Here is a 72,089-nt window from a genome sequence, read left to right on the forward strand (position 1 = left end):
TGAAAAGTAAAACTAGAAATATTCTTATGACACAGGGCTAGACAGTTTAAAAAAATAAAAAAGAAATATTCTAGAAGGTAACACTAGATACTATCTTCATGAGTTGGAGGAGGCAGGTATTTCTTAAATGAGACATAGAAGCACTAACCATAAAGGAAAATGTTGATAAAGAGGACAACTTTGTTAAATAGGAGCTTCCATTCATGAAAAGACATTATTAAGACTTCAATTCATGAGAAGACACTATTAAGACAGTAATAAAGTCAGCCACAGAGTGGAAAGAGATTGCTAAACATTTAATCAGTAAAGAACTTGTCCCAGCCTGGTCAACAAATTGAGACTGCATCTCTACAAAAAATTAAAAATTAGCCAGGCATGGTGGCATGTGCCTGTGGTTCCCAGCTACACAGGAGGCTGAGGCAGGAAAATTGCTTGATTTCAGGAGGTCGAGGCTGCAATGAGCCAGATTTGCATCACTGCGCTCCAGCCTGGGCAACAAAGGGAATCCTGTCTCAGAAAAACAAACAAACAAACAAAAAAAACAAAGCAAGCTACTTGTACAGACACCCGTCTCTACAAAGAGTACATTAAAAATGTTAGCTGGGTGTGGTGGCGCATGCCTATAGTCCCAGCTGCCTGGGAGTTGGAGGCTGAGGTGGGAAGATTGCTTGAGTCCTAGAGGTTGAGGCTATAGTGAGCCATGATGGTGACACTGCACTCCAGCCTGGGTGACTGAGGAAGACCCTGTGTGAAAAAAAAGCAAATTAAAAAAAATTAAAACGCTGACAAAACTAAGTGTTGGTGAGAATATGGAATAACTGGAACTCTTATACACTGCAGATGGGAGTGTGAATTGCTACAAAAACTTAGGAAGATGTATTTGGCAGTATCCCCTAAAAGTGCTTGACATAAAATTGAACATATGCATAGCCAGCAACTCCAAGGTACACAGCCAACAGAAATATGTACTTGTGTTTGTGTGTCACAATGAGAGAGAACACTTTTCATCAGGCTCCCAAATGGAAATAACCCCAATGTCCATAGTAAATGGAAAAATTGTCCAATATGGATACAGGAGAAAACGATACACCAGTGTAAATGCCACATTACTGCTAAGTACAACAACAAGGATGTGACTTACAAATATAATATTCAAGTGAAAGAAGCTGGACCTAATAGAGTACACCGTACAGTGAATGATCCGTTTATACCAGTTCAAAACCAGGCAAGACTAGTAGGTGATGTTAAAAGTCAGGATGGTGGTTACTTGCAAGCAGAGCATAAGGTTAGTGGTGGGGAGGGGCACCATAGCAGCTTTGAAGTTTTGGTCTGGGTGTGTTCACTTTCATCAAGCTTGAGATGTGTGCACTTTTCTGTGTAATGCTATGTTTCACTTTGTTAACGCTTAGTTTAAAAAGTGAATAATACCTTTCTCTTAGAGTTGTTGTGATAACACATAAAATAGCGGATCTGAAGCAACTGGTTCTTAGTATAAGAATAGCATTGATTCTATAGTATATTGTTATTAGTATAAGACTGGTATTTATTCTACAGTATATTCTTATTATAATAGCATAAGAATAACATTTATTCTATAATATATTCATACTAGTGTAAGAATAGCATTTATCCTACAGTATATTCTGATTAGTATAAGAATAGCATTTATTCTATGGTATACTCTTATTAGAATAAGAATAGAATTTATGCCATAGTATATTCTTACTAGTATAAGAATAGCATTTATTCCTACACTAAGAAAAAGTTGCTTTAGATCTGTTATTTTATGTGTTCCTCACAACAACTCTAAGAGAAAGGTATTATTCACTTTTTAAATTAAGCTTTTACAATGTGAAACATAGCATTACACAGAAAAGTGCACATTTCAAGCTTGATGAAAATAAACACACCCAGACCAATTTTATTTTATTTTTTTGACAGGGTCTTATTCTGTCACCTAGGCTTGAGTGCAGTGGTGGTGATTACAGCTCACTGTAGCCTCCGCCTCCTGGGCTCAAGCAATCCTCCCACTTCAGCCTCCTGATTAGCTGGGACCACAGGCACATGCTACCATGCCCAGCTAATTTTTTTATTTTTAGTAAAGAAGGGTTTCATCATGTTGCCCAGGCTGCTCTCGAACTCCTGGGCTTACGCGTTCTTTCCACCCTGGCCTGGCAAAGTGCTGGGATTACAGGTGTGAGCCATCGTGCTCGGCCACACCTTTCTTTTCTATGCACTGTTTAATATAACCTTTGTGGCCCTGATCTTTGGGGTTCTGAGGTCTGTAGGCTGTTCACCTACTAGTATGGATGTCCAAAACCCAATACACCTAAATACCAAGACAATAGATTTCACTGCACTTCATAACCATGAAAGATTTCACAGGAAACAGCCACACAATGAGCCAAGTTTCTAGGTTCTGCGCAAGTAGGTGAGTATTGTATCTTGGGTAAAAACAGGTTCCTGAGATTATTCACTAGGGGTTGTGGTCCCCATGGTTGCCTGTGTATGAGCAGGTGTGGTGGAAATCTTTGTAGGGCAACAACATGGAATGGGGTTGGCAGGACCCAGGCTAGCCCATAGAGCCCAGTGTATCCCATCTCAAAGATCAACTAGGTCTGGCGCAGTGGCTTGTGCCTGTAATACCAGCACTTTGGAAGGTGGAGGTAGGAGGATCGCTTGAACCTGGGAGGTTGAGGCTGCAGTGAGCCCTCATCACGCCACCACACTTCAGCCTGGGTGACAGAGTGAGACCCTGTCTCAATCAATCAATCAATCAACAATCAATAATCAATTAGATTCCTTTTGGGTACCAGTTCCCAGAGATTGAGGTCTGTGTGAAAAGAGATTTCCTTTCCCATCTATTGCTTGGGGATGTGGGAACTAGAAAGGAACCCTCTAGGGCAGGGTCTGGGTCGGGGGCATAGAAGGTGGGCTGAGGATATTGGAAGCAGAGGAATCTGGGAAGGGAAAGTGCTGAGACTGTTCAGGATTGGTTTTACTGCTCATATGGAGTTTCTTGGTAGCTGAAGTGCCTAGGATACAAATGCCAGGATACCTACCCACCCACCCAAAGAGTGGTAGTCTGCCTTCTTCCATTTGCACCTCTTGGAAATCCACCACCAAGCTTGAAGAATTCACCCCCCAAAATTTTAAGTGTTACCAGTTTTTCACGTAAGACTCTGGTAGTGTGGATAGCTGTGATTGGCATGTGAGTCATAGCCAGTCACAGCTGCCAATTACACTGAGGTTGGAACACCATTTTTACTTTCACTACAACACGAGAAGCCTTGAAAATAAAATCTTAACATTAAAAAAAATGGTAGGCTGGGCACAGTGGCTCATGCTTATAATCCCAGCACTTTAGAAGGCCGAGGTGGGCGGATTGCTTGAGCTCAGGAGTTCAAGATCAGCCTGGGCAACATGGTGAAACCCCGTTTCTACAAAAAAATACAAAAAATTAGCTGGACATAATGGCATGCACCTGTGGTCCCAGCTACTTGGGAAACTGAGGTGGTAGGATCTCAAGCCCAAGCGATTGAAGCTGCGGTGAGCTGTGAATGCACCACTGCACTCCAGCCTGGGCAACAGAGGAGACCTTGTCTAAAAGAGAGAGAAAAAAAAAAAGTAATAGAGGCTGTAGGAAAGAACAGAGGAACAACCTCTGTTTGGTGGGGTTGGGGCTACCACAGGTGGCAGTTACTTGGTGTGCGTTGAGTGGGACAAGGGACGGATTTCTCATATTATCTAGGGATGGAGTGAAAATTCCTGCTGCCAGGCCAGAGGGGATGGTCAGCTCCAGGACAAGGAAGCAGTGTCCAGGTAAGAAATGTTCATTTCAATGGACCACAAACTCCTAAACTCTTAACAAATTGAACAGAAGCATAGGTTTTGTGATCTCTGTGCATACGGGAAAACAGGAAAGAGCTCTTCCTCTCTCTTCTGGCTCGACAAAATAAATTCTTACGTGTATAGCCCTTCATGGGAAGGAAATGAAGGGAAAAGCATTCATTTCAATGTTATCAGAACAGCACATCTTAGAGTTAAACAAGCCTTCAGGATGACAGACTTGGTAGCAGTTAGTGATTACTTTCATAGGACACAATAATATTCTCTGAAGTCTAGATGTTTTATACAGTTTTCCTTTGCTAGACATAACATTTGGAAAGACAATTTTGAGAAGCGAAATCATACCTAGTTTTCAGCAGCTGTCACGGGTCAGAGAGACATTGTCTACTTATCTTGCTGAGTTGGGTTTTTTCCCCACCCAGGTCTGTAATTTTCAGAGCTAAGCACTGAAGTTTCACTAGTTATTTTGGAGAGAACAAATGCCACACCCCAGAGTTCAAAACTTAGAAGATGCAAGGCAAAGGTCAGGATAGGATTATTATTATGTGGACTATAGATCCTGTGTTTCAGATCCACAGGAGTGGCATGAATATGGGTGTATGAAATGCCGATCTATCACAGAATCTGCTGGGGTTTTTCCTCCAATTATATGGGGGAAAAAGCTCTGTAAGAGGAGACACATTGCCCACCGCTTTCCAAATAGTTCTGATTTTTATAAATTTTAAAAATCTAAGTGGTGCATGCACATAGTATTGGAAGTGAAATAGTTCTACAGGGCTTAGTATAACACCAGCAGTCTCCTGCTCCTGCCCCCATCATGTTCCTAGGGGCCATCACTTTGATGTTTCTTTTGGTACTTAGCTCTAAAAGGTGCCATTTTGAGGTTTAACTAGATATTATCTATTTCCGGAAGATTTAGCTCAGTTACATTCCCTCCCTATTTTGCTCCCCCCACATCCTGCCAAGATGATTTTATCACCATTTTGGGTTAGAATAATATTCGATGTTCACCGTGTTATGAATCTCTCTAGTCACAGCTGTGCTAGGTGAGGTACTATGGGTGCATTTCATTTCTCACACAACTATCTGCTTTCCTCAGGATTCATATCATCTTACTTTTTGTTTGCTTCATAACTTTTTTTTTTTTTGGTTAATCAAGTACATGAAGTCTACCATCAACTTTGTATCCTCAGGGGAAGGTCCCCCTGAACATTCTGCCCTTGGATCCTGTCTGGGGGCTCTCTGGGCCCACCCTCAGCTGTCATCCTGGGCTGTCCTTCACATGTATCCAGAGGGCTCTTCTCCTAGGGTGGATCCTTACTTCCTTGAAGGAGATGCTTGCAGGATATAGTGTGGGAACAGGGCCAGGACGGGGCTTGGGGGTGCCAAAGCCTCCCTGATTCACAGAAAAGTTGCATAGAGTACAGGGTTATATAATTGCTTTGACAATTGGTGCAGATTTCCTCTTTTTCACAGGCTAGATATTAGTCAGGGCTGCTTGTCACTCACAGATGTTTTTCAGCCCTGAAGGCCGATTTCAAAGATGATGTGTCCTTTGCCAATCCTGTGATTAACACAAGGGTAAGGAAACTCCAAGCCCCCTCTGCCCTTCATTCTGGTTGCTCCAAACAAGTAGTCATTGAATCTTCTGCCCAGGGTCTACAAGCCACCCAACACAGACCACCCTGTGTTCCGCTGACTGTGCCCAACATCTGTAGTGGCAGGTTTTACCTCCTGGTGTCCTCGACCTCCACTGCATGGGGCAGCCTTAGCCCTTCTTCCCACATAATCAGGGCTGAGGTTTCAGGTGTCTCACATCTTATTTTTGATTTGTGGTATTGCAAAAAAGGGAACAGAGATGTCTTTGCTGTAACATCTTAAAAGTCTCCTATTCTATAATAAATGTAAAAATAAGTGTAAAAAAATTCAGTAAAAATAAATGTAAAAAAAGGCCCACTATTATTTAATTCCTGCTCTGCCAAAAAAAAAAAAAATTCTAGGGGAAAAAAAGTCCAGATGAAACATGTCACAATGCTAACAGTCTTCAGACAATAAATAAATCTATGTCCTTCCCTGCCCCTACTTCTAAAGTTTTTTTCCAGATTTCCCAAAATGTCAAGATGGACATTGTATGTTAACCAATGGGAGAAAAGAAAACAAACTTGAAAATTGTAAGGAGCTCTGAGTTTTTAAAACTTTTTCATTTTGAACCTATGTAGACCTGCAGAAAAGTTATAAAAATAGTACAGTTCCAAACACCTAGGCTTAAGGCATCCTCCTGCCTCAGCCTCCCAGGTAGCTGGGAATACAGGTATGTACCCCTGTGTGCGGTGTCTCTGGACTTCCTTGATACCACATTTATTGTCTCACAGGTGCTTGCTTTTCTTTTACTCTCACCATTCTAGCCATTCACTCAGTCTTCTTTGCAGGCTACTTTGCAATGTACACTTAATTTACCTCTTCCTTGATGGGGGCCTTCCTCAGCCTTTGTTCTGAATGGGATGTTTTCAGATTCTTCTACAGTCTCTGGGTGATCTCTTCCATCCTGTTGCTTCAAGCTGATCGTGCCTGGATTTGTATCTCCATCCTAGGCCTGTTTCTTGAAATCTAGACTTATGTTATTTAAGTCTCCACGTTCCTCGTCTACCAAATCCAGTTGATCACAGTGTCCTGTTCATTTGATTTCCTAAATCTCTCTCAAATTTACCCAAGCCTCTCCTTCCCCACTGCCACTGCTATAGTCCAGACCATCTCTCAACTGCATGATTGCAACGATCCTCTAATAGTCTCTCTGCCTTTAGTCTTCCCTCCCCACATCCTTCCTCTATCCTGAGTTAATAATATACCATCTAAAAGTGTAGACTGGACCATGTCTCTTTCTCACCTAAAAACTTTCATAAAGGCATAAGCATGACCTTGGGAACCTGTTAGTCCAAAAAATAACTCAATTTAAATCAACGAAAGAGAACTTCATTTGAAGCAGTGAGTTGTTTTTACATTTGTGTTCTCTGGATATTGTTAGATCTTTGATGACAGAATCATGCTTGGCATACAGTGGCTAGTCAATAAATTGCTGTTGAAGGAATTAATGAGTAAATGAGAAAATGGTTACTATCTCCTAAGATTATTGCCATTAAGCTGATAATTATTTGCCAAATAATTATGATATACAGGGCTCTATGGTGGGTTCTTCAGGGAATACAGAGTTTCCCTTTTCATGAACTTTACAGTTCGTTGAGCACCGGTTACGTGCCAGATAATGTGGTAATGATGGGGATACAGTGTTATGCAATATATACAGGATCCCTGACCTCATGAAGTTTTTTATTTAGTAGTGGAGACACCCACAAAAATTACGTAATTACTAAATTAGAGTTTTTATAACTGCTATTAATGAAAAGCACAGAAATCTATAAGAACACTTTATAGTGGGGCCTTAATCTAGTATGAGGGTTGGGGATAGTGGAGGTGGAGAAGGGCAGAGTAGGGGTATAAGATATACACACATAAGTATAGCAAAAGAACATCCTAAGTTCCATAAGAGAACCACAACAAAGCACTAATGAGATTTAGAGAAGGGAGAGCGATGCTGAACAGATCATGTGTCCAAGACCCAAAGGAACTATTCTTTAATGATGAATCTCTGGGTATGCAGCAAAGGTATGCAGCAAAGGCACAGTGAAAGTTGATGATACAAATTGGGCCATTCTTGTCACACTCAGCTAAAACAGGGTGGAGAGGCCAGGGAATAAAAGCACTCAGGGCATACAGCATTGCACCAAGGATATAATCCTCTGCTAGCTTGGCTTCTGTAATCTGAAACCCATGTTACTGAATAGCTACTGAAACAGTCTGCTAGGACTCTAAGAGTAGTTTTAGTTATCGCTGTCACCCACCAATCACTGAGTTTGCCGGCTCCCCAAAACTTTACTAGTGTCAATAAACTTACTTTCAAAACAATTTGTAACATTTCTCCTTTTTATAAAACTTCTGAAGTTTTTGTTCTTCTGGCATACTGAAGACCGCCTGGTCTCTCTGTATGCCCCACATTACAGTTCTTGCTTCTCAAATAAAATGGTTTTTAAAAATATATTTATACATATATATTTAAACCCACCTCCTGCACAGATTAAAATGTTTTAAATTCAGAGATTTGTCTCTATATTTTATTTGACTTCAATAGCAGTAATTTAGGTGAGGAAGGGGACGCATGTTTGCCCAGTGCCCTCTAAATTCTTCAAGCATCACTTGGGAGCTTGTTAAAAAGGCAGAATCTCAGACCCAATGGTAAAACCACTGAATTATACTTGCATGATTTTTTTTCTTTTCTTTTCTTTTCTCTTTTTTTTTTTTTTTTTTTTTTTTTTTTTAGACAGAACCTCACTCTGTTGCCCAGGCTAGAGTACAGTGGCACAATCTTGGTTCACTGCAAACTCCGCCTCCCAGGTTCAAGAGATTGTCCTGCCTCAGCCTCCCAAGTAGCTGGGATTACAGGCACATGCCACCACACGCAGCTAACTTTTATATTTTTAGTAGAGATGGGATTTCACCATGCTGACCAGGCTGATCTCAAACTCCTGACCTCAGGTGATCCACCCACCTCGGCCTCCCAAAGCGCTGGGATTGCAGGCATGAGCCACCATGCCCGGCCACTTGCATTTTTTTTTTTTTTTTTTTTTTTTTGAGACAAAGCCTTGCTCTGTCACCCAGGCTGGAGTACAGTGGCGTGATCTTGGCTCATTGCAACCTCTACCTCCCAGGTTCTAGCAATACTCTCGCCTCAGCCTCCTGAGTAGCTGTGACTACAGGCACGCGCCACCACACCCGGCTAATTTTTGTGTTTTTAGTAGAGACAGAGTTTTGCCATGTTGGCCAGGCTGGTCTCGAACTCGTGACCTCAAGTGATCCACCCGCCTTGGACTCCCAAAGTGCTGGGATTACAGGAGTGAGTTACCATGCCAGGCTTATACTTGCATTTTTTTTTTTGAGACAGAGTTTCACTCTTATTGCTCAAGTTGGAGTGCAGTGGCTTGATCTTGGTTCACCGCAACCTCCGCCTCTCAGGTTTAAGTGATTCTCCTGCCTCAGCCTCCCCAGTAGCTGGGATTACAGGCATGCGCTACCACGCCCGGCTAATTTTTGTATTTTTAGTAGAGACGGGGTTTCTTCATGTTGGTCAGGCTAGTCTTGAACTCCCGACCTCAGGTGATCCACCCACCTCAGTCTCCCAAAGGGCTGGGATTACAGGCGTGAGCAACCGTGCCCAGCCTGTACTTGCATTTTTTAACAACATCTGAGTGATTCATATAGACCTTACAGATACCATAATAAATGGTGACATTATGACATTATGACGTCTTTTGCAACCCCACCAACAAATGTCAGGACACTCTGTAGTTAAGCACTGTACCACCGAGGTGGTTTCTTGATCTTTAACAGGTGCAGCTCACAAAGGAAGCACATTGGTTAGGTAAAGTCAATTTCCTCTCCTGGAGGTAGGTTCCTCACTTTCATTATTTGTTTATTTGTTGATTTTTAAATTAACACACTTCATTTTTTAAAGCAGTTTTAAATTCACAGCAAATTTGAACAGAACGTACAGAGGGTTTCCATGTACCCACTGTCTCCACACAAGCACAACTTCCCCACTATTGATATCATGCATCAGGCGATACATTAATTACTATAGATGGACCTATATTGACACCTCATAGTCACCCAAAGTGCATAGTTTACATTCAGGCTCAGTCTTGGTGTTGTACAGTTTATAGATTTTGACAAATGTCAAAATGACAAATGTTGTACAGTTTGCAGATTTTGACATGTATCCATCATTGTAGCATCATATGGAATAATTTCACTGCTCTAAAACTCCTCTGAGGACAATAACACCAAAGTCATTTCTTAATTTTTAATAGGTGTGGCACATGCAGGAAGTACTTGCTTAGGTCCAGTCAGTTTCCTTTCTAGAGAGCATTGGAAAGTTTCTTCAGTTGTTGCAGGGCCTATGATTTATTTTTGTTTCAGAACCTCAAAATAGAAGGAAGTATGTGAACAAAAAACAACAAGAGGGCCAGGTAAGCGAAAGGCTATTTCCAAACCAGCTTCTCATATCTCATAAACTTGGTTCCTTTTGTTCATAACTCCCAACCATTGCTGTTTCAAATGCCATACTATCTTGGAATTATATTATTTTCCATAAGGTAGTTCATAAATTAAAGCCTCAGACATCTTTAATCCAGCCACATCTAATTAAATTCATTTGTTTTGACTTTATGAAACTCATTTTTAAAATGCATATTTCACTGCTGAGTGAATTTCTTCATACTCGACGTTGCACAAGTGGAATTGTCTTCTATGGTATTTTCTACAGATGTTCATATTACACATTTTAGCTGAGTTTCTATTTTCATCTTACTAAATATCATTTCTTAAAGTTTAATTCTTTCTTTCTTTTTTTTTTTTTACTTTGAGACAAAGTCTTGCTCCATAGCCCAGCCTGGAGTGCAGTGGCGTGAATGCAGCTCACTGCAGCCTCAATTCCTGGGCTCAAGTGATCCTCCCACCTTGGCCTCCCAAGTAGCTGGGACTGAAGGCATGCACCACCATGCCTGGCTAATTTTTTAAAATAGTTTTTGTAGAGATGGGGTCTCATCATGTTGTCCAGGCTGGTTAAAGTTTAATTCAGAATTCAAAGTATAGGAGGCACTAAAGCATGAATCCTTGACATGTTCCAATGTATTCACTGCTAACTCATTAAATCTTTATAATGACTCTGAGAGATTATAATTGTATTGCTTATAATTGAAGAAAGTGAGGTTCAAAGAAGTCAAATAATTTACCCAAGGCTTCATAGGGCCCAAGTCAGTCCAACCCCAGAGACTATGCTCTTTCGCCACACTAAGCTTTTAAGTACCTACAAATCCCATTTTAAGGAGTTCCTAGATAACCCTGTAAATTATATGTTGGCTGAAGACACTTCCTGCTTTAACATGTATTCTTGCCCCTGCCTCAAGAATTACATGGTAGACAACTGCTCAGCCTCAAAGGCTATCTAGCCATCATGTCAAAAGCAACTGTGGTGATTTGTAACAAAGTACATTTAAGAAGAATAAAAATGATAAACAACTCAAGGCTTCAAAAAGGAAACTGTAGGCGATGTGGTGGCTCACGCCCGTCATCCCAGCACTTTGGGAGGCGGAGGCAAGAGGATCACTTGAAGCCAGGAGTTTGAGACCAGCCTCGCCAACATGGTGAAACCCTGTCTCTACCAAAAAATACAAAAATTAGCCCTGTGTGGTGGCATGTGCCTATAGTCCCAATTACTTGGCAGGTTGAAGTGGGAGAATCACTTGAATCCGGGAGGTGGAGGCTGCAGTGAGTCAAGATCATGCCACTACACTCCAGCCTGGGTGACAGTGGGAGAGTCTTTCTCAAAAAACAACAACAACAACAACAAAAAAAAAAAAGAAGAAGAAGAAGAAGAAAGAAAGAAAGAAACTGTAATATACATTGTTCATGTTGATTAATAATATTCTGAACTAATTTTCCACTAAAACCTCTAGTGTCAAAGACCATTAAAACTTACTAAGTTTTTACCACAGCTGAATTTAACCCCAAAGCAACTGTTTTTAAAGTTTTAACGTGAAGATGAGCTCACAAAATGCCAAAAAGTCTTCAAGTTTATACTCAATACTAAGTTGCCCAAAAGTCTAGGGAGCGTTTACTTCACAACACTCCATGACAACAGTGACAGGTATTTTTTTCTCACTAAAAAAGTCATAATACTGATGTTATAGTCCCAATTTGAAACATCTTTGAACTTACATGGAATGACACAGTGATGATAAAACATATTTTTCTACATGAGAACTGTGGTGACCAGGCACGGTGGTTCGCGCCTGTAATCCCAGAGCTTTGGGAGGCTGAGGCGGGCAGATTGCCTGAGCCCAGTAGTTCGAGACCAGTCTGGGCAATATGGCAAGACCCTGTCTCTACAAAAAATACAAAAAAATTAGCTGTGAACTGTGGTGTGTGCCTGTAGTTCCAGCTACTTGAAAGACTGAGGTGGGAGGATTGCTTGAGCCCAGGAGGTCAAGGCTACAGTGAGACAAGATCGCACCACTGTACTCCAGCCTGGATGACGGAAGAAGATTTGTCTTAAACAATAACAACAACAATAAAAACTGCAATGTGTGTGTATGTGTGTGTAAATTGACTGAGATATATCACCATCTCCTTTAAAATATGTGTTTTCATGACTTTGTGGAAGGTAGGAGTTTTTAAATCCAAATTTGATCTAAGAATTTGTTTTCTCAATTGCTTGGCTAATGTGAACCTACAACGAATTTAAATTTGAGAATCACTTGAAAACCTGTTAATACAACATACTGATAAAAAATGACAAAATGAAGATGTAAAATGGTGAACTGAAATTGAAGAAAATAATAAAAATAACATGCCTCCTTAGTTTATGGGAAGGATGTTACTTTAGCTGCCTCATGCCTCCTTAGTTTATGGGAAATGTGTTACATTAGCTGCTTGTCTCTGCATTGAGGGCAAGATGTCTCAGTAATTAATAATAATAGCAACAACAATGACAATTTTAACAATATAGCAACAGTTATTACCTGCAGAACACCTACTTTGTGCAAGTTTCTTAGACCCATTATCTTTCTTAAACTCCACCATCACCCTATGAAGGACACATCTATAGATGAGCCACGTATGTGGCTCAGGGAGATTAGCTTGGTCATGTCACAGAGCTACTAAAGTGGCCGAGCTGGGACTCTAAGTCATCTGACTCAAGTACTGCTAAGTGGTCTCATGTATAGCTAGGCTTTTAAATGCTTTTTTGAAAACTTGCAAAAATAAAATCTGTATTGTATAGTAGTCTGTTACATTAGCAGCCCCCAAGAGCCATGCATTCTGGTATCCATGCTTTTGCATAGTTTCCTCCTCTTAAATCTGGGCTGACCCCATGAATGGCTTTAACCAGTAGAATAAGGTGGAGGTGATGCTGTGTCAGGTCTGGTCCTCAGCCTGAAAAAGTCTGGCAACTTCTACTGCTTGCTCTTGAGAATCTTGAGCTGCCAAATAACAAGTATGGGGCTGAGCGTGGTACCTCACTCCTGTAATTACAGCACTTTGGGAGGCCAAGCAGGGTGGATCACCTGAGGTCAGGAGTTCTAGACCAGCCTGGCCAACATGGTGAAGCCCTGTCCCTACTAATAAATAAATAAATAAAATAAATTAGCCAGGCATGGTGGTGCACTCCTGTAATCCCAGTTACTCAGGAGACTGAGGCAGGAGAATCACTTGAACCTGGGAGGCAGAAGTTGCAGGTTGCAGTGAGCCAAGATCAAGCCACTGCATGCTAGCCTGGGTGACAAGAGTGAAACTCTGTCTCCAAAAAAAAAAAAAAGGAAGTATGGATCCCCACCTGCAGAGGCCACATGGAGAGAGAGAAAATCCCAGACAAACCATGTCCCAGCCCAGTCCAGCTCCTGGCCTCACCTCCAAGGTGCTAGCAATATGGGTGAAGCATTGTCTTGGAGGTTCCAGCCCCAGCTACCCACTGACTGCAACTGCATGAGATACCAAGCAGAGCCAGCAGAAGAACTGTCCAGCTGAGCCCTGCCCAACCCACAGAAGTATGAGGACGTAAAATGGCTTTGGTTGAATCCACTAAGTTTTGGGGTGATTTGTTATAAAACAATAACTGAAATAAAAATGCATACCTGGAACTGGAGTGCTTATGTAACAAAAATCTAACACATGTAACATTGGCTTTGAGACTGGCTGGGGTTCAAGGTGGTCAAATGACTTGCAGGCAGTCACAAAACCAGGAAACAGCAGAGTCGGGGTTTAAATCTAAGTCTATCTCTCTACTATACCTCACTCACTATCTTAAGCCAAAATCACTACGTCTCCCCAACAGTGAGCAGTTCCAACTGTAACCCTTGATGTTGGTGTCTTACGTGATTCACGTCATTATTTAGTTTTTTTTCTTTGATTGTACAATGGCACATGTTCCTCAAGGAAAATATTCCTTGAGAGCAGAAAGTGCTTCTTTGATGTCATTTGTATTTCACAGAGTAGTTAGCAAATTTGAGGGCATGAAATTCCCCTACCTCCTATATATTTTGCATCAGCTACATAAGGCTATTCGCCATTCCTCACCGCTCCTCACGTAGTTCTCACACACACACACACACACATACATATAACTTTTTGTTATGTAAATTTTCAGATGGACACGAAAGTTGAGATAACAATATATTGAACCCCCATATACTCATAGCTTAGCTTCAACAATTACCAACATGTTTCTAATAATCTAATAATCTAATAATCTTCCACCCAACTTCTTTTCCTAGGGTTTTGTGTTTTGGTTTTTTTTTTTTGAGACAGAGTTTCGCTCATTGCACTCCAGCATGCCCAGGCTGGAGTGTAATGGTGCGACTCCCTAGGGTATTTTAAAGCAAATCCTAGACAACGTATGACTTTACTTATAAATGTTTTAGCATACATCCCTAATAGATAAGGACTTTTAAAAATGTATAACTACCATGCATACCATTATCAGATTTAACCAAAAGAATTTTCTTTCAGAGACAGGGTCTTATTCTGTCTCTCCACCCAGGCTGCAGTGCAGTGGTAACATCATGGCTTACTACAACCTTGAACTCCTGGACTCAAGCCATCTTCCTGCATTAGCCTCCAGGGTAGCTAGGACTACAGGCAAGTGCCACCATGCCCAGCTAGTATTTTTTTAAAAATTTTTTTGTAGAGATGGGGTCTCACTCTGTTGCCCAGTCTGGAGGGCAGTGGCACAATCATAGCTTGCTGTAACCTCAAACTCCCAGGCTGAAGTAATCCTCCTGCCTTAGCCTCCCAAGTAGTTGGGACCACAGGTGTGCATCACCATGCCTGGCTAATATTTGTATTTTGTTTTTTTGTAGAAATGGGGTCTCCTTATGTTTCCCAGGTTGATCTTGAACTCCTGGGCTTAAGCAATCCTCCTGCCTCAGCCTCCCACAGTGCTGGGATTATAGGCATGAGCCAAGTCAACAAACCTGGCTCCCCCACTAATTTTTAAAAACATTTTTTTTTAGAGATGGGGTCTTGCTATGTTGCCCGGGCTGGTCCTGAACTCTTGGCCTCAAGTGATGCCTCCCTCTTTGGCCTTCGAAAGCATTGAGATTACAAGTATGAGCCACCACGTCCAGCCACACACTTCACAAAATAATCATTTTTATTGTAATCTAATACCAAATCACAACTTCCTGATTGTCACAAGTTTTTTCTTCTTTCTTTCTTCCTTTCTTTTTAAAAAACATTTTGTTTGTTTAAATCAGACTCCTTCTTCAAGGCGAATTCATTTTTTAAAAATCAGCTGCCAAACAAGACTCACACATTGCATTTAGTTGATAGGTAATTTAAGTCTCTTTTAATTTATAACATTAGCCCTCTGCCTTTCCTCCTCAGTTATTTGTGGAAAAATCCAATTCACATATCCTGTTGAATCTCTCACATTCATGAGTCAGCTGATTACCTCTTCATGGTACCATTTAACTTCTCCTATGCCTGTGTTTCATCTAAACTGGAAAATTAGACCCGAAGGACTGACTACATGTAGGTTCAATTATGTGTGTAAAGGGGTAAGGAGTAAGGGAGAAGGCTTTTGCTAGAACACCTCCTAGGTAGTGCTGTGTATTAGACATTGTGCTAATGTACACAGTGTCTGGCTGTCCCACTCATACCAACGTTAGAATTGGTGAGTAGGTTGAAGTGTTTTCTGTCTGATCCATCTGTTATAAACTTCCCCATGCCCCTTTCATCTAGTGAGTGATCCTCAATCTTGGCTGCACACTGAAATCACCTGGGGAGCTTTACAATCAGCCCAGACATTCTGATTCACTTGGTCTGGAGTGCAGCCTGCACACTGAGGCTTGTAACAGCTCTTGGGGGCAGGTGAGGTTGAAAACCACCATCCTGGTAGTTTCAGCATCAGTTGATGATTGTTACCTAGATCTATGATTTCATTAGGTCTTGCAAAATGACAATTTTTCTAACTCCATCATTCCATCTCAATTTATTAACCAGGAATATTTCTGTGAAGGACTTTCCTCATCATCTCTTTGGTGGCCCCGAAATAGAATGCATACAGGAAAGGAGTACAAATGCTTGATTACTTTCCTTCATCAGTTTTCAAAACAATGAGCTGATGTCCTAGCGTGAACTTACAAAGGTGAACCATGAAGTTTTTAAAAACAAGTATCGTTATGAACTCACACGTTTTTATATATGAAGGTCAATTTGAAATATAGAGGAAATGGGTACCTCCCATTTCCGGTTGAATATGCCAGTTGAAAGCTAAAGAAGATTTATTATAGAATCAAGATTATAATTTGAGACTCATATGAAGATAGAAATGATCTTTACATTTGTATTCTTCAAAACAAATAATTATCAAAATGAAATTCAAACCATAAAGACCAGATTTAGTCTCATGTCAGTTAAGCATCTTGTGCCCCCATGACAACTGGGGAAATTTTATTACCGGTGGAGCTACTGAGTACCCTGTGAGGGTGTGAAGCAAGAGCCTTGCCACCAGCTGGTTAGCTCAAGATCTAAGGGGCACTCATTCTTGGGCAGCGTGGAGTTCCATACCAATCAGGGTGCTGTGAGACTTGTCTTTTCCACATGTAGGGGATGAAATGAGCGCTTAATTCCTGGGTGGGTTTCTTCATCCCCAATTAATGGGAACTTTTCAGGGAACTGTTTGAGGTTCAATGACACTGAACAAAGGAGGGTGTGGAATGAAGTTAATGTTTACTAAGCACATACTGTATGCCAGGTATTTTGTATATACTATCACATATACTCCTCAAAGGAACCCTAGAAGGCTTAATATTTTAATTTTTGTTTTACTGACAAATTCATACTGAAAGTTATGAATTTATTTCCTGCATTGCTTTACAAAACATAATCGAATTTTAACCCTTTTCTCAACTCATAATTCCTTTTTACTTATTACTTGGTGAGCCATGTGATTATTTCTCTAACTGAAAACCTTGATTCTTAATGTTGCTAGTGGAAGTACTTGTTTATCAGTGAATACAAAATTAGTAAAAAATTGATAAAATTGATATTAACCATAAAACATTTGGATGACAAATGTAAGCAGCAAATATCATATGTTTTATAATCTATTTTAACACAAGCCTATTCTGCTTCTTTCTTATACTATTTTTTGAAACTGAAGTTATTTGAAGTTTTGAGTGGGCCTTTATTTGAAAGACTACTTTTTTTCCTCTTTGAGTGCTAATTATTGAAATTCCAGTATTTAGCCTGGAAACTCTAAACTCTCCTACTGCTGGTGAAAGAAAACTCAGCAAGACAAGCAAGCAAGCAAGAAACAACCGATGGTTTCCTTTTTCTTGCACCTGCAGAGAATGAGATGCTTTTCCATGTCACCAAACTGCATTTGCCATTAGCTCCTATCAAATTAGTTTGATAAGACACTCAGATTTATGAGTTATTGTATTTTGGGAAAGTAACTTCCAAAAAAAGTCTAATTTTGCTTGGTTACTTACGTAATGCTTTCTTGCTCATGTAATAATATTTAAATTGACATAGCCTCCTTTTTAAAATAAAGGCATAAATATTTGTGAATTTCTTTTTCTTTCTTTCTTTTATTGAGATGGAGTCTTGCTCTGTTGCCCAGGCTGGAGTGCAAGTAGTGTGATCTCGGCTGACTGCAACTTCTGCCTCCCAGATTCAAGCAATTCTCCTTGCCTCAGCCTCCCAACTAGTTGGGATTATAGGTGCCCACCACCACAGCTGGCTAATTTTTGTATTTTTTAGTAGAGATGGGGTTTCACCATATTGGTCAGGCTGGTCTTGAACTCTTGACCTCAAGTTATCCGCCCACCTCGGCCTCCCAAAGTGCCGGGATTACAGTCGTGAGCCACTGTGCCCAGCCTTGCATTTATTAAGCCAGAAGATGACAGTTGATCTTTCCCATTTGTTAATATGCATGGAAATAATAAAACCTACAAATGAGAGACCATGAAATAAAGTACTCAAGAAAACTGGGAAGGATGATATTATGTTTTTAAACTGTGCTCTCCCAAAAGATATGTTGAATCCTAACACTTAGTACCCCAAAATGTGACCTTACTTAGAAATAGGGTCATTGTAGAAGTAATTAGTTAAGATGAGGTCACACTGGAGTAGAGTGAGCTCTTAATCCAATATGACTGATGTCCTTATAAGAAGGGAGATGGTGTGAAGAGAGACACACAGGGAGAAGGCCACATAGTGATGGAGACAGAGATTGGAGTGACACAGCTGCAAGCCAAGGAACATGGAAGATTGATGGCCACCACCAGGCAGACGTAAGAGAAAATTCTACTGAGAGTCTCAGGGAGAAGGGCCCTACTGACAACCTGATTTCAGACTTCCAGCTTCCAGAACAGAGAAAATAAATTCTGTTGTTTTAAGCCACCAAATGTATAGTATGTTGTTATAGTAGGCTTAGGAAATGAATACAGGCGGTAACTCCAATTGGAGCCTAAATCTGAATAAGTAAAAATAACAGTGTTGGGGTGGGGAGGTAGGAGGGTTGCCCATCACTGCTGTCTAGTGCTGGCCAACTTTGAACTCTGTTGCTAAAGGATTAGTTTTGCTTAAAATCAGGATCACTGGAAAATTAAAACATTGATTTTTGTTTTGTTTTTGTCTGTTGTCTTATGGCTTTTGACAGATGTCACTTTGTCCTGGGTCCATAGGATAGGTGGAGGCTGCTCTCACTTAATGTTTTTTTTTTTTTCGAGACAAGGTCTCACTCTGTCACCCAGGCTAGAGTGCAGTGGCACAATCTCGGCTCACTGCAACCTCTGCCTCCCAGGTTCAAGTGATTCTATCACCTCGGCCTCCCAAGTAGCTGGGACCACACATGCACACTACCACGCCTGGCTAATTTTTTGTGGAGACAGGGTTTTGCCATGTTTCCCAGGCTGGTCTTGAACTCTTGACCTCAAGCAATCTGCCCACCTCAGCCTCCAAAGTACTGGGATTACAGGTATGAGCCACTGCATGCAGCCCCTGCTCTTACTTAAATTATAGGTAGAACTATTGCAATTCTGTCTTCTGAAATAAAGCTTTCTAAGCTTGAGAGTAGATCAAGTTAGGTTTTTATTGTGATAAGAGATGAGCGAAGTTTCTTTCTTTGTAAGGTTTGAGTCCTGTTAAAGTACAATAGAAATTAGAATGTGAAGATTCTTAAACTGGCCCCAAAAGAGGCTTCAACCTTTCTGATCGAAACAATGTATGTCTAGAGTATGTGTTCCTGGAGGATTCATATGAACATATAAGGAGTGACAATGGAAAGAAGCTTATCAAATTAGATAAGATAATACACCTTCAGATGTAATTAGAAAGTAAAGTCCATATAGTTCCTTAAATTGTATAGATCTCCTATTTTCAGTAGCTTCAAGAGGCTATTAAGTGCGTAATAATCTAACATAAGAAAGCTCAAAACCCTCCCAGAAAAAAGGAAGGAAATCTAGCCAAAATTTAATTTTCTTCTTCTTATTTTTTGAGATGGGGTCTTACTCTGTCACCCAGGCTGGAGTGCAGTGGCACGATCACGGCTCACTGCAGTCTCGACCTCCCAGGCTCAAGCGATCCTCCCATTTCAGCCTCCTGAGTAGCTGAGACTACAAGTGCCCCACCAAGGCCAGCTAATTTTTGTATTTTTGGTAGATGTGAGATTTTGCCATGTTTGGTGCCATGGTTGGTCTCAAAATTCTTAGCTCAAATGGTCTGCCTGCCTCATCCTCCCAAAGTGCTGGGATTACCAGTATAAGCCACCATGCCCGGCCAAAAATCTAGGCAAAACTTTAAATGTATGAACCCTTTAAGAAAAGTCATTCAGGTTGGAAGAAAATGAAAATAAAATTATAGGCTTAACATTAACCAGATTTTCAAAAGAGTTGAGATTTACATTGTTCTTCAGAGGACTGAATCTTAGAGTGGTTTTCTTTTAGAAAAAGCTGCCTTCTGGTGTATGTGTAGGGGTGGTGGTGACACAAGTAACCTTTAACTAAAGGGAGAAAGGTATACTCTATGTAATGGGATGAGTTGTGTTTCTCCAAAATTTGTATGTTGAATCCCTAACCCTCACTACCTCAAAATGTGAATACATTTAGAGATGGAATCTTTAAAGAGGTAATTAAAGCTAACTAAGGTAATAAGAGTGGGGCCCTAATTCAATACAATCAGTGTTCTCCTAAGAAGAGGAAGAAACACCAGGGAGGTACATGTATACAGAGTGGAGACCATGTGAGGGCACAGTGAGAAAGCAGCAACTGCAAGCCAAAAAGAGAGGCCTCAGAAGAAACAGTATCTGCTGACACCTTGATCTTGGACTTCCAGCCTCTAGAACTGTGAGAAAGTGAATTCGTGTTGTTTAAGCCACCTGGTCTTTGTATTTTGTTATGGTGGCCCTAGCAAACTAATTCTGCAAGAATGTTAAAATGTATAATTATATGAACAAAACTAAGCAATCAATGAAAGTGTAAACAGCCTTCCATCTTCCTGCTATAAATCACTTCGGAGGATAAAAGGGAAACTTTTAATTTGGGTGGAATGGCCTCAGTGTCCTTGATGAGTTTCAAGATAAAGAAGAAGGCTATTGTATTAGTCCGTTCTCACGTTGCTATAAAGAACTACCTGAGACTAGGTGATTAATAAAGAAAAGAGGTTTAATTGGCTCATGGTACCACAGGCTGCACAGGAAGCACGGCTGGGGAGACCTCAGGAAACTTACAATCGTGGCAGAAGGTGTAAGGGAAGCCAGAACATCCTACATGACTGGAGCAGGATGAAGAGAGGGAAGGGGGAGGTGCTACAAACTTTTAAACAACCAGATCTCAGGACAACTCACCCATTATAATGAGAACAGCATGGGAGAAATCCACCCCCTTGATCTAGTCACGCCCCACCACATCCATTCTCCGACACAGGGGATTACAATTCGACCTGAGGTTTTTGTGGGGACACAGACTCAAACCATATTAGTTATGCAAGCCCTTTTGCACTAAGACTTTTAATCAAGATTCTGAGCGTTGTTTAAGTTTTTTTTTTTAAACTTTTAAAGTTCAGGGGTGTAAGTGCAGGTTTGCTACATAGGTAAACTTGTGTCATGGGGGTTTGTCGTACAGATTATTTCATCACCCAGGTATTAAGCCTAGTACCCATTAGTTATTTTTCCTGATCCTCTCCTTCCTCCCACCCTTCCACCCTCCAAAAGGCCCCAGTGTTGTTGTTCCCCTCTATGTGTCCATGTGTCCTCATCATTTAGCTCCCACTTGTAAGTGAGAACATGTGGTATTTGGTTTTCTATTCCTGTGTTAGTTTCCTAAGGATAATGTCCTCCTGCTCCATCCATGTCCCTGCAAAGGACATGATCTCATTCATTGTTATGGCTGCATAGTATTCCATGATATGTACCACATTTTCTTTATCCAGTCTGTTACTGATGAGCATTCAGGTTGATTCCATGTCTTCGCTATCGTGAGTGGTACTGCAATGAACACATGTGTGTGTGTCTTTATAATAGAATGATCTGCATTCCTTTGGGTATATACCCAGTAATAGGATTGCTGGGTTGAATGGCATTTCTGTTTTTAGGTCTTTGAGGAATCACCACACTGTCTTCCACAATGGCTGAATTTACCAACAGTGTATAAGTGTTCTTTTTTCTCCACAACCTCACCAGCATCTGTTATTTTTTTACTTTTTAATAATCGCCATTCTGACTGGTGTTAGATGACATCTCATTGTGGTTTTCATTTGCATTTCTGTAATGATCAGTGATGTAGAGCCTTTTTTCATGATTGTTGGCCGAATGTGTGTCTTCAGAATGTTTTAAACATTTTTTATTTTTGATAATTTCAAATTTATGGAAAAGTCATAAGAATACTACAAAAAACTCCTATTCACTCTCCCCACAAAACATTATATACATTTGTTTGATCATTCTCACTTTCTTTCTTACTCTGCCTGCCTGCCTGTCTATCTATCTATCTATCTATCTATCTATCTATCTATCTATCTATCTATCATCTATCTATCTATCTATCTATCTATCTATCTATCTATCTATCTAGGATTTTGGGGGAACCGTTTGAAAGTAAGTTGCCCCATTATCCTAAACATTTCACTGTGTAATTCCTAAACACCAAGGACACACTGCTATATAATCACAGTACTGTTATCACTACCTGGAAATTAACATGGATTTATACAATACTGCCATTTAATCTACACACCCCCAGTGACAGTTTGTCAACTGTTCCAACAGTAGTCCCAATAATCATCCCAATAATCCCTCAAATTGGGATTAAACATGCAAGAATTTTCTCAGGAGAAACACCTGTGAGAGGAAAGGAGCAAGAGCCAGGAAATGCTGGGGGAACTGTCAGATCACATTATAAGTCTGACCCTGAGTGAAGGAGAGAGGAAGGAAGGTTGGGTAGAAGCTTCCTAGACCAAAGTGCTTTATCAAAAAGGCTTGGCAAGGCCATCAGGGAGTCCCCAAGTCAAAGTTGGCCATCAGAGGAATCCCACATCTCCCAGAATGGGCCTGTCTTAGTGTCTGTGCTGTGCTTGGTCACTGGCTAGAGCAGCCTGTGGGAAGTGTGGCCTCGGCACAAAAGCAGGATGGGTTTCAAAGAGCAGCAGCTGGGGTTCTTGGCTGTATAAGCTCTCCGTAATGAGAGGTCTGTCAGGTGCATGCTCACACCACTGCAGCCCACTTCTTATTTATTTATTTATTTATTTATTTATTTATTTATTTGAGACGAAGTCTCACTCTGTCACCCAGGCTGGAATGTAGTGGCACTATCTTGACCCACTGCAACCTCCACCTCAAGCGATTCTCCTGTCTCAGCCTCCCAAGTAGCTGGGATTACAGGCACATGCCATCATGCCCGGCTAGTTTTTGTATTTTTAGTAGACATGGGGTTTTGTCATGTTGTCCTAACTGGTCTCGAACTCCTGGACTCAGGTGATCCACCCACCTCGGCCTCCCAAAGTGCTGAGATTACAGGTGTGAGCCACTGTGCTTGGCCCACTGCCATCCACTTCTGTGTGTACTGACCAATTCTCCGTACAGCCTCTGCATGGCCCCTGTAGGCCATTCCTCCTGAGGGGAAATCAGAAGTGTGAGGTTAGTGGGATGAACTGCAGGCCCTGTCACTACAATGGATCTCAGGGCTGCAACTGGTTCTCATCCTTCCACTCCCCCACTATCCATTCTAAACACCTCTCACCCTCAGCTCTCACCTCTGCAGGTCTTGGTGGCTTGCTTACCCAGGGATATGGCCAGAAACCTCATTCCTAAGTGGTTTGAACCTTTGGCAATCATACCTTTATCGGTTTGGGGTTATTGCATGTATCTGTTCACCCTTACAGTAGGGCATCAGAGTATCAGAAGGCAATCAAGTAGATCATTTGGGATTCACACATATTCCTTCCTGCCCCCATTGTGTGAAAACGGCCTTGCCCTCTTCTGCTGAGCAGGATCCATGATCCCTGCCAGTCTGGTAACTTCTTACACATAAGGAGATCAAAGTGCCCCTTCAGCAGCTAGAACTTATAGTTCCCTCGGACGCTCGCTGTGTCCCCTGGCAAGTGTGCATCCCTTTTGGGGTTCAGGATCTACATGGACAAGAAGCACAAAATACCCCAGTGGGTCCCTGGAAGTGATGGTAAGTGGGGCTGCTCCTATTTCTCCCCTTTGGCTCCTGGACCTTGTATCCTTCCTCGTGCGGATATGGCAACATCGAGGAGTCTATGATTTCATAAATATATTGTCTCCCGAAGGATGGCACCCCATCTTTTTAGAGTGTGTTCTTTGAGCTGCCATTCAGTTGTACTCTTAGAAGGTGGTTACAAGATTCTCTGAGGCTGTCTGCCTTGGGTGGTGTGGTATGTGACACAGATAGTGACCTCATGATCACAGGCCTACCTCCTTTGCTGTGAAGAGGGGCTCCTGGTTAGATGCTGTGATATGTGGGATTCCATGCCTGTGGATTAGATATTCCACAAACTCCCAGAGAGTGGTGCCAGCTGAGGCTCTGTGGGAGGGAAAGGCAAGTCCATTTCTGGAATAGGTATCTGTTCCTGTGAGTTCAGACTGCTGGCCCTTCCGGTGTGGAAGGGGGCTGATGCAGTTAACTTGCCACCATGTGGCTGGTTGGTCTCTTTGAAGACTAGTGCCACTTTGGGAGTTCAGTGTTGGTCTCTGTTCCTGACAAGTTGGACATTCAGAGGCAGCAGTGGCTACACTGGCTTTGGTAAGTAGGAGTCCATTCTATAGGGCCCATATGTAGCCACCTCTGCCACCATGGCCACTCTGTTCATGTGCCTATTGTGCCAGTTCTGGAGTGACTGATGACAAAGGCTGGCTGATGTTAATTGGCTGAATCATTTTGTCTACTTGGCTGCTCAGTGCCTCTTGCATGGTAGATGCTCTCTGTTGAGCATTAACATGTGATACAAAATGTTCATACATTATATCCATTCCCATATGTCCATCTATATGCTTCTAGAGTCTACCCAGACCTCCTTGGCTCTGATTTTCCAGTTGTTTTCTTTAAAGGCTCTGACCAGGCAGCCAGACCATTGGCCACTTCCCAAACGTATATATTTCTTTTTTTTTTTCTATTTGTGACTCTTAGGGATGTAGTGTTTTATTATTATTATTATTATTATTATTATTATTATTATTATACTTTAAGTTCTGGGGTACATGTGCAGAACATGCAGTTTTGTTACATAGGTATACATGTGCCATGATGGTTTGCTGCACCCATCAACTTGTCACCTACATTAGGTATTTCTCCTAATGCTATCCCTCCCCTAGCCCCCTACTCCCTGACAGGCCCCGGTCTGTGATGCTCCCCTCCCTGTGTCCATGTGTTCTCATTCTTCAACTCCCACTTATGAGCGAGAACATGTGGTGTTTGTTTTTCTGTCCTTGTGATAGTTTACTGAGAATGATGGTTTCCAGCTTCATCTATGTCCCTGCAAAGGACATGAAATCATCCTTTTTTATGGCTGCATAGTAATCTATGGCGTATATATGACACATTTTCTTAATCCAGTCTATCATTGATGGACATTTGGGTTGGTTCCAAGTCTTTACTATTGTGAATTGTACTGCAATAAATATACGTGTGCATGTGTCTTTATGGAAGAATGATTTATAATCCTTTGGGTATATACTCAGTAATGGGATCACTGGGTCAAATAGTATTTATTTATAGTTCTAGATCCTTGAGGAATCGCCACACTGTCTTTCATAATGGTTGAACTAATTTACACTCCCACCAACAGTGTAAAAGCATTCCTATTTCTCCACATCCTCTCCAGCATCTGTTGTTTCCTGACTTTTTAATGATTGCTTTTCTAGCTGGCGTGAGATAGTATCTCACTGTGGTTTTGATTTTGCATTTCTCTAATGACCAGTGATGATGAGCATTTTTTCACATGTTCGTTGGCTGCATAAATGTCTTCTTTTGAGAAATATCTGTTCATACCCTTTGCCCACTTTTTGATGGGGTTGTTTGTTTTTTTCTTGTAAATTTGTTTAAGTTCTTTGTAGATTCTGGATATTAGCCTTTTGTCAGATGGATAGATTGCAAAAATTTCTCCCATTCCATAGGTTGCCTATTCCCTCTGATGACAGTTTCTTTTGTGTGACCCAAGGATCTATATTTCTTCTCTTTCTCCTTCTTTTTCTTATTCTTTTTAAGAAAGAGACTGTGTCTTGCTGTGTCACCTAGGGTGGAGTGCAGCGGTGCCATCATAGTTCACTGTAGCTTCAAACTCCCAGGCTCAGGTGATCCTCCTGCCTCAGTCTCCCAAGAAGCTGAGACTACAGGTGCACACCCCTACACTCAGCTTATTTATTCTTACTTCAGGCCACTTCCCCTTCCACACAAAGTGAATAATCAGGTGCATGATTCAGAGCTTTGCTTACTGGGAAAATCTTCCCTCTTCACTGTTTTTCGGAACTACTCCCTACAGCATGTGGTTATAACACAGTCACAGTTCATTTCTGGTCTGCACCCTCATACTAAGCTAACTCATCTATAAGCCATGCTTGAGTTTCTTTTTTCCCTTTCACTCAGTTGTATGGGCACCTCTCCAGCTCCTGTAGAGAAATAGGTGCAAACTAGTGCACGTGTGGTGGATGACATAGGGGAGTATAGGAGAGTGTGGACTACCTGCTCATGCAGTTTACTTGTGTCCTTTGCTCCTGCTCAAGCTCCATCCTGGATTTCCACATTAGCATGTTCTGCTGCTGGGCCCATCCAGCTTGGGGACTTGTTAGGTCCAACAGAATCCAGCTTATAATGAACAGTTTCAGATGCATGGTTAGCTGGTGACCCGAGAATAAGTGTTCAGTCTCTATCAGGGTCCACTAACACGCAAGTGCTATTTCTCAAATGGCATATAATTCTCTACTGCAGATGTTATGGTCTTATTCCAGAATCCCAGGTGCCTGCCTTGGGATTCTCCCAATGGAGCTTGCCGCGATCCCTATACTGCACTGCCCAACTATTGCCAGATAGAATGCCACAGGCTGTCAGATCACAGGGCCCAAGTTGCAGGGTGTGATTGCACCACGTACTGCAGTACTGCTGCAGTACTTCCTGCTCTAGGCCCCTTGAAGCTTGCAGCTCTCCATGTCACCTGATTTATGGTCCAGTGTAGGATTTTTGGTATGGAATATATTGCCTGTAGAAGTTAAATAGGCCTACCAGATGCTATGCTTCCTTCTTTGTGGTAGGGGATGCAAGATACAGCAATTTGTCCTTCACTATAGAGGGAACACCTAGCACAGCTCTTACTACTGAATCCCTTAAAACTTCACTGGAGTGGCTGGTTCCTGAAATCTTAGCATGGTTTATCTCCAGTCCTCTGGAATGCATATGTCTTACCATGGCCCCCAGAGCCACCAACTTGTTCATCTGTTCAGAAGCATGATGTCAACATAATGGGTCCATGTGGTGTTCTCTGGGCTGTCCAGATGATGCAGATTTCTTTGTACTGTATTATGATTGAGAGCACGAGTTAAAATAACCCTGGAGCAAAATGTAGCTGAATATTTTGGTCTGTTCCACATTAATGTGAACTGTTTCTGATCTTCTTTCTAACTGAAATAGAAGAGAATGCATTTGCCAAATCAGTGCTCACATACTTTTCACCTGAAGGCTTACTAATGTTGATCTAGATGATACCAAATAGCAGCCGGAATAAGGGCTACTCCTTGGTTAAGCCTGTGGTAGTCTACAGTCATTCTTCAGGATCTTGCCAATTTCTTCAGGGGCTAGGCTAACAAATTAAATGAAAATATAATGGAAACTACCTTCCCTGCATCCTTTAGTTCTTTAATGGTGGCATGAATCTCTTACAATATGAAACCGATTTTGATTTATCATCTTGGCTGAGTTGTGGGCAGCTTCAGAGGTTTCCTTTTGACCTTCCCCACTATAATAGTTGTACTTTACATACCAGGGCCTAATGTTGGGAGTATTCCAACTGTGCACTTGGCTGCTTGGGAAATCATCCACAGACCAAATGAACCACTGTGAGTCAGATTTCAGACAGGACTCCATTTATTACCTGGTCCCATTGTAACAGGGACTGTGATGATATTTCAGGTTTCTGGGTATCAGTGTTAACTCAGATCCCATATTCAACAGCCCTTGAAATGTCTGGTTATCTCCTTTCCCCAGCATATGGTCACATGAATAAATGCCCATAGGTACCTTTGGGGAAGAGCTGGAGGAATTCTCATGGTATATACTTGACATGGCATTGTAAGAGTCTTCCTCCTGGGAACCCATCACTTCAGTCAGTGGGTTTCAGATCTGCAAATTGACTTGGGTTTGAGAACTAAACAAGAAGTTGTGGATTTTTATTGGGGGAAATCACCCACAGCTTCCTGCTCCTTTATTCTTGCTCTTTGTGGGTTATGGATGTTAAGTAACATTTTTATTGGCTGCCTGTCTATTTTGCCTCTAAGGACATCATTCTCCATTAACCATCTCCACAACTTCCTGTGGCTTTAGTCCCGGCGGCTGTCTGACTAACTATGCCAGTCACTGTGGTAATTGTGACCTCCTAGCTTCTATTACTTGAGGGCCCCCATCATGCATTCCCATGGGTATTAATGGGCCCAGCTTTGAGACTGCCTCACCTACCATCCTCTTTGGCATGCAGTGGACCGCCGTCACTGGACTTCTTTGATGCAGATGCCCCTCTCACCAGTGCTTTCTGGTGATCTTGGTGAGTGGTGTGTAATCTGGGACATGTCATAGAACAAAATCCTCTAGCAGGATTACTTCTGGTCTTACCTAATATAGCCATTCCTTCATGCTCATTTCCCTCAAACTCTTTATTTCTTCCTCTACCATCTGTCAGGGGAATTTGGGCATTTCCATCTTGCTGAGAGTTGGGAGTCAACGAAAGATGAGAGAGCTGTCACACCATGATGCAAGTCTGATCCTGTGTGGAGGAGAGGGGGAGAAAGATTGGGTGGAACTATGCCAGATATTCACTCAAAGTCAAGCAAAAGTTGGCCATTATAGGCATCCTTTGTCTCCCAGGAGAAGGCCTGCCCTCCTGTCCTTGCTATACTCAGTCATCAGCTGGGAGCAACCCATGGAAGCATGGCCTTCATACAAACATGCAATGGAAGAGTGAGGCAGCTGGGGTCCTTTGTGAATTAAGCTCCAAGTTGTGGTCTTTGAAGTGCATTCTCACAATTGCCAGAGTGTCCTTTATAGCAAAAAGAAATTTTTTTCTAGTCCAAGCTCCCGCCTAGGATTACATGGTGAATTTGTCTTGTCTTTTTAGTGTTTTTCAATCTAGAACAGTCTTTCAATTTGGGTTTGGATTTGTTTAATGTTTTCTTTTCTTTTTCCTTTGAGACAGGGTTTTGCTATATTGCCCAGGCTGGTCTTGAACTCCTGGCCTCAAGCAATCCTCCTGCCTCAAACTCCCGTGTAGCTGGGACTACAGGTGGGCATCATTGAACCCTCTAATGTTTCCTTATAGTTACGTTCTCATTGCGCTGTTTTGTTTTGTTTTATTGGGTCAGGAATACATAAGAAATAAAAATTGTTCTTTTTAGTGGCAGGCAATTTAATTTTTCCTGTTACTAATGATGTTAACCTTGATAACTTGGTTAAGGTGATATATTCCAGGATTCTCTGGAAAATTAGTGTTTTTTCCTTTGTAATAAATAAAGCATCTTGTGGGGATATGCTTTGAGACTCTGTAACTACTCTCAGTGTGCTAAAGATCTGAGGGGATACATAGAGAAAATTCTGAGTCACGCTTTCATTTCCTGTAGCTGAAAAAGCAAATTAAACATTGGACTGGACTGAAATTAAGCTTGGACTTAACTGAGCTCCTTCAGGAAAAGCTTAATTACTTACTGAGACAGGAAAATCATCAGGACACTCTTGGATCTCAATGTGGGTACTGAGAGTGCCAGAGAACCAAGATTCTCCCTCCCACTCTCTCTGATGCGTGTGATTCATATAAACATTGATAAAGGATGTCTCATCCCTCCTTCAAGTAAACTTGTTCTGACAAAATTTCACCACACTTTGTCAAATGGCAAACATTGTTCCTAAGAAACATCACACACGTGTTTATGCAAACTTTATTTTTTAAACTTTTTATCAAGAAAAGAAAAAAAGTGGAAAATACGTTTTTGCCTGAAAAGTGAATGTTATGAACAAGTTGCTTGGGTTTGAAAGACAGTCTGTGGAAACACAGATAAGGCTCTATGCTAAGATGGCTTGCTGCTATAATCCTCAGTCCCCTAGTAAAAGTGTCTGCAAAAAAACTTGGCCAGCCACAATGCCATTGAGCATTGACCGCCATAATCAATCTCGCTGTGACTCTCATGGAGAATGTTGGAGCAAGTTTTCTGTAGTGAGGAATCTGTAGACCATGGCACGCAGCCTCCAGTCTCACTGTGCAGACTGGGGGCAGTGACAGAGGTCATTGACACACAGCTGACGTAGGCAGTGATTCTCCCTACACTAATACAGTGATTCTTTCTGTGAGAGAATGACTGCCCTTAATAAGATAGCATGCCCCTTTAACCTACCACCTCTCTTCTCCTATTTAGTTTGTTGAAGCAAAAACAGTGTAGATATTGCATTAAGCAAGTGTGTGTGTGTGTGTGTGTGTGTGTGTGTATGAGAGAGAGAGAGAGAGAGAATGAGCAGTTATGGCTCTTGGCATTTGTTACTGGACAAGGCAAACCTAAAGATTTTACTTTTAAACTTGAATTAATACTCAGAATAAGTCACATCTGCCCTCACTTCCCTCCTACTCCACACAAACAAACATGCAAACCACTGGAAAGGCGACATTTTATCAAAAGCATTTGGCATCTTTCCTCTCTCATGACCCTCTAGAAGCTTGAGAATTTGGGAGAGGTGGGCTGGAAGCAGAAATGGAAAAGAAGTGCTGGAACAATTATGACCTGAAAGCCAGTGGAACTGAGGTCTCCTGCAGGAACTTTTGGGGAGGCCTGGATACTTTGGAGACCAATGGGTATGGATGGAAAGAAGAGCAGAAATGACTCAGCTCATACAGCCGTGAAAAAGCAATGATCTAAATACATGAACAAATCTTTAAAGCAAAATGTTAAAGTGTGGGAGCAAGTTCTACAGAACACTTACAATATGATACTTTTTTTTCCTTTTTTTTTTTTTAAGAGACAGAGTCTCACTCTATTGCCTGTGTAGTGGCACAATCAGAGCTCACAGCATCCTTCAGCTCCTGGGCTCAAGCCATCTTCCCGCTTCAGCCTCCTGAGTAGCTGGGACTTTATAGGCAGGCACCACCACACCCAGCTAATTTAAAACAACTTTTTTAGCTGGGCGCAGTGGCTCACACCTATAATCCCAGCATTTTGGGAAGCTGAGGCAGGCAGATCATGAGGTCAAGAGTTTGTAGACCAGCATGGCCAATACGGTGAAATCACATCTCTACTAAAAATACAAAAATTAGCTGGGCGTGGTGGCGCACACCTGTAGTCCCAGTTACTTGGGAGGCTGAGGCAGGAGAATCACTTGAACCCTGGAGGCTGACGTTGCAGCAAACCGAGACTGCGCCACTGCACTCCAGCCTGAGTGACAGAGCGAGACGCTGTCTCAAACAAACAAACAATTTTTTTTTGTAGAGATAGAGTCTTGCTATGTTGCCCAGGCTGGTCTCAAACTCTGGGCCTCAAGCCATCTTCCCTCTCTGCCTCCCAAAGTGCGGGAATTACAGTCGTAAGTAACTGCATCTGGCCAACATGATGCCATTTACATGCAGTTTAAATGCATATAAATGTGTTGAAACAGTGTCATGTGTTGATGAGGGACATATACACATGTACTAAAAGTATAAACAATTGCATGGGAATTAGTAACTTCAAATTCATAAAATTGTACTGGTTATCAGGTGAGTAGGGGATAAGTGGAAAGAGGGAATGAGACCAGCTGGGTACACAAATATTGCTAATGTTATTGCTTAAAATGTGTGGTGAATACACGGGTGTTCAATTTACTATGATTTTGTACTTTCCGTATACTTTAGCTATTTGACAATACGTTTAAAAATCGAAAAGTTATCCCATAATCCCAGGCTCCAGAGGTGACCGTAGGTGGTGTTTTCCAGACTGTTCAGTCTGCCTTGATTTTCTGCTAACTGGCCACCATCCTTGTCTCCTCGCGCTCCCGGTCGCTGCAGAACCCCTGCTCTGAGGGACTGCCAATTCCCAGGAAGTGCAAGACAACTGGAGCCTCTTCTTCTCTGGGCAGGGATTTAAATGTTCTTGGGTAGCCTCGTCAGAGACCTGTGTGGCCCTGCAGTGACTTTCTTTCCAGCCACTTTCCCATGAGCTCAAAGCTTTGGATTCTGTCACTTGCAAAGGGTCAGGCCTGATCTCTTGCCCGTTCTTGAGAAGTAAGACTTCCAGCGCCCCAGGCCAGACTGTGACGACCCAGTCTGCGCCTGGCTCAGGCTCCACAGGCGGCCTTTCCTCAGTTGGGTCTACTGAGACCTCGAGCTCTTGAGCAGAAGATCGAAGAGAGAGGGGCTTGCTGGGCGGGCTCCGGGAGTCCTCCTGGCTCTGGGTGCTGGAGTTGGAGGAGAAGGGATAGAGAAACATCTACTCACCAGAATTGTAAAACGGAAAAAGGGTAAAGGGTAGGTACCTAGAGAGGGCAGTTGGAATCAGGATTGGGCTGAATAGGAGTCCCCAAGTGCTACTTATATCCGCCGGGAGCACGGGTTCGAATCCGCCCCCAGGCAGCCAGCTCCTGGTTCCCTCGTCCCCTCGTGCTGCGGCGGGGTCCACTTCGGCCCTCGGATTCCCAGCACAGGCCACACAGGGCAGCAGCGCTCGCCGCACGCACGGGCAGTTCGGGAGGGCTGCGCTTGGGGGAGCCAGGCCCTTCGCCAGCGCCCAGTACAAATTGGTACTACAATTAGGAGAAACACACTGAAATCTGACAGCCCCGTCTAAGACCCGGGCGTGATGAAGTCTGCGGTAGGTGATGAATACAAGGAACAGTTTCTCTTTCCTGTCAGCAAAACGCTCTTTCCAGAGCCTGCCAGGTTTCGCCCCGGTGGCCACACCTACGCCTGGCAGGTGCTGGTCCGAGCCCTTAGCGCCAGCAAAAGTAAGGAGGAGGAAGCAACATTCTGAAATTAGTGGGGGAAGGAGGGAGGCGAAAACAGAGGCTTAATTTTCTGCTTTCCCTTCCTTCCAGTGCCCCATCGCCGTACGCCTTGCCCTCCTTCCAGCACAGAGCTGGAGCAGCTGACTGTGTAATTCGAATAGAAATCGAAAGATTTGGAGGCGCTGGCGGAGAAACCTGCGGAGAGCTCTCCAAGCCTGTGGCGTCCCAGGAAGACTCCGAGGGGGGCCCAGGAGGTTCTGGAGGAGGTGGGGGTGGATACCCAGGTCTGCTTCCCTGGGTGAAATAAGAACTGAAAATCTAAAAATAAAATAAAATAAAATAGAAAACACAGAGAAGCAACAAAGCGCTTCCCCTCCTCAGTTCTCCCCAGTTCACCCAAAGTTTACCAAGGCTGTTGTCTTTTCAGGAGTGGGCTTCCCGCTCTACGTAACGATGCGATTGGGCTGTCCCTCTGTCTGTCTCCTGCACGATGCCCCGCCCCGGGAGGTGTCACGTAGCTCAGCTGATAAAAGCCGGGGACCCCGGGGGCTCATCTTCTCTGCTCTGGACTTGGGAGGCTCCATTTCCTGCTCCTGGAGGGAGACGCGCTGCAGAGGAGAACCCCGGCGGGTAACGAATCCCCCGCGCTTCTTTGCCCAGGCCTTCCCCAAACCTCCTCCAGTCTGCGCGGGTTCTCCTATGGGGCTGTGGTGAAGGCAAGGTGCGGCGACTGCAGCTCCCCGGGTCTGGGCGCTGCCGGAAAAGCGTCTTTCCCGCTGGGGAGATTTAGTTTGTTGACTCAGGAGCACCTCCAACGACAGCTAGCGGCGGAGGACTCGGGAGCTGGGGAGGCTCGGAAAGCGGGGCGAGCTGGGGAGGAGGGAGAGACGCCGACCTAGCACAGCCTAAATCTTGCCAAACCAAGCCTGGCAACATTTCCCCATGGTTCAGGAGCACGAAGGACATCCTCCCGAGGATGAAGATAAATGGGTGTGGCCTGGGGACAAATAGGGCCAATGTCCAGTCTATTACAAGAGGCTTTGTTCCAGAGCCTTGCCTATAAGCCCCTGGCTTGGAACGTCAGTCTTGAAACTGTAACAACGGGGGCAGGCTACTAGGGCAGCCCACGAAGCCCTGTATCCCCCATACAGTGACTAACTAGAGCCCCTGTGGGTTCTGTCCGCAGTGGCTGAGACTAAGGTGTGATTCCGTCCGTTTCCCTCTTGCATGTGTCCCGGGAGCCAGAGTTGTAGAAGCCCAAATTCAGGCTCAGGCTCAGGAACCAGATGTGCTGTTGATGCCAAACACTGACACACAGGTGCTTGGAGACAGAGGAAGATTTATTCCATTTGGCAAAAGCGAGAAGGCAAGAGGGCAAGACTCTCGAATCCACCCTAACAAAAATAAGTAGCGGGGAGTTTTTATGCGACTAGGAAGGAAGGGAGGGGGACTTTCAGGGAACCTAGGGGGAAAGTCTATTTCTTAGTCTCAGATTACACCTTGAACCACTGGACTTCCGGGCGTCAGCAGCTGGTCGCAATGCCCTTAAAGGCATTCATTCCTTCTGCAAAATTTTTTATGACTCTGAGGCAATATCCTCCTGCTTGACAAAGAAACGGTGCATCGAAAGTTTATAATTATATTGCTAGAAAAAGGAATATTGGGCAAAAAGCGGGTAGCTAACGTGCAAACAAGCAAGGGCCTCATCAGAATTTTCATGGTTTCGTCACTAAAAATGTTGGGGTCCTGAAATCTCGAGGGTCTAGGTTGTACCAGAAGGGGATCCTTTGGCACTAATGCAGGCAGGAGGGGATGCTTGAGGGAGGATGGGGGAAACTTTTCAATAGTTTCTCCCCCTCCCCTACCAATAGCGGGTGGGAGGGCGGTGGTTTAGAGCCAAGCCTCTAGGACGTGAGAGCAGTGGCTTGAGTTTGTCTGGTCTTGCCCTGTGAGAAGGGGGCGGAGTCAGTGCCTGCCTTTGTAGGGGAAAAAGAAACCGATTCCTAATCTGTTTGTCTGATGGGAAGTGAGAGTCCCTGTGGCAGGATAACAGGCAAGCAATTCAGTGTGATAACATCCTGTGTCAGAAACTTTCCTTTAAATGTCACGAGAGGCGGGGCACAGTGGCTTATGCCTGTAATCCCGGCACTTTGGGAGGCCAAGGTGGGCGTATCGCGTGAGGTGGGCAGTTCACTTGAGGTCAGGAGTTCGAGACCAGCCTGGCCAACAGGTGAAACCCCATCTCTGCAAAAAATAACAAAATTAACTGGGTGTGATGGCACATGCCTGTAATTCCAGCTACTCGGAGCCAGAAGCAGGAGAATTGCTTGAACTCCCCCCACCATAAAAATGTCACGAGACTTAAACTCTTTTGTTTAAGAAAATAAGCAGTTTTATTATTTCCATGTAAGAGGAAGAAGAGGAAAATGCTGTGGTTGACTCCTGGCCTGATTGTAAAAATTCACAGGTGTTTACAGCAGTCCCACTTTAACCATGGGATATGTCCCAAGACCCTACGTTGATGCCTGAAACCAGATGCCTGAAACCATGGGTAGCACCAAACTGTGTATCTACTATGTTTTTTTCCTATACTTTCACTGTTTCGCTTAAAGAAAGGCTTTTCTTTGGCATGTCTGAATTGCCAGCATCACTACTCTGGAGATTTGAGGCCATTAAATAAAATAAGGGTTACTTGAATATAAGCAATATTAGAGTCGATCTGATAAGTAAGAAGGCTACCAAGTGACTAAGGGCTAGTAGCATATACAGGGTGAGTACACCAGACAAAGAAACGATTCATGTCCCAGGGTGAGAGGCAGTGGATGGCATGAAATTTCATTAGGCTACTCCGAATGAAACTTGAAACTTATGAATCATTTATTTCTGGAATTTTTAATTTAATATTTTTGGACAAGAGCTTATTGTGGTAACTAAAGCATGGAAAGCCAAACCAAAGACAAGGGAGGACTACTCTATACTATTAGAAAATAGAAATCATTTCCAGTATTATTGTCATGGCAAATTGAATCATATGATATACACTCTTTTATGTCTGGCTTCTGTCACTCAGCATCATTGTTTTCAGATTCATCTATGTTGTCGTGGGTACCAATAGTTCTTTCCTTTTTGTTATGGTTGAGTGGTCTTCAATTATATGGATAATGATTATTGGCTTCTTCATTCATCTGCTGATGGGCATTTGGATTGTTTCCAGTTTATAGCTTTCACAAATAAAAATGTTATGAACATTCATGTACAAGTCTTTGTATGGACATATGCCTATTTTTTTTCCTCTTAGGTAAACACTTTAGTGTGGAATGGCTGGGTCAAATGGCAAGCATATGCAGAACTTCTTAAGAAACTGCCAAATTATTTTCCAAAATGGTCATACCCCTTTAGATCCCTACCAGGAGTTTATGAGGATGCCCATTCCTTCACATCTTCACCAACAACTAGTATGGTTTGTCATTTTAGCCATTCTAATAGATGAATAGATGTGTAAAACTGAAGTTTTAATAGGCATTTCCCTAATGACTAATGATGTTGAGCGTAATTCAACGTGCTTATTTGTATCCATATATCTTCTTTGGTAAATTGTCTATTCAAGTCTTTTATTCATTTTTAAATTCGGGTTTTTTAATCATTACTTTTTGAGTGTTCTGTATGTAATCTATGTCCAAGTTCTTTATCAGTTATGTAATTTGCAAATATCTTCTTCCAGTCAGGGGCTTATATTTTCTTTTTTTTCTTAAACTTTTATTTTAAGTTCAGGGGTACTTGTGCCGGACATGCAGGTTTGTTACATAGGTAAATGTGTTGCCATGGTGGTTTGCTGCACAGATCATCCCATCGCCTAGATATTAAGCCCAGCATCCATTAGCACCATCCTGATGCTCTCGCTCCTTCTATTGCCCCCTCCTCTGATGGGCTGGGGCTTATATTTTCATTCTCTTAATAGTGTCTTTCAGAAAGAGAAGTTCTTAAAGTCCGATATATCATTTAGAAAAAATTTATTGTGCATCTAGGGCGGGTGCAGTGGCTCATGCCTATAAACCCAGCACTGGGAGGCTGAGGCAGGGAGATCACTTGAGGTCAGGAGTTTGAGACCAGCCCGGTCAACATGGTGAAATGCCATCTCTACTAAAATTACAAAATTTACCCAGGTGGGGTGGCGGCGGGCACCTATAATCCCAGCTACTCGAGAGTCTGAGGCAGGAGAATTGCTTGAACCCAAGAGGCGGAGATTCCAGTGACCGAAATAGCGCCACTGTACTCCAGCCTGGGCAGCAGAGGGAGACTCCATCTCAAAAAAAAAAAAAAAAAAAAAAAAATTCTTTTGTTCATCTAACATCATCTTTAAGAATTGTTTGCCTAACCCAAGGCAAAAATATTTTCTCTTATATTTTTCTCTAGAAATTTTATATAAACTCTGGCCAGGACATATACAAAAATAGAACTCTGACCCACAACTGCTGCAGTAACCAGCCTGGGAAGCCAAACCACAGCTTCTGCAGCAGTTGACTGGTAGTGGTCAGGACCTGGTCAATAACTGACAGCTTCCTTAATTTTTGCTCCAGATTCCAACTCAGGACCAGTCAGAGAAAGCCAAATATGTTCCCCAAACTAATCATACAGGATGTTCATTTCTGATTAGCCTGCTTCCAGCTTCCCTATGACAACACCCTTGAATCATACCATACCTGAGCATTCCCTTTTTGTCACTATCAGTCTTTCTTTCCCCTGCCTGTCTTTGAGGCTCTGACGAATGTGAGTGATGGTGGCGACTGACTCCCTCGTTATAGTGAGCTCTGAATAAACAGCCTCTGCTTGTTCTCATCCAGGCAGACTTCATTAATGTCTTTAGTTTCTTTGGAGGTTCCACCAAGATACCATCTGCACTGCCCACTGTGTGGACTCCCATTTTCAAACAGGATGGCTGCTACGGAGGCATCTTGCACCTTGCAGTGAGTGGCTTGTTGAGTTTGCACTGATGTGATAAGTCAGCACTGGCTCTGAATGTCTCTTTGTGTTGAGTTCCTCAGCTACTTATTCTCGTTTGATACCTGGGTTTTGTTATTGGTGTCCATTTATTTGGCGCCCTAGGTGGAATCAGGCCATTCTCTTTCACCTTTTTTGGCTCTCTTTTGTGTGTGTTTGTGTTGTGCTGTTTAAAAATGGTTTGTCTGAAGAAGGAGAATGGCAGGGTCGGACACAGGCATAGGTCCTATAAGCCTGTTCAAGCTCGCTTCACAGTCCAGCGAGTTTGTGGTTCTCCCTGAACCCACGTCCATGTGAACAAATTTTATTGTGGAGTCACCAATAAAACCAGCTCAGGTTCTCCTTCCGTCTTGCGTTTTTGTCCTGAGAGCTTCACTTTGGTCCACAGGGAGTGCTCTCTCTGGTTTTCTGCCTACTCGGGGGCAAAGATTGTCTGGTCTGTGTTAGGAGGTGGCCAACTGTAAGGTTGGGGACCTGAGACGCAAAATGCACAAGAATTATACTCCTACTGATGGCCAACAGCTCTCATGGGGTCTTCTAAGTCTGCATACCCTCCTCACCTAGGAGAAACTGTTTCTTCTTTGTACAATACTAACTCATGCACCTACTTTCCTACCTTCCTAATGGCATGACTCCAAGGATGATTTGGGCCTTTACTGGCTACTTTGGGGAACATTTGACTTGAACAAAATTGTTCATTTGACATGCACCTTAGAAAAGCAGGAGTAAGATTTCTCAGGATCAATGGGGCTGCAGTTTTTTTGTTGGTAGGCAGAGGCCTCCAAATGAAATTCTGATCAAAAATTTTTTCATTGAAAGATTCTTTGCCCAAAGCCAATGGGAAATTTGACAAACTTAAGCAACAACGAACTAGACTAATTTCCCTAGTAAATACTTCTTTTTCTTGTCTTCCAGTTGCCTCCCTGTATCCAGCTCTCTCTCTTCCCCCTTGTCCTGCTATTAGGTTGGTGCAAGAGTAATTGCGATTTTTGCCATTACTTTCAATAATCTCTCTCCTGTACTTCAGTCAACTGCTCACTTCTCTTCCCCTTTTTCAGACCCCCTCCCTTTGCCCAATAACTCTCGTAAAACTCCAAAATTCCAGTTGCTTCTGAATATCCATCCCTGTCTTTAAGCCAGGTATGCAGGCATCTGTAGAATTTAAACCTTGGATCCGAGCTGAATTAAGAATCATACTTAAAGTTTGTTTCCCTAAACCCAGACAAGACCAGCAAAAATTCATAAAAGAATTTAGAATTCTTCTAGGTACATATGACGTAGGGTTACCTAACCTCTATCAACGTGTGCACATGTTGGTCAGAAGCTAAGGTGTTAAATCCTGGAGGGCAAAAGCTAATTGGACAGACTCAGAAAGGGACCCACAGTATCCCTCTTTCCAGTAAATCTGAGGGTTTAAGCAAAAGGATCCAAAAAGTAAGGCAAAGTCTCCTAAAAGCCATACCCCAAACATTTATAATAAAAATCCATCGGACCATGCAAACAAAAAAATAAAGCCATCGGACTTTTTCAGGATAGACTAGGAAATACCTTCCAACACATCAGTTAAAGAAGGTGGTAAAAAGCAGCCCTTTCATCTCATTTTGTCAGTGGAGTTAATTATGAAATTGGAGACTTAATTCTAAAACAGAAATTAGAATGGAAAACAACCCCTTTTTCTGAATTGTAACACCTGGCAGAACATTTTGAAAGAGCTTTAGAACTAAAATGAGACAGGACTCGAAATAAACTTGTGGTTCACTTCCCAATCAACACCTATTGACAAGGACACTTACAGATATTGTAAACAGAATCAAGACAAATAAAAATCCATCAGTTCAGATCAACGAGGGTGCTCAGAAGAAGGAGAAACTACCCAATAGTCTGCCTTTCCCTAAACACTCAAGATGATTTAACTATAAATACAGGTGGTCAAACTCATCAATTTCTGGATTTCTGGTAAACATGGTGCTACTCTTTCTAAGTTAAACCCTGTCCCTTTTGCTCAATCTCTTCCTCTGAGTAAACATACCACACAGGTGGTAGGTATTTCAAATAACCCACATATAAGCCACATATTTATTCCATCTCCCAGCCCTCAACTGTAGCCCTTAGTCCTTGACTGAAAAACATTCCTTCCTGCTCTTTGATACCATGCCAAATTTAATAGAGACTTAATTTGCAAATGGAACTGTAATATGTGCTGATGTTTCAGAGACTTCTCTATTCATAATCAAGTTGCACCTGCTCTGAATACACCTTTGCTTTCTCTATTATATTTGATGCCTACTCCAAATAAATATCTTGACACCAAACCTGACAGTGTAAGGGGCTAAAAATTCCACTCACATAGGACGAATAATTGGAGCAGCAAAATAATAAGCAGAACTTACTAAATTCAGACAGATCCTGTCAAACGATTACTCAAACTTCCCCAATATCCATTGAAGTGAGAAGCAAAGGAAGGACTCGAACTTACAGTTGAAGGCCTTATATGCAAAGGTCCTCTTATATCCCCTAGTAACACTCCTGTCCTGCCAGCAAAGAAACCAAGTAGATGGAGATACTGATTTAAGACTTCAGAACCATCAACAAAATTGTCATTTCTTTTTTCCTAGTAGTGCCTAACTCACACACCATCTGTCATCAATATTACCTGAAGTCACTTGCTTTACTGTAGTAGAAATTTTCTCTGCCTTTTTCAGTGCACCTTTAGACAAAGACAGTCAATACTTTCCTGCCTTTGCCTTGGGAAGGACAATGGTATAACTGGACAGTCATGCTCCAGAGATTCATCGAAGCCCCTGTTTTTGTCCAAATGCTCAATCAAGAGTTAAAAGATATAAGTTTTCCCTTGTGATTCACTTCTGATACAATATAAAAATGATCTACTTTGTTCAGAGAACAAGGAAGCCTGTTAAAAGGATTCCATTTATTTGCTCTCACCCTTAGTAGAAAAGGGACATAAAATTTTTAAGGCTAAGTTACAATTTTGCCAAAACACAATTCATTATTTGAGGTAAACCTGTCTAAGAAGGGATAAATATTCTCTCCTGATAGACTAAAGATTATCCAAAGTTATTGTAAATCCCTCACAAAATGACAGATGGAGAATTTCTAGGTTTAACTGGATATTGAAGACAATAGGTGCCAAAGTTTTCTGAAATTGGAGCACCTCTTTACGGATTGACTGTCTTCAGTGAGGGATTCTCTCCTTTGAAAGTCCAAACATAAAGACCTCCTGGAACCTGAAATCAGTTCTTCAACAGCCTCCTTCCCAAAGCACCCCAACCGTAGACAGCCATTTTTTTCTATTTGTGCAAGAGCGATCTGGACACGCCCTTGGGCCTTTAACTTCATGGAAACCATTAAAACCCCGTTATTTACTGTAGCCTCACTCTTGACCTGTTTAAAAGGCTTATTTCTCTTGTTTTAGGTCATTAGCTGTCACTGGAAAACTTGATGATGCTTCTGCCAAACTAACTCTAGGCTCGCTCCTCGCCTGACCTCATGGTTTCTCATGCAACACAGACATTCCATTGTTTGTTTGTTTGAGACAGAGTCTCATTCTGTCACCCACGCTGAAGTGCAGTGGCATGATCTCGGCTCACTGCAACCTCCACCTCCCAGGTTCAAGTGATTCTCCTGCCTCAGCCTCCCGAGTGGCTGGGATTATAGGCACACACCACCACACCCTGCTAATTTTGTAATTTATTTTTAGTAGAAACAGGGTTTCACCATGTTGGCCAGGCTGGTCTCAAACTCCTGCCCTCAGGTGATCCGCCCATGAAAAAATCTGGTTGAATCTTTACTCTGATAATCTTTGGTGCTCTCAAAATGGCCACTTGCTGGCACCAAATTATTTAAAATGGATATTAGCTAAATTTCTACATGAAATTACTCATTATGATATAGACAAATTGGTCACTGTCTTAAATCAACATCCGTGGGAAAACTAAAAAGACAGCTGAGCCGTGGGGCATGGTGGCTTATACCTGTAATCCCAGCACTTTAAGAGGCTGAGACAGGAGGTTTGCTTGAGGTCATGAGTTTGAGACCAGCCTAGGCAACATTGTAAGACCCTGTCTGTATAAAAAATTTTAAAAATTAGCTGTGCATTGTGGCACATTCCTGTAGTCCTAGCTACTTGGGAGGCTAAGGCAGGAGGATAGCTTGAGCCTAGGAGTTCAAGGCTGCAGTGAGCCATGACTGCACTCCAGCCTGGGTGACAGAGTGAAACCCTGTCTCTAAAAAACCAAAAACCAAAAAGGACAGCTGAGGCTATTTTCAGGTTGTGTGTCACCTGTCAACAACATAATACTAGAAAAATTCTAATGTCACTTTTTGTTTCTCTATATAGTGTGCCTTTTTCCTCTGGATGCTTTGAAGATTTTTTTCTGTATCACTGGTTTTGAACAACTTAATTACGATGTTCCTCAGTATGTTTTTTGTTTTGTTTTGTTTTGTTTTGTTTTCACATTTCTTGTGCTTAAGGTTTGTGGAACATCTTAGATCTTGATTTTTTTCTAGTGTTCATCAAATTTTCTTCAAAAATATTTTAGTTGTTTCAGACAGGAGAGTAGCCTAGTCCCTAGTACTCTATTCTGACTGGAAGTGGAAGTCTCATGAATGTAGTTTGGAAAATCACAGTTCCTTAGACACAGTAAGGAATGGCCTTGCCCTCTCCCACTTCTCCTGCTTGCCAGGAGCCTCTTGTGTCTCTGGCTTTTTCTTCCGACATTTGTTTCTGTATTTCTAAACAGCATGCTTATTTTCTCCGTTCTCCCTCCTACCCTCTCTTATTTTAGATATTGTCTTAGTCCATTTGGGCTGCTGTAACAAAATACCACGGACTGGGCGGCTTATAAACTACAAAAATTTACTGCCCACAGTTCTGGTGGCTGGGAAGTCCAAGGTGCTGAGAGATTCAGTATCTGGAGAGGGCCCTCATAGATGGTGCCTTCTCACTGGGTCCTCGAATGGTAGGGGGGCATATATGCTCCCTTGGACCTCTTTCACAAGGGCACTAATCTCACTTATGAGGGTACATCCTCGTGACCTAATCAGCTTCCAATGGCCCCACCTCCTAATACCATCTCCTTCGGGGTTAGGATTTGAACAATGAACTTTAGGGAGTTACAAACATTCAGACCACAGAAGATATTGTTTGTTTCTGTAAGATGACTGTATATTTCCCTCTCTCTGTCTCCCTTTCTCTCTCTCTCTCTCTCTCTAATCTTTGGAGACAGGGTCTCACTCTATCACCTAGGCTGGAGTGCAGTGGTATGATCTTGGCTCACTGCAGCCTCAATCCACTGGGCTCAGGAGATCCTCCCACCTCAGCTTCCCAAGTAGGTAGGACTACAGGTGCATATCACCATGCTTGGTATTTTGGTTTTTGAAGAGATGGGGACCCATTATCTCATTATGTTGCCCAGGCTCCTGGCCTCTAGCAATCCTCCCACCTTGGCCTCCCAAAATGGGGGAATGATAGGTGTGAGCCACTGTGCCTGGCCTGAGTATAGCTAACACTTTTTTTTTTTTTTTTTTTAGATGGAGTCTCACTCTGTAACCCAGGCTGGAGTGCAGTGGCATGATCTCAGCTCACTGCAGTCTCCAGCTCCTGGGCTCAAGTGATTCTCATGCCTCAGCCTCTTGAGTAGCTGGTACTACAGCCGTGTGCCACCATACCTGGCTAATTTTTGTGTTTTTAATAGAGATGGGATGTCACCATGTTGGCCACGCTGGTCTCGAACTCCTAACCTCAGGTGATCCACCCATTTTGTCTTCCCAAAATGCTGGGATTACAAGCATGAGCCACTGCACCTGGCCAACACTTCTTATCCTATGCCTTCCTTCTCCACATCCTGCCAATACAACTGTATCTTATATCATCATTTTTTATCAGAACAATATTCAGGGCTTATATTATCATGACTAGGACTTTATTTACAATGGTGCCAAATAATGCTTTATGGTTATCTTTTATTTACTATACTGCTTTTGTATTTGCCTGTCTTCCTAAGTGCCTATGACCAATTCATCCCCTACTCTCCACCCTTTCAGTTTACTAACTGATTAAGTGATCTGTCAATTGCATGGTCTTAGGCACTGTCCACCGAAGCCTACTGCTCTGTTGTGTAGTTTTCCTGGTGATCTATAGGCCTGCTGTACAGCTGTCGTTCCCGGACCTCCCTTCACAAACAGCCAGGGAATTTTTAAACGTCTTTTCCTTGTTGAGTCTCTTGTTTCCTGCATCCAGTTTTTTGAGGGAAGAAATGCAGGGGGCAGGGCAAGGACACTGTCCAGATAGTGCGAAATCTGAAATCTCAGTTCACGGTGCCAACTCTTATGACAGAGGGTTCTGTAATCATGCATGAGTCACTGGTTTTCTTCCTACTTCAGAGAACTTCAAATTTTGCTGGCAATGCCCAGCATCCGTCACTGCAGGCATTCTATTTTGGTGTCATCAACTTCCCTGGTCAGGTTTTCACTGCACTTGGCATTCCTTTTGCACATATATCGAGGTTTAAAGTTCTGAATTTCGGCCGGGCGTGGTGGCTTATGCCTGTAATCCCAGCTATTTGGGAGGCTGAAGCGGGTGGATCACCTGAAATCAGGAGTTCGAGACAGCCTGGCTAACATGGCAAAACCCTGTCTCTACTAAAAATACAAAAATTAGCTGGGCGTGGTGGCTTGCGCCTGTAGTCCCAGCTACTCGGAAGGCTGAGGAAGGAGAATCACTTGAACCCAGGAGGCAGAGGCTGCAGTGAGCCGAGATCGCGCCACTGCACTCCAGCCTGGGCAATAGAGCGAGGCTCTGTCTCAAAAAAATAAAAATAAATAGATAAATAAATTTCTGGATTTTAAAACACTCACTGTTGTTTTCAATAGTCTATGGGGGTGAAGGAGGGACAGACGTCTTTCTTGGGATTCTTACGTTGGAATCTCCTGTTATTCTTCTAATTAGAAAAAGGATTAATTATGTTAAAAAAAGACAAATCTTATTGTTAATCGCTCTGCAAACCAACAACACAAAAATATTTAGAGAAAAGTGCTGAAGGAAATGCATTAGAAATGCTATATCTTTAAATGGTGAATTTATAAGTGTTCTTTTTCTTCAGTTCTGCCTTTAGGTTTTTTTTGTTTTTTTGGACATGGAGCACATATTACATTTACTGCTGGGAAATATGTAAGTTGGAATAAAAACAATGTAGAAAACACTGAATCTGCTTTTAGAAAACGACTTCTATGGCGTGTGTGTGTGTGTGTGTGTGTGTGTGTGTGTGTGTATGTCTGCGCATGTGTGCGTAGGCATGGGTATTTTAGCAGAATCTGATCTAATCTGTGTGTCTGTCAGAGTTAGGAGGTAGCGCCCTAGGGCTTTAACTAGAGATGAAAAGGCATACATGGAACAATGGATGGAGTCCTGCAGGGGACCATTGTCTGCCTAAGCAGAAAGCTTGTACTTGTATAACGATGGCTGGGGAAAAAATGAAAACTTATTTCATTTTGGGATAATTTTATTGTAAAGTATACCACACGTACAACAGAGAATATAACTTTATTGCATAGTTAAAAATAATATTAAAATGAACACACACGTATTCACCCCAATTAAGAAATACATTTCTAGAAGCTAAGAAGCTTCCTGTATATTTCTCCCCTATTTCTGTCTCCCTAATTCCATCCTCCTCCTCCCCAACCAGAGGTAGCCACTATTTTGAATGTCATGTCTATTATTTCCTTACTTTTCTTTATGATATTACTACCTATATATGTCTCCCTAAATAATATACTATTTAGTTTTACCTGTTTTTGAACTTCATATAAATGGAATCATAATAGATGTGTTCTGTGGTTTGTGTATTTTTTACGACATCGTATTCTTAGAGTTCTTTCAAAATAGTGCATATAGGCCAGGCGCAGTGGCTCACGCCTGTAATCCCAGCACTTTGGGAGGCCAAGGCAGGCAGATCACTGGAGGTTAGGAGTTCAAGACTAGCCTGGCAAACATGGTGAAACCCATCTCTGCTAAAAATACAAAAATTAGCCAAGCATGGTGGCAGGCACCTGTAGTCCCAGATCCTCGGGAGGCTGAGGCAGGAGAATCGCTTGAACCCAGGAAGCAGAGTTTGCAGTGAGCTGAGATCACACCACTGCACTCCAACCCAGACAACAAGAGCTAGACTCTGTCTCAAAAAAACAAAACAAAATAGGGCCTGTTTTAGTGAAAGTGAATGTCATTTTCCATACTGAGAATGACCTTATCAACATTTATTTCCAATTTTTTGCTATTTTGAACAGCAATGCTTTGAAAATTCTTGTTCATCTCTCCAGGATATCTGCTTTTTTTTTCTGTTTTAATCTCACAAAACACTACCAGGTTGGTTCCTTTAAACCTGTTTCAGAGTATATGAAAATAGGTTAAAACAATTTTCCCAAAGACATAAAGCTGGCAAATACTGGGAGTTTAAACTCAGGGGTGGTGTGCTTCCAGCAGACTCAGTTCCTCAACTCCCCTTACAAATTCATGTATAAATCTGACCTCCAGCTATGTGGGAATTGCATTCATCCATTTTCACACTGCTGTTAAAGACGAACCTGAGACTAATTTATAAAGAAAAAGAGCTTTAATGAACTCACAGTTCCACATGGCTGGGGAGGCCTGACAATCACGACGGAAGGTGAAAGCCACGTCTTACGTGGAGGCAGGCAAGAAAGAAATGAAAGCCAAGTGAAAGGGGAAACCCTTTATGAAACCATCAGATCTCGTGAGACTTATTCACTACCACGAGAACAAAATGGGGGAAATGCCCACCATGGCTCAATTATCTCCCACCGGGTTCCTCCTACAACACATGGGAATTATGGGAGCTACAGTTCCAGATGAGATTTGGGTGGGAACACAGTCAAATCATATCACGAATAAATGAATGGACCAACCTCAGCAGGATGGCCTTAATCTGTTGATTTTCCTGCCTCTCCTATTCTTGTCCTGTTCTAATGGTTCTATCTTTCTGTTTTTCAGGAGAACATTTCAGAATAGGAATAGGCCAAGTGCTGAGAAGATGAGTCTTAGGATTGATTCGAATACAAACTTTCCGGAGTGTGTTGTAGATGCAGGAAAAGTCATCCTTGGGACTCGGTGGAGGCAGGAGATGGACCCTCGCCTGCGGGAGAAACAGAATGAAATCATCCTGCAAGCAGTATGTGCTCTGCTGAATTCTGGTGGGGGCATAATCAAGGCTGAGATTGAGAACAAAGGCTACAATTATGAAAGTCATGGAGTAGGATTGGATGTGCCTCCAATTTTCAGAAGCCATTTAGATGAGATGCAGCAGGAAAACCACTTTTTGATTTTTGTGAAATCATGGAACACAGAGGCTGGTGTGCCACTTGCTACCTTATGCTCCAATTTGTACCACAGACAGAGAACATCCACTGATGTCATGGATTCTCAGGAAGCTCTGGCATTCCTCAAACGGAGGACTCAGACTCTTACGAATATTAATGTTTCCAATTCATTAAGTCCACAGGCAGCTCAGAGTAGTGTACAATATGAAGGTAACACAAAGGCCTTAGCTGCTGCTTTATTTGATAGAAAGCGGCTTCAGTATCTGGAAAAACTCAACTTTCCTGAGTCCAAACATGTTGAATTTGTAATGTTCTCAACAGACGTGTCACACCGTGTTAAAGACAGGCTTCCGAAGTGTGTTTCTGCGTTAGCAAATACTGAAGGAGGATATGTATTTTTTGGTGTGCACGATGGGACTTGTCAAGTGATCGGATGTGAAAAAGAGAAAATAGACCTTACGAGCTTGAGGGCTTCTATTGATGGCTGTATTAAGAAGCTACCTGTCCATCATTTCTGCACACAAAGGCCTGAGATACAGTATGTCCTTAACTTCCTTGAAGTGCATGATAAGGGGGCCCTTCGTGGATATGTCTGTGCAATCAAGGTGGAGCAATTCTGCTGTGCGGTGTTTGCCAAAGCGCCTAGTTCCTGGCAGGTGAAGGACAACCGTGTGAGACAATTGCCCACAAGAGAATGGACTGCTTGGATGATGGAAGCCGACCCAGGTTAGGGAGCAATATCCAAAATGGTTGTAATGTTTGCTGGCAGCAAGGCAGGGCAGATTAGGGAGGAAAGCGAGACATGGTATTCCTTGGAATCTGGGGAAAGAGATTTACTCTCTCAGTTGCAATTGTCTGACTTATTAATCCCTGTAGATGCAGTTCATGGATTATTGCCCTTCCTTTTTTCTGCCATCTTAATTAGTCTTCATTCAATAGATGCCCTGGCTAGTAGCCCCATTAAAGGCTGGTGCAGGGGGCTGTTTGACCTAGTTATTTCAATTTTCACATCCTTTCTTATGCACATATTCAAGCCTCTTCTCTTATTTTTCTATTATGAGCTTGCATTTAATTAGTCAGGAAATTTCTTTTTTTCACATGTACAGATGTGTCCCCTTTAATTTACTGACACTTTCCTCTGACTTTCCCTTCTTTTTTTTTTTTTAAATTATACTTTAAGTTGTAGGGTACATGTGCATAACGTGCAGATTTGTTACATATGTATACTTGTGCCATGTTGGTGTGCTGCACCCATCACCTCGTCAGCACCCATCAACTCGTCATTTACATGGGGGGAGGGATTCCATTGGGAGTTATACCTGACTTTCCCTTCTTAAATATTCGCCCTTTCTCACTGCCCACTTCCCTTTTTTGGACCAAAACATGACCAAATCATGGCTTTCGCTCTGTTTTCCCATTTTTTCCTTTGGGGAGCCAGTACGTGATAAGCCAGAGGATGGTTGGTGACACGCATCTACTCTGGAAAAGGAAAGCCTGAGATAAAATTAGACAAGAGAAAACCAATAGTAACTTCTTCAAAAGTCCAGAAAAAACAAAGTCCACTTCAGAATCTGCTTGGATATTTATATCCATTGGCCTTTGCATCTTCTCATCATTTTTCTTTTAAAAATAGCATTCTGAAAATATAAAAACAGGCTGGGTATGGTGGCTCATGCCTATAATCCCAGCACTTTGGGAGTCCAAGGGGGGCAGATCACCTGCGGTCAGGAGTTCGAGACCAGCCTGGCCAACATGGTGAAACTCCGTCTCTATCAAAAATACAAAAAATTAGCTGGATGTGGTGATGCACGCTTGTAATCCCAGCTACTCAGGAGGATCGCTTGAACCTGAGAGACGGAGGTTGCAGAGAGCTGAGACCATGCCACTGCACTCCAGCCTGGGCAACAGAGTGAGACTGTCTCAAAATATAAATAAATAAATAATAGAAATATAGTTTCGTTTTGACATAATAAAATTAAAAAGTGTTGCTTCATGCTAGGTTTTTTCCTTCAAAAACCTCAGTAGGCTTTCCTGAGCTGACCCGAGATGTAAAGGCAAGTATCTGTGGGCCGTGGCTTGAGTTGTAAGACTAGGTGAAAGACTTTGCAGCACAGTTCAGCTGTAAGTTGGGGTCTGCCTTTTTGCATATTGAATCCTTGGTTCTTGTTTCCTAAGATCTTTCCAGGTGTCCTGAGATGGTCCTTGCGTTGAGTTTGTCATCTGCCACACCCCGCAGCAAGACCGTGTGCATTCACAAGAATTTGGAACGTCTGAAAGAGCAGCAGAAACGCTACTTTCCAGGTAATTGGCTATCTCTGGTTGCTTTGGAATATGTTGATTGTTCATTCATATAAAAAATTGACTCCTACTTTATATTATATACGGAATCAATTCCAGAGGTTTAAGGACTTAAATATGAAAGCCAAACCTTTAAAACTGTCAGTAGAAAATATATATGAGTAATTATATCATTGGGGTAGGAAAGGATTTCCTAAACCAAACACAAAAGGATCAAACTTAAACAAAAAGATTGATAAATGTTACTACATTAAAATTAAGAGCTGTTCCTCAAAATATACCTTAAAGAAAGTGAAAAGACTGGGCACAGTGGTTCATACCTATAATCCCAGCACTTGGGTGAGGTGTGGAATTGCTTAAGTCCAGGAGTTTGAGACCAGCCTGGGCAACATAGCAAGACCCCATCTCTACAAAGTAGCGGCACTCCACTATGCCCGGCTAATTTTTTAACTTTTGTAGAGATGGAGTCTCCCTGTGTTGCCCAGGTTGGTTTCAAACTCCTGGACTCAAGCAATCCTTCCACCTGAGCTTCCCAAAGTGCTGGGAATACAGGCATGAGCCACTATGCCCAGCCACCAGTCTTTTTTTTTTTTTTTTTTTGAGATAAAGTTTCATTCTTGTTGCCCAGGCTGGAGTGCAATGGTGAAACCTTGGCTCACTGCAATCTCCACCTCCCGGGTTCAAGCGGTTCTTCTGCCTCAGCCTCCCAGGTAGCTGGAATTAGAGGTGCTTGCCACCACACCCAGCTATTTTTTTTTTTCATTTTTAGTAGAGACGGGGTTTCACCATATTGGCCAGGCTGGTCTTAAACTTCCGACGTCAGGTAATATACCCACCTCAGCCTCCCAAAGTGCTGGGATTACAGGTATGAGCCACAGCACCCAGCCCAGTCATTTTTTTGATGGACTTTTATATGATGTTTAATTTCTTCATTTTTAAACATTGCTACAGTATACATTTTACCATAATATACCTGAGGTGTTCTTTAAGGATAAATTCCAAGTGGTGGCCGGGCACAGTGGCTCAGGCCTGTAATCCCAGCACTTTGGGAGGCCGAGGCAGGTGGATCACAAGGTCAGGAGATCAAGACCATCCTGGCTAACAGAGTGAAACCCCTTCTGTACCAAAAATACAAAAAATTAGCTGGGCGTGGTGGTGTGCGCCGGTGGTCCCAGCTCCTCAGGAGGTTGAAGAAAGAGAATTTCTTGAACCTGGGAGGCGGAGGTTGCAGTGAGCCGAGATTGTGCCACTGCACTCCAGCCTGGGCGACAGAGCGAGACTCCATCTCAAAAAAGAAAAGAAAAGAAAAGAAAAAAATTCCAAATAGTATAATTGCTTGTAAATTTAGATGGATATCGCCAGATTGTAATCCAAAACATATATCCAAATACACTTTCACCAACATGATATTATCATGGCATTTCTCTTCTGGAAGAAGCTTAGAATCATTTTATACTACCAGAAAGAAAAAGGGAGATGGCCGGGTGAGGTGGCTCACACCTGTAATCCCGGCACTTTAGGAGACCGAGGTGGGAGGATCACTTGAGCCCAGGAGTTTAAGACCAGCCTAGGCAACATGGTGAAACTCTGTCTCTACAAAGAAATACAAAAATTAGCTGGATATGGTGGCATGTACTTGTAGTCCCAGCTACCTGGAAAACTGAGGTGGGAGAATCACCTGAGCTCAGGAAGTAGAGGCTGCAGTGAGCCATGATCATACCATTGTACCCCAGTTTAGGTGACAGAGCAAGACCACGTCCCTCCCCCCGCCGAAAAAGAGTCTCCATGCTGTCCCTTTTTAGTCAAACACTCCCCAAATCCCTAACCTCTGGCATCCGTAAGTGAAACCATACAGTACGTAATCTTGCCAGGTGTTAAGATGGCACTCTAATGCCTTCCTCCCCATCCTCATTTCCACCTCTTTGCTTCACGCTTTGGATGTCAGCAACACAAACTGCTTGGAGTGAGTGACCTGAATGGACCTTGCTTTTTTTTTTTTTTTTTTTTTTTTTTTTTAGACAGGGTCTCACTCTGCTGCGCAGGCTGGAGTGCAGTGGTGTGACCTCAGCTCACCGCAACCTCCGCCTCCTGGGTTCAAGCGATTCTTGTGCCTCAGCCCCCCGAGAAGCTGGGATTACAGGCATGCACCACCATGCCTGGCTAATTTTTGTATTTTTTGTAGAGATGGGGTTTCACCATGTTGGCCAGGCTGGTCTTGAACTCCTGGGCTTAAGTGATCCAACTGCCTCAGCCTCCCAGAGTGCTGGGATCACAGGCATGAGCCACCGCGCCCGGCTTCCTTGCTGTTTCTTGTTCCTGAGTGTTACTCATGTGCCCTCTTTTGACCATCTCTCTATTCTCCTCTTCAACTCACAAACTCAAAGTCATCCTTTAATAATCAGCTCAGGGCTGGGTATGGTGGCTCACGCCTGTAATCCCAGCACTTTGGGAGGCCCAGGCAGGCAGATCACCTGAGCCCAGGAGTTTGAGACTAGCCTGGCCAACATGGTGAAACCCCATCTCTACAAAAAATAGAAAAATTAGCTGGGCGTGGTGGTGCACACCGTTGGTCCCAGCTACTCCAGAGGCTGAGGCAGGAGAATCACTTGAACTCAGAAGACAGAGGTTGCAGTGAGCTGAGATCATGCCACTGTACTCTGGCCTGTGTGACAGAGTAAGACTCCATCTCAAAAAAAAAAAAAAAAAAAAAAAAAGGAAAAGAAAAAGAAAAAAGAGAAAAAAGAATCAGCTCAGGTGTTTCCTTCTTCATACTTTCATATTTTCTTCTTTCCTAAATTGTACCTTTCCTTGGTATTCACATAATACTTTCTGTCCTTCCCTCTGGTTGTATTGACCACTTTGTACCATAATTATTATTGTCTGTTTATACCAGCTAATTAGTGCTCCATCAAAACGAGAATTGTTTATCTTTTTATTACTAATGTATAAGCTATTGTAGATACATGGTAGAGTGCCAGTGTTGATTGAACCTTCTACGTATAATGATGATTACTAGCTTGTCTGAGGCTTTTCTAATTTCTTCCCATTCTTTCCCTGTCTAGTATTTTCAGACAGAGTGGTGTATACTCCAGAAAGCCTCTACAAGGAACTCTTCTCACAACATAAAGGACTCAGAGACTTAATAAATACAGAAATGCGCCCTTTCTCTCAAGGAATATTGATTTTTTCTCAAAGCTGGGCTGTGGACTTAGGTCTGCAAGAGAAGCAGGGAGTCATCTGTGATGCTCTTCTAATTTCCCAGAACAACACCCCTATTCTCTACACCATCTTCAGCAAGTGGGATGCAGGGTGCAAGGGCTATTCTATGGTAGTTGCTTATTCTTTGAAGCAGAAGCTGGTAAACAAAGGTGGCTACACTGGGAGGTTATGCATTACCCCCTTGGTCTGTGTGCTGAATTCTGATAGAAAAGCACAGAGCGTTTGCGGTTCATATTTACAAATTTACCCTGAATCCTATAACTTCATGACCCCCCAGCACATGGAAGCCCTGTTACAGTCCCTCGTGATAGTCTTGCTTGGGTTCAAATCCTTCTTAAGTGAAGAGCTGGGCTCTGAGGTTTTGAACCTACTGACAAATAAACAGTATGAGTTGCTTTCAAAGAACCTTCGCAAGACCAAAGAGTTGTTTGTTCATGGCTTACCTGGATCAGGGAAGACCATCTTGGCTCTTAAGATCATGGAGAAGATCAAGAATGTGTTTCACTGTGAACCGACTGACATTCTCTACATCTGTGAAAATTACCCCCTGAAGAAGTTGGTGAGGTATGCTGCCTGTCTGTGTTCACTTTCTTTTCTTGAGTGACTGTGGCTGGTGTGGCTTTCAGTTTACTTGCTAAAATTCATATTGTATTTACTATGCCCAGAGGGGTTTAAGAGTAGAATTGGCTTTGTTTGTTTCATTGGGGAAAAACTTGACTGTGTTTCTTACTATTTCAGCAAAAAAAACATCTGCCAGCCAGTGACCCGGAAAAACTTCATGAAAAACAACTTTGAACGTGTCCAGCACATTGTCATTGATGACGCTCAGAATTTCCGCACTGAAGATGGGGACTGGTATGGGAAAGCAAAGTTCATCACTCAGACAGCAAGGGATGGCCCAGGAGTTCTCTGGATCTTTCTGGACTACTTTCAGACCAATCACTTGAGTTGCAGTGGCCTCCCACCTCTCTCAGACCAGTATCCAAGAGAAGAGATCACCAGAGTGGTCCGCAGTGCAGATCCAATAGCCAATTACCTACAACAAATAATGCAGGAAGCCAGACAAAATCTTCCACCTAACCTCCCCCCTGGGTCCCTGGTGATGCTCTATGAACCTAAATGGGCTCAAGGTGTCCCAGGCAACTTAGAGATTATTGAAGACTTGAACTTGGAGGAGATACTGGTCTATGTAGCGGATAAATGCCGTTTCCTCTTGCAGAATGGTTATTCTCCGAGGGATATTGCTGTGCTTTTCACCAAAGCAAGTGAAGTGGAAAAATATAAAGACAGGCTTCTAACAGCAATGAGGAAGAGAAAAATGTCTCAGCTCGATGAGGAATGTGATTTGTTACTACAGGTCGGTGACGCATTGGATGTTCTGACCAATCACATTGTGTTGGACAGTGTCTGTCGATTTTCTGGCCTGGAAAGAAATATCGTATTTGGAATCAATGCAGGAGTAACCCAACAAGCTGGGGTCTACAATCTTCTGCTCTGTTTGGCTTCTAGGGCAAAAAGACATCTGTATATTCTGAAGGCTTCTGTGTGACAGGAAAACCCAAGCCTAAGAAACAATTAAGTGATTCTCATCTCTAATTAACTGTGAAACCATTTGATCCAAACATGTAGGCACACACTCACTTACTAAGTCACATACTTTTCTAGGTGCTGGGGATTGAGGACGAATCGATGTAAGATTTCTCCTTTAGGGCAGAGACATACCGCTGACAAGTACATAGATAGACAAGGAATTTCCCATAGTAATAAGGGATATCAGTAATTAGAGGACCGTGAGACTCAGAGGGGTGTGTGTGTGTGTGTGTGTGTGTGTGTGTGTGTGTGTGTGTGTATGTGTGCATGTGCGCACGCACATGTGTGTAGGTAGATGGAGGGAGGGGGTGGTTATTTTGCGTGGTCAGGGAAGTGCTCAGTGAGGGAAGAACTTGTCATGAGAATCTCTGAGTGTGCCAGGCAGACTCAGATCTTTTCATTACTTTTTAACATGGCCGTGTGCGGAAAAGTTTGAATGGGATGTGCAGGGAGAATGTGAAGGATGGAGCGGGTAGCGCATCTGGCCTTGTATGTGCCAGGAACAGGAGAGACATGTTTTGAAATGTAAGATCACAGGCTGTTTTTTGCAAGACCACATTATATTACTTTATCATTTCCTGCTTTTTCTTTTAACGGCGTTAGTGTTTTTGATCACTGTATTTTAAAATGCTTTTTGTGTGCCTCTTGGTTATTTGAAATCTGTTTCTTAGCTCTAATTTTTTATTCTTACGGAGCGTCTTAGGTTACTACATGAAGGTAAGACTGCCACAGTCCCCCAGGGAGACACGCTGTGTTTCACTGGTTGATTTGAAGATGACAGAGGGCCTAGGGGGATGAATGTATTGGACTCAAAGGTTGCATTTTGTGTTTCCATTTAATTTAATAATCAACAAAACGACAAAGTCAGTTTAACATCTTTCTTCTGCTGAGTCTTCAGGATTTTAGCTAGTCTTTCAAAAGTCATTGCTACAAAAGTGCATATTTCTCATTTCCCGTGGGTCTCTAGAAACTTTCTCAATATTTAAAGCCAAACAAATCCATCTTTTCTGAGAGACAGAAACTAAAAAATTCAAAGCGTTGATTCACTATTAAAAACAGCAAGGCCCTGCTATTTCCCAAGAGTAAAGAAATTTAAAATTCTCATTGTAAGAAGTATGAACTTGAAGCTAGCATTGGTTTATTTCTGGCAGCTACTTACAATATTAAAAACTTTTTAAATTTAAGACAGTTTCACAGGAAAGCATGAAATTAGTCTATTGTGAAATGTTTTTATAACTAACTTGGAATATACTGCAAATCACTAGTAAGTAGAGACACATTTAAGATAAAATGACTAATAAAACAGTTGGTAATCTGAATAAAGATCTGAATAAATCCAGATCACAGACTGTTCCTTTACCAATATGTGAACGAATGTGCAAAATTAGTAAAAATATAGCCAAAAATTTACCAGCAACAGAGAAGCAAAGAATGGAGTTCAGCCTTACACTATAAACATCTAACAGATATGTATGAAAATTTAAAAACTGGAATAGGTTAGGCATGGTGGTTCATGCTTGTAATCCCAGGACTTTAGGAGGCTGAAGTGGGAAGACTGTTTGAGCCCAGGAGTTCAAGACCAGCTTGAGCAACATAGCAAGACTCTGTCTCTACAAAAACAAACAAACAAATAAATAAATAAATAAATAAATAAAATTAGCTGGGAATGGTAGTGTGCACCTGGAGTCCTAGCTATTCAGAAGGCTGAGGAAGGATTATTTGAGCCCAGGAGTCTGAGGTTACAGTGAGCTGTGATCATACCAGTGCACTCCAGTCTGGGTGACAGAACAAGACCCTGTCTCTAAAAAATAAATAAATAAAATAAAAAATAGGATTTAAAAGTTTTATATAAAGGCATAGCTACTATCTCACCTGCCCAGTGTAGTCATGAATAGATGTCACATAAAGAAAAGAAAACCAGAATTCTTGTTAATATGGCAATTTGAAGGGTGGTGGCGGAGGTATTGAGCAGGCAGCTCAGGGAAACGTCAGGGAGACCCTTGAGCACAAAAACTCCTGACTGTCCCCAAGCAGTCTTCGTGGATACAGGAGGGGTTTTCCAGGATTTCACATGAATTCAGTGAAGGGAGCTGTGTCTTATTCCTGGATGCTTTGCCTCCTTCATGGAATTCAGTGGATTTAATGGAATTTCCTAGGCAACAATAAAGAGTAGAAACCAGGTTAACAGCGAGGCCCTCATCTCACACCAGATCAGATCAGACTACAGAAAAATAGATGGAAGACACCACCCAGGCCTCCAGCTACACACTGGAGAAGAAGCCAAACAAGTCTACTTCATCTAAGAAAGTTGCCAAAGAGAGCCCTTCCATACCATCTTAAGGTAAAAAGAAAGACTCTACCCAGCTGCCCTGATTAAGCATTAGAAAGATAAGTGGTCTGATCATTAGGCAGAAAGACAATGGGGAAAAATGTAGCAAAGAAACATGGCATGAGCCAGATGAAGAACCCATCCTGAAAGGATTATAACTCAGGGTACAAAAGACAACTCACCACAGGTTGGGCGCAGTGGATCATGCCTGTAATCCCAGAAATTTGGGAGGCCAAGGCAGGTGGATAACCTGAGGTCAGGAGTTCAAGATCAGCCTGGCCAACATGGTGAAATCCTGTCTCCACTAAAAAGGCAAAAATTAGCTGGGTGTGGTTGTGCACCCCTGTAATACCAGCTACTCGGAAGACTGAGGCAAGAGAATTGCTTGAACCAAGGAAGCAGACGTTACGGTGAGCCAAGATCGTACCATTGTAATCCAGCCTGGGTTACAAAGTGAGACCCTGTCTCAAAAAACAAACAACACCTCCCCATTGATGTCTCATGCCATAGAAGAACTTGAGAAGTTCATAAATGCAGTAACACAAGAGTTGAAAGCCTGTCCCACTGTACCCAAGTTCTCCCTCTCTGAACTGCAGCCTAGAAACTCTACAGACAGTAAGCTGGGGCAGTCACAGAGGTGACCTCATCTGTTTCCCACATGCTGCATTAGGACAGGGATCAGGGACCAGTATCCTTCACTGACTGATTTCCAATATCTTGAGAACTGTTGTTTCATATATTTTGTCTGATTTTGCAATTGTTTCAGGAGGGAGGATAAATATGGTCCCTGTTCCTCTATCTTGACCAGAAGCATCTTAGAAGGCAGTGAAGCAACATGTGTATAGTTCTTAGGGAAATAAATTTTGACCTAAAAATATTAAACCTAGTCAAAATATTATTCTAGTACAAAGGCAACACATGTGTATTTTTGAACATAAAATAGTTCTAGAAATATAGGACCCATGAATCATTCTTGAAGAAAAGTTACTTAGTAAGGAAATCTAGATAAGCAAGCAATGTGTGAAAATAAAAGATTATTGCAATTGGGCCAAAGTTAAGTTTAAATCCATTCACATGTATATAATTAAGATATGTAGGAATTATAATTACAGAAAAGAATGTTACAAACATATCAGATAGATTCTTCTGTTTCAATCCATAAAACCAGGGTTTGGATCATTTAAAAAAACAAACAAAAATAATTTATTGGAATCATTAGGGAGGACCTGATAGAATAAATGGACAAGCTGACCAAATAGGCCTTAGAGGGGAGAGGTGCCTGGGAAGTTACAAGGACCTATTTGGCAGGGGTGACTCGGCCACAGTCATTTTCTTTACTTGATTTAAGAAGGTTAAATTACAGTGAGAGAGTTGCATTATCTAGTTTGCATACTGTACTCAACTCTTAGCCCGCAAAGGGCAAGTTCCTTGGTTGAAAAATTTCCACAAAACATGATGTAAAGTGGAAAGATGTTCCCCCAAAGAATATCAGTAGGATGAAAGGATGTTGGATACATGAAAACAACAGATATCCATTATAGCAATTAACAAAAGTTAGGGAGTGGGGAAGTTTGAGTGCTAATATGTATTTCAAAACAACTTTAAAAATGGCTCCAAACATTTTATGCTTTTTGCAATTTAGTCATTTTAATATTAGATAAATCTTCCTGTAACTAAAAGTTCTTGAGTTAAATAAAAATATTCTGTAGTTCAGCTCTTCCTTCAATTTTATTAGTTGCTTTTTCTTTCATTCAAGTGAAATAAATGTAAAAATAATTTCAAAATAGTATGTAAAATAGTATGTTCACATTATTCGATTTAACATAATTCTATCTAGCTGTTCTTATATTTTCTCTGATATATTTTTAAAGCTTTCTGGAATATTATTAATCTTGATTTCTAGTTGATGAGTTTATGAGTGATTTGTTGCTTCCTTTTCTCTCTCAGTATTGCTAGAATTAATTTTATTGACTTTGCACCTTTGTGTAAAGACCTTGAAGGTCATGTGCTGAAATCGCCCTCTACTAAAACAAATTCATAATAAAGATATTTTAAAGCATTGCCATAAGCATAGCCATCCTCACAAACAAGAAGCACCTCTCCATGAACTAACACCTATGAGGCATTCATACAGGTAGGGAAGAGCTAGGTAAACCACAGTAATACACTGAGGCTGGCACCGCCACAGGCCAGGACAACCGTTGTCACAAAGCCAGGACAGAATCTCCCAGTCGAAAGTGTTGCCATGAGGCTGAGGCCAAATTCATTTTGCCCCCAGTGGCCAGACCAAGGACTAGAACTAAAATACCCATACCTCAGGTTTGTCAGCATTGGCACTATTGGCTTTTTGGGCTGGACAACCCTTTATTGTGAGAGGCTTCTCTACGCACCGTAGGATGTTTAGCAGCATCCTTGGCCCTACTCCCTAGATGCCAGTAGCAAATCCACCACCCTCCCTCCCCTACCCCAGGGTTGGTTGTCAGTTGTGACAACTAAAAATGTCTCCAGATATTGCCAAATGTCCCTTGGGGGATAAAATCACCACCACCATACCTCTTTTGACTAAAAGAGTTTCCAGAATAGTGCAGAATGTATAGGTCAAGCATAACACATTACAGTCAAGATTCAGAACATCAAAGATTCTTTTTTAATCCTAAAAGAAAAAGTTTAGAAAATCTACAAAAGTAGAGGGAATTTGACAATAATTATTTCACTAGCAAGAGTAGATGTAAGAAGAATACAGGCAGCATATTCAAACTGCTGTGGAAAAACAACATCGAACCTAGACTTCTCTACCCAAACTCTCATTCAGAGTCAAGGGCAAAATAAATAGATTTTCTGATTTGGAACAAGTACGAATAATGTACTTATATTATTCGTCTTCATATAAGGATGGGCTATAAGTGATTTTTTTAAAACTTCCTGCTTGTTCCAAGTCAGAAAAACTATTCATATAGGGATGGGCTATTAGCAAGAGTATGTGAACAATGTACTCTAACAAGAAAAAAATGAATTGAGAAGAAAGTAGTGGTTTTAAGAAGGAAAGGAGAACAAATAAATTAGTGAAACATAAGGTTAAGTCTATACATATTATTTTCTAATTGCCTATTATGTCAGACTACATGTAATTAGAAAATATGATGAAAGAAAAAGCCATATTATAATTCCAACAAAAAGATAAAATAATTAAGAATAACCGCAAGAAGAAAGTATAAGTTCTGCAAGAATAAAACTATAAAATGAAACTGAAGAGCACAAAAGAGAACTTAAACAGATAAAAAGCAGACCACGTTTTTGGATAAGAAGATTAAAAGTTATAAATATATCCATTTTCACTAAGTTAATCTATACATTCAGTGTAATCCCAATAAAAATGCCAACAGATTTTCCCCAATAGCATTGAAATGATTTTAAAATGTAATGAAGGCCAAGCATGGTGGCTCATGCCTGTAATCCCTGCACTTTGAGAGACTGAGGCAGGTGAATTGCCTGAGTCCAGGAGTTCGAGACCAGCCTGGACAACATGGTGAAATCCTGTATCTATTAAAAATGCAAAAAATTAGCTGGGTGTGGTGGTGCGCACCATAGGCCTAGCTACTTGGGAGGCTGAGGTGGGAGAATCACCCGAGCTTTGGGAGGTCAAGGCTGTAGTGAGCCAAAATTACGTCACTGCACTCCAGTCTGGGGAGCTAGAGTGAGACCCTGTCTCAAAAGAAAAAAAAAATTATTGGAAACTGCAAGGCAAGAATATCCAAGAAAAATCTAGAAAAGAAGAAACCTGAGTGAGTTAGCATGACCAAATGTTAAAACATCTTATAAAGATATAATAATTAAAACAATGTGGTGCTGATGTGTGGAGGGTCAATGGAACAAGATGGAATGACCAAAAATAAACTTAAAATACATGTTGAAATGTATTAACAGCATATGTTAAAGGTGGCATTCAAGTTAATTGGGGAAAGATGGATTATTCAATATATGATTAACAACTCTGGTACCTAGCTAAAACTAATTTAAGCTTGGGCCATACCTCAGACTAGATACCAAAATAAATTCCAGGAGGACCAAGTGTTTAAAAGTAAAAATACGGAATCATGGAAGCACATGAAGAAAAAGTAAGACTTAAAAAAATAATAATCTGAACCTGGGGAAGTCCTAAGTATGGCCCTCAATCAGAAACCAGGAAGGAAAATATTGACTACTTTAAACAAAATTATCTCTGTACCAAAAACAGCATAAAAGATCAAGAAACAACACACTGGGAAAAGAATTGCAACAAATATCACAGCCAAATAGTTAATTTCTTATTTTCAAAAAACAGCTTCTACAAATCAAAGAGAAAAATTCTAAGGTCTCAAAGAAAAAATGAGCAAAGCATTTGACAAGTGGTAGAATACAGAAAAGGAATTTAAAATAGCTCCTAAACATATGGAATCATTACTCATGATAGCAGAAGTATCAATTGACAGAATTATTCAGCTTGGTAACAAACTGTTTGGCAGGGGAAAAGCACTTCCATGCATTGCTGTAAATTGGTACAACTTGTACTGAGAAAAATCTGGCAGTAGTTATCAAAATTGTAAATCCTTCTATCTCTTTCTCTAGCAATTTCTCTTTTGGGAATTTATTCTACATATATATTCAAACATGTGTGAAATGCTCCTATACAGGTTATTGAATTTCACTATATTCCTAAGAGCAGAAGACTGCAAAATAGTAAGTATCTACCCAAAAGGGTTTAAGGGCTTAGTTTTTGGCATATCAGCACATGATAATACTATGAAGCCATAGAAAAGGGAGATCTCTATATGTATTGATGTGGGGCTGTCTTTAAGTTGTACTGTGGTGTTGAACAAAGCAACATGCTGAAAATGTCTATCTTATTCTTGTAGAACCAATATAGGTATGTGCTTGTAAATGCAGTATTTTGGAAGTATACCTAAAAAAGTGGTACAGTGTTTGACTCCAGGAAAGAGCAGATGGGTGCCAGGGTGAAAAAAGATAGCTTTTGCTTCTTACGACTTTTGGATTCTGTAGCACATAACAGTTTTGATGTAAATTTTGCTGTGTGTGTTTTTACTTGTTCATGTAATGATTTTATAAATTACTCTTTTAGTTTTCTATCAATCAATATCCTGGGATAAGCCCCTCATGATCATAATGAATAATGATGTGTGGAGAGTGGGGAGGGGTTAAATTTGAAAAATGCAGAAAATACAAAAAGTGTTTATATATACAAAAATATAAGTGTTAACATTTTTATATTTGCTTCAAGCCTTTTTAAAAAAAATAAAAGAAATGCAATATTGCAATTAAATTTGAGTTCTTTCTTCTCTTTCACATCAAGTGTATCTTCCCTTCCTCCAGAGGCAGTAACTATCATGACTTTGGTGGGTATCTTTCAGGCTATTTATTAACAGTTTTACACATACACACACACACACATCAGATCACACTAATTATCACTAGTGGTGGCATAAGATGAAGGGAAGATAGAGGACAAGGCACTGGGAATTCCAGTTTATGAATTTAGTTGCTAAAGGGATTTAGTTTCCATGGTGACAATAGTAATTATAAAGACTGTAAATTGGCATTTTCGATAGCTCTAGGAAGTTTAGACAATGGAAAAATTGAGATTGAAAGCAAAACTATACAGCTGAGAGTATCCATAGAAAACTGGAACTCCTTGATGACAGTTTTGGACAAGTCCCTCATCCTTTATAGATGCAGGGTAGATATGACTGAGCACCAAGCCAAGGACCTGTTTGTAACGGATGATGAGTTCAATGCCAATTAAATCTGCAACCACATCACATCTCTTACACTATGGGAAAAGCACTGGTATGGAAGCAGTGGGACCTTGAGACATGGCATAAGGATATTTGGGCAGATACTGAGAACTTTGGAGCCCCAAATACCTTTCAGACAGGCAGCTACACTGTGCCTAAGGGGACTATCCTTCCTTGGCAAAAACAAAAAACAAAAAACAAAAAACCCTTCTATTGACTGAATGACTGCTCCCCAGTCCATAATAAGAATTAGATCTCAACATAATCCAAATGCAGAAATAAAGGCCTGTTCCTTGAAGATGGAGCTTGTACATAAAAGTGTTCCAGATCTCATTAGTGTGTATTGGCAGAACCCGGGCAGCAAGTACGGGAACGCATACTAAAGACGTTATATGAAGGAGAATGAAATAAAGGCTTGATCTGGCTGAAAGCATTGACACTCAGTGGGGACTGAATGTGTTGGCTTGGGATTAGTTGATATTCTGCTAGATTTGGCCAACTGATTTTGGCTTACTGATGCCTTGACTCAATGTTGGTCTACAGTTAATGAGTTTGAGATGCCCTGACTTACACGGCATTTGGTAGAAACTTGCTGCTCAAAATGTGTCCTGTGGAGGTGCTGTAGCAGCATCACTGGGAGCTATTTAAAATGTAGAATCTCAGGCCCCATTCCAGACCTTCTGAATTAGAATTTTAGCAACACTTCCATGTGCTTCATATGCACATTATACGTTACAGTTTGAGAGGCATTGTTCTAGAAGGAGCTCAAAGACTCAGGGATATGAGAATATTGAAATGGAGCTACTGTGTGCAACATGCTTCAACACTATCCCCTAGCCAGAATCCCTGAGCAAGCCCAGGGGATGCACCTATCACCAAGGAATTAAGAAATGCATCAGAGAGGAAGGTACTAGCAGTGCTGGAGTGAGGGGGAAGGCAAGCAGACACCCAGGATACAACATTTAACCGGGCACTCACCCTCAGGTACTGATCCTGAATGCATGAGCCTGAAAGTGAATGCCCCCTTAAATATCTTGTGCCAGGGTGCTTCACTAGCCGTGGGCACTGGTAACCTTGTGAAGCTCTTTGGTGACTATTCTCTGTAGGCCAGAAATGACAGTGGGGTATGCAGCACTGGAACTGACTTCCCTTACCTAAATGGGAGTAGTGGAATCCCGCAGTGGTAGAAGCCAGGTTGCAGTCATTATTGAACAGCCAAGACAAGATGGACATAATTATTCCAATAAACCATAGGATAGGAGTGGTAATCTGAATGTTTTGAACAGGAGGGATCCATAGTGATGATCATGGCATCCTTACAAATTAAATAGATGGGCAGTCTACTAAAATGTGGCTTGACTTACATAGGCAGAAAAATCCCAGATATACTGGGCATAACCCTATCTCTAGTTGTCATGGCGGGGAATCAAAACCCCTTATCCAGTCTCCAAATATAAACTAATCCAAAATTCTACAACTTTTTGGGAAAGAGACCTTTGAGAAAAATCCTGTTACATGGCTGCAGACACATTCTATGACTCTTCCCTCAGTCCTTCATCAGAGGGACCTGCAGACATTTAATAAGGTGACTCTGTACTGGGGAAATGGAACTATCCAGGGATTCCTAGATTCTGGCTCTGAATGATTCTGGCTCTGATTCTGGCAGAGACTGAAGTGCCACATTGGTCCAGCAGGCAGAGCGGGGGCCCAGGGAGCCAGATAACCACTGGTCCTTTGGTTATTTCTCTAGTCTGGACAATGTATGGTAGACATAGGAATCGGAAACTGCCAGAATTCCCACATCAGTTTCCAGATCCAAAAAGTGAGAGTTATTATGTTAGGAAGGGCCAAATAGAAGTCCCTAGAATTGTACTCTTCACCCACATCAAAATAGCAATCTTGGCCAGTCATGGTGTCTCATGTAACCCTAACATTTTGAGAAGCTGAGGTGGGCAGATTGCCTGAGCTCAGGAGTTTGAGACTAGCCTGGGCAATATGGCAATAACCCCATCTCTACTAAAAACACACAAAAAATGAGCTGTGCATGGTGGTGCATGCCTGTAGTCTATTGCTTAAACCTGGGAGGCAGAGGTCGCAGTAAGCCAAGATGGAAACACTGTACTCCAGCCTGGGTAACAGAGCTAGACTCTGTTTCAAAAAAAAAAAAAACAGCAATCACACATTCCTGGGGGGAGTTTCAGAGATTAATCCTACCGTCAACAACCTAATAAATGGGGAAGTAGTGATTCCTACCACATCCTCACTTAACCCATCTCTTTGACTGGTGAAAAAGTAGATGGACATGGAGAATGCCAGTGATTTTCACAAACAGGCTGTGATACCAATATCGCCTGTTCTTCTGGGTTGTGGTATCTCCACTGGAGCAAGTTAATACAGTCCCTGGCCACCTGGTTTGCAGCTATTGCTGGCTTCTCTGCTCCTCCACACAATTTCCACAAGACAAGGAAATGAGAAGCATTTTGATCTAAGTGGTGGGGCAAGAGGATAGTTTGCCATCTTGCTTCATGACTACATCAACTCAAATGCACTCTGTCGTGATGTAATCAGGATAATTCTTGATTATTTTATTATCCCATAAAGATGACATTATGCTAATTGGACCTGATGAATAAGTATATCAAGTGTGCCTTGGATACATGCTTGCCAGAAGGTAGGTGACAAACTTCACAGGTTTCAGAGCCTGTCACATCAGTGGTGTTTCTGGAGTTTGGTACCTTGGGGCATGTTGAAACAGCATCTCTAAAAGAAAGAATAACCTACCAAGCCCCATGCTTGCTTGGTTTATCTGGATTTTGGACAGGCTAATCCATTTTCTGGCAAGCAGTAAGACTGCCAGAGAAGGAAAGTTCTCTCTAGCAAGTCCAAGTTGTGGTGTACATATCCAACTATTTGCACACAAAGACCCAGCAGACCTAATGATAATAGAAGACTCTGCAGAAGTCAGAGATCTACCAAAATCCCCAATAACAGAATCCCTAGGGTTCTGGAGGAAGGCTATGCCCTCTTCTGCCAACAAATACTGTCCATATGAAATCAGTATCTCACTTCCCATGGGACCCTGTTGAGACTGAATATCTGACCATGGGTACCAAGTATCTGTGTGACCTGAACTCTTATCAAATCCATAGGGGTTATCTCTTCCACTAAATCATACACAGCAGAATTCATCACATAATGGAACTCATATATATAAGACTGGGGCCTCATAGGTCTGCAAGAAATGAATAAGCTGTAACAGCAGGTGGCTCAGACTTGCATATGATCAATGTCCACTGCTTCACTGCCTTTCTCTCCACTTACAGCAATAACCTCTTGGGGCACATGACCAGCTAAAGGAGGACAAAAAGGTGTGGGCCTGGTTTGCAAATGAAGCTTCGTATCCATAGGTCTCAACAAGAGTGGATGGCTTTTACTCTCCAGCTCCACTCAGGGGCAACACTGCAAGACAATGATGAAGGGAAGTCACCTAAGTGGGTATACATGTTTGTGTATTTTGGGTGAAATGATAGCCATCTCCATGGACTTGAACCCACAGGGAAATGAAAGTTTAAGTAACCCCACCCAGTAAAGAATCCCATCCAACTGAGGTGGGAAGGCAGAACTTAGAGAGGGTTATGGGAGAAGGATGCTATAACTATCAACTGAGGCCTTGTGACTAGCTGACTAGCTTCAGAAGTAGGTACAACTACAGATTGGTTTTATTTTACAAAAAGAAAAACTTTAGACAAATTAAGTTTAGCAGAGTTTACTTGAGCAAAGAACAATTCATGAATTAGGCAGCATCCAGAACCCAGGAGACGTCCAGAGAGCACTCCCTAGCAACCTGGGCAGGCAGTATTTCTAGAAAGAAAAGGGAAGTGACATACAGAAACAGCTTGATTGGTTGTAGTTTGGCATTTACCTTCTGTGGACACGGTCTGATCAGTTGGCAGCCTGTGATGGGCTGAAGTTTGGCCGCTGTGGATGGGATTGGATAGGGCTTGGCTATTTGTTACAAGACTATATTCTTAAGTTAGGTTGCAGTTTGTTTACATACTACATTAGGTTACAGTTTGCTATGTACGGAGGCAGTTTTAGGCCAAATTTAGTTTAATCTAAAATTGCTAATTATTGATGTTTCTTTCTCCTCTTTCCCCTGTGGCCTTATAAAAAGAAGATTGGCCATAGCTAACATTTTTGGTTTCAAACAAACATTTGACTGAATTGATACCATGGCAGCTTAACACACTTCATTGTGTTGGGGACATTAACTCTTCACCCAGAGGAATGATAAGATTGGGGTAGGAGGGGAATGGGGAGTTGGTGTGCTGGACATCCTCCATTTATTCCTTCGGCTTCTATTCTCCATCCTTCTCTAGCCTGCCCTGGGCTGCAAGAGGCTGTTGGATAATATCAGTAGGGCTCCCTTGCCATCTGAATTTTGGCTGCTTGGTCAATGGGGACAATGGCTGAAGATGAGAGGGAGGGAGGAGAGTGATGTGAGACCCACAGCTAAAGTTCCTATGATGCAGCCTCTTGACAGGTCTTTTGATCTCCTGGTTCCAGGAAGATCTCCTTCTTCCCCTCAACAGAGCTGCCTGCCCCTCACCAATAGCCCCAAACTATACACTATCTCCTGTGGCCTCCCTCTTCTCTGTCCACACCTTTATAAATAGTCCCTTTTGAACTCTTCTCTAATTATGCCTTTAAATGTACCTTGTGTTTGTTAAAGGAAGACTAGACAAATTAAATTTAACAGAATTTAATTGAGAAAAGAAGGACTTGTGAAGAGATTCAGAGGGCTCTGAGCCTCAATGTGGGCAGGCAGCATTTATAGACAGAAAACGGAAGTGAGGTATAGAAACAGCTTGCTTGGTTACAGCATGGCGTTTGCCTTATTTGGACATAGTCTAATCAGTTGGCAGCCTGTGATTGGCTGCTGGGATTGGCTGAGACTCAGTTGCTACAAAAAAGATGATAAAACTCTAAGTTAGGCTTTCAATTTGTTTGCATAGTAAGTTAGGTGCTCGTTTGTTACATATGGACTCAGGTATTGAGGCATCCTCAGGTCAAATTTAGTTTAATTTAACATGTGTCCTGCCGGGCCTCCTGTGGGATACACCAGGTTAATAATATGGACCTAGGAAAGACAGCATCTAGCCAGCACTTCTAAAAGGTGCATATGAGGCACATGGGGGATCTTGTTACAACACAGATTTTGAGTCAGTAGATCTGGGATTCATCTATTTCTAGTAGAAAGGAAATATTCTAGACCCTTGCTACTCAAAGTGAAGTCTTCGGTTTAGCAGCTCTTGCATCACCTGGAATCTTGTTAGAAATAATGCCAAGCCTCACCCAGAAAGAACTTCCCAGTCAGCCGCTGGTACGTGCACAGCTCTGCAGAGTTCCTTTGGAAGAAACCAGAGGCCCCAGTACTTCAGGATTTTCCTGGCTGTTTCCTAGAACTGCCCACTCACTTTTTTTTTTTTTTTTTTTTTTTGATTTTCTATTTCCATGGGTTTTTGGGAAACAAGTGGTGTTTGGTTACATGAGTATGTTCTTTAGTGGTGATTTGTGAGATTTTGGTGCACCCATCACCCGAGCAGTATACACTGAACCCAATTTGTAGTCTTTATCCCTCACCTGCTTCCCACCCTTTCCTCCCCGAGTCCCCAAAGTCCATTGTATCACTCTTATGCCTTTGCATCCTCATAGCTTAGCTCCCGCTTATAAGTGAGGGCATTCAATGTTTGCTTTTCCATTGCTGAGTTACTTCACTTAGAATAATAGTCTCCAATCTCATCCAGGTTGCTGAAAATGCCATTAATTCATTTCTTTTTATGGTTGAGTCATATTCCATATATATACATATACACACGTATATGCACATAATACACATATATACACACATGTGTGCACATATATACATACATACACATATATACATATATATATACACACACACACCCCCCACAATTTCTTTATCTGCTCATTGATTGATGGGCATTTGGGCTGGTTCCTCATTTTTGCAATTGTGAATTGCCACTCATCCTTTTAGCTGCTTCTCTTTCAATTCATGTTTTCATAAAAATTCAACAGATTTTTGTTGCTTCACTTCTTTTTCAGTTCTGCTTCTGAGGCATGGATAGAGACAAGAGTCATATAATGAGGTCAGAATTCTCTGTTTCTTTTCTTGACTATTCTTTTTATTAGGTTGGTGCAAAAGTAATTGCAGTTTTTGCCATTAAAAGTAATGAAGAAAAGAAACAAAAGTTTGCTTGTTTCTCTGCATCTCACCATTGCTGGCTAATTTTTGGCTATATCTTTACAGTTTTCATCCATTTTATAAAATACTGGGGGAGAAGACTGGGCATGGTGGTTCACACCTGTAATTCCAGCACTTTGGGAGGCCGACGTGGGCAGATCACAAGGTCAGGAGTTCGACACCAGCCTGGCCAATATAGTGAAACTCTGTCTCTACTAAAAATACAGAAATTAGCTGGGCATGGTGGCGTGCGCCTGTAGTGCCAGCTACTCGGGAGACTGAGGCAGGAGAATCACTTCAACCTGGGAGGCAGAAGTTGCAGTGAGCCGAGATTGTGCCACTGCACGCCAGCCTGGGCAACAAAGCAAGACTCTGTCTCAAAAAAAAAAAAATATATATATATATATATATATATGTATATATGTTGTTGTCTGGACTTACTCTGACATTTACTAGTCAGAGTTCTAAACTTTATATGAAGTATTGTACTAAGACATCAGCACATACAGCTCTAGGATACAAAACAAATATGAATTTTTTTTTGAGATAGAGTTTCACTCTGTCACCCAGACTGGAGTGCGGTGGCGCGATCTCAGCTCCCTGCAACTTCCACCTCCCGGGTTCAAGCGATTCTCCTGCTTCAGCCTCCTGAGTAGCTGGGACTACAGGCGCCTGCCACCACACCCGGTTAATTTTTGTATTTTTAGTAGAGATGAGGTTTCACCATATTAGCCAGGCTGGTCTCGAACTCCTGACCTTGTGATCTGCCTGCCTCGGCCTCCCAAAGTGCTGGGATTACAGGCGTGAGCCACCACGCTGGCCCAATTATGAGATTTTGAATGTCATTCTACAATAGGCAAATCTTGCATTTTTCTGTGACCATGTCTTGTATTTAAGATTATAAAGCAAATTTCTCAATCCCTTACATAATTACCAGAGCTGGTTCTCATGTGTGATCAACATGTCTACTCAAGCGTGCAGTTCTTGAATGAAAAGTAAAAGTCTATATTCTAGGCAGATAATGGGGCTACTTTTATATATATAACTGAAAAAAATAACTTATTCAAATAATCATTTTCTAGTTTCCTTTTCTTAGAAAATCTAGGTCTTTTTGGCTCGTGAGTCTTTAGGCCTTGTTGTATTTTAGAGGAAGGAGTGACGAATCACAGATTTTGTTTCTAAGCAGGGATGGTCCAAGAAGGCCTAGCTGGACTTCCATGGACTCAGTAGAACCCAAAACACTTGGGGGTGGCTGGCTCCTCCTATTGCCTCTCTCTGAGGTTAAGTCAAGGGGAAAATATTTCTCCCAGGAACACTGAGGCAATGAGAGACATAAAATGTTCTTCAAAGAGGATAATATTAAGTAGTAATAAACAGCAGAATTTCACAATAATACAAAGGGAAAAATGTGTTTTGGCAACATACTGACTAATCCTGCCAATGAAAGGAAAAAAAAAAGAAGTATAAAATAATAACGTGAAAATTCAATCCAGTGTTGCAAAAAACGGCAACTTGTAACTGACAGTGTTTACTTTGATTCTGTTTGTCTACCCTCCCCTGCCTCTGCCTCTCTTGGCCCCTCCAAGGCCTGACGCACTGCCCCTCTCTGTCCTTCATACCTACCCTACCCCAGAGACTCAGGCATTTCTGCTTCCTCACTGTGGGGGTTATCAAGACTGAGAAGTACCTGCCCTCAGGTTTCACATGACAGCTCTTTCCTCAGTGGGACCTCCTGACTTCCCAGTCTGATTTACCAACTCCTCTTACCAAGAAGACAGACCAGACACACTCATAGATACTGAGAGGTCTTTCTGTTGTACTGCCTTGCTTTACAATCTTTTTTTATCTGTTATTCCTTATACTTGTACTTGTATTTGTTCACGTATTCCAGGACTTTCCTGTCGTGTCTGCCTCTGGACTGCCAACAACCTAGACCTGCTAGTTGCCACTGGCAAGAGCAGGAGCTGCCTCTTTCTTCTTAGATGGGAGGCCTTCTAATCAGTTATCACCCTATAGAATATAAAGCTGTGCTCTCACTCTGAGGCTGGAGAGAGTGGAAGATCTTGTACAATAGTTGTTTCAACCCATTCTATGGAAATCTTTATTCAACATGAAAGAATGAGGGTTAATGAACATGGGAATATAATGAGAAAAATAACTTATGGACTGAATTGTGTTCCCCCAAAATTCACATGTTGAAGGTTTTAGGGAAGTAATTAAGGTGAAATGAGGTCATAAGAGTGGGCCCCTAATCTGATAAAACTGGGGCTTTTGTAAGAATAGGAAGAGACATCAGAGATCAGAGATTCCCCACCCCCAACCCCAAAGTGCACAGAGAAAAGGCCATGTGAGGAAACAGTGAGAAGGTGGCCATCTACTAGCTAGAAAGACGGCCCTCACCAGAAACCAAATTTGTCAGCATCTTGATCATGGACTTCTTGCCTCCCTAACTGTGAGAAAATAAATGTCTATTGTTTAAGGCAGCCAGCCTGTGGTATTTGATGACAACCCAAGTAACCTACTACAATAACCAAGGATCAAAGAAGAAATCACAAAAGAAATTAGAGAATTCTTTGAGATGACTAAAAACTAAAACACAATGTACTAACATTAATGGGATGCAGCTAAAGCAATGCTTATAGGGAAATTTGTAGCTGTAAATGTCTATATTTAAAAAGAAGAAAGGTCTCAAATCAATAACCTAACCATGCACCTTAAGAAACTAGGAAAACAAGAGCAAACTAAACCTAGAGCAAGCAGAAGGAAGAAAATAACAGACCAGTGCAGAAATAAGTGAAACTGAGAACAGGAATAGAGAGAATTAATGAAACTGAAAGTTGTTTCTTTGAAAAGATCAAGGAAATTGACAGTCTTTTAGCTAGACTGACCAAGAAAAGAGATGACACTGAAATTACTAAAAGTATCTCTATTTGCATATTATATGATATAAAAACTAAGGTATCCAGTTGGAAACTATTACAATGAATAAATGAGTTAAGTAAGGTGCAAGAGGCAAGATCTAGTTACAAAAATTGGTTGTATTTCTGTGTAATAGCAATACAAAATTTGAAAATAAAATTTAGAAAACAATTCAATTTGTGAAAGCATCAAAGATTATAAAATACTTAAGAATAAGAAAAATGTAAGATTTGTCCATCGGCCGAGCATGGTGACTCATCCCTGTGTTCCCAGAACTTTGGGAGGCCGAGGTCGGTGGATCATTTGAGCCCAGGCAATATTACAAAACTCCATCTCTGCAGAAAACGCAAAAAAACTAGCCAGGCATAGTGGTACATGCCTGTAGTACCAGCTACTTGGCAGGCTGAGATTGGGGGATCACTCGAGCCTTGGAGGTTGAGGCTGCAGTGAGCCATGATCACATCACTACACTCCAGTCTGGGCAAGAGAGTGAGACCCTGTCTCAAAAAAAATTGTCCATTGAAAACTATGAGATATAATTCAAAGGAATTAAGCAAATGGAAAAATATTCCATGTTCATGAGTTGGAAGGCTTAATTTTGTTATGATGGCAATACTCTCCAAATAGATCTATAGATTCAATGTAATCTCTATCAAAATTCCAGCTTCTCTTTTTGCAGAAATTGATAACATGAT

General features: G+C 41.9%; 1 protein-coding gene and 2 long non-coding RNA genes across 4 annotated transcripts; 2 read left to right on the plus strand and 1 right to left on the minus strand.

Moving 5' to 3' along the window:
* Positions 1–3,689: 3,689 nt before the first annotated feature.
* LOC144335441 (uncharacterized) lies at positions 3,690–32,980 on the plus strand. The gene is made up of 2 exons (XR_013406294.1): positions 3,690–3,822; positions 32,724–32,980. It is a non-coding gene; the product is annotated as an uncharacterized LOC144335441 (long non-coding RNA).
* Positions 31,450–33,555, minus strand: LOC144335440 (uncharacterized). Its single transcript, XR_013406293.1, has 2 exons — positions 33,041–33,555; positions 31,450–32,087 (listed from the first exon to the last, which is right to left on the minus strand). It is a non-coding gene; the product is annotated as an uncharacterized LOC144335440 (long non-coding RNA).
* On the plus strand, positions 33,191–55,431 carry SLFN5 (schlafen family member 5). 2 transcript variants are annotated; one of them, XM_028836203.2, is made up of 5 exons: positions 33,191–33,354; positions 46,660–47,711; positions 49,161–49,286; positions 52,346–53,066; positions 53,241–55,431. In XM_028836203.2, the coding sequence occupies exons 2-5, from the start codon at positions 46,700–46,702 to the stop codon at positions 54,049–54,051; spliced, it is 2,670 nt and encodes an 889-aa protein (XP_028692036.2). In that variant the 5' UTR covers positions 33,191–33,354; positions 46,660–46,699; the 3' UTR covers positions 54,052–55,431. The 2 variants fall into 2 exon arrangements, with proteins under 2 accessions (XP_028692036.2, XP_014974561.3); XM_015119075.3 differs by having other exon boundaries at positions 33,191–33,263.
* The last annotated feature ends 16,658 nt before the right edge of the window (positions 55,432–72,089 follow it).

The sequence above is a fragment of the Macaca mulatta genome, chromosome 16, assembly GCF_049350105.2.
Source record: "Macaca mulatta isolate MMU2019108-1 chromosome 16, T2T-MMU8v2.0, whole genome shotgun sequence".
Taxonomy (NCBI): domain Eukaryota; kingdom Metazoa; phylum Chordata; class Mammalia; order Primates; family Cercopithecidae; genus Macaca; species Macaca mulatta.

Excerpts from the sequence above, each read along its gene's own strand:
- SLFN5 (XM_028836203.2), top strand. The coding sequence starts at position 46,700 with ATGAGTCTTAGGATTGATTCGAATACAAACTTTCCGGAGTGTGTTGTA. Across the intron at positions 49,287-52,345 it reads GCAGAAACGCTACTTTCCAG|TATTTTCAGACAGAGTGGTG; the intron begins GTAATTGGCTAT and ends TTCCCTGTCTAG. Across the intron at positions 53,067-53,240 it reads CCCCTGAAGAAGTTGGTGAG|CAAAAAAAACATCTGCCAGC; the intron begins GTATGCTGCCTG and ends TTACTATTTCAG.